General features: G+C 45.3%; 1 protein-coding gene across 1 annotated transcript; it reads left to right on the plus strand.

The window, feature by feature from the left end:
• Nucleotides 1–4,329: 4,329 nt before the first annotated feature.
• Nucleotides 4,330–55,285, plus strand: LOC137629485 (geranylgeranyl transferase type-1 subunit beta-like). The gene is made up of 7 exons (XM_068360819.1): nucleotides 4,330–4,549; nucleotides 13,510–13,640; nucleotides 15,039–15,252; nucleotides 25,532–25,664; nucleotides 40,161–40,280; nucleotides 45,585–45,701; nucleotides 54,612–55,285. The coding sequence occupies exons 1-7, from the start codon at nucleotides 4,446–4,448 to the stop codon at nucleotides 54,879–54,881; spliced, it is 1,089 nt and encodes a 362-aa protein (XP_068216920.1). The 5' UTR covers nucleotides 4,330–4,445; the 3' UTR covers nucleotides 54,882–55,285.
• The last annotated feature ends 16,804 nt before the right edge of the window (nucleotides 55,286–72,089 follow it).

Here is a 72,089-nt window from a genome sequence, read left to right on the forward strand (position 1 = left end):
ACATTCATTGACTTCACACGAGATGCAATTCCAATTCCGAGAACTACCGTTCGAACAAGTGTCCAAACCTTCAACCTTCGAACAGGTTTAAAACTTCTTAATCAAATTGACTGTTTGTGTGAAATGCTTTTACCAAAAAAAAAAAAAAAAAAAAGAAACTATTACATGGCTACATCAGGTGAAGTATAGCTACAGTGACGTATTGGTGATCTACAATACCGGCACTCCTATGTTTTTATGCAAATATCAGATCCTATTATTATTATTATTACTAGCTAAGCTACAACCCTAGTTGGAAAAGCAATGCTATAGGCCCAGGGGCCCCAACAGGGAAAATAGCCCTGTGAGGAAAGGAAATAAGGAAAAATAAAATATTTTAAGAACAGTAACAACATAAAATGAATATTTCCTATATAAACTATAAAACTTTAGCAAAACAAGAGGAAGAAAAATTCGATAGAATAGTGTGCCTGAGTGTATCCTCAGAGTAGACTTCTTGAGTGGATTACCACAATACAAAAAGGCAGACGAAGATCCTCTGGGAAGAGAAGAGACGAATGGTTGCAATGCTTTGGTTTGCCTCTATGCAGAGCTGCGCTGTTGCCAGAACCTGTTACTGAGCTTTTTAGATCTACATAGAGCTTCTGTGTTTAATCACTTAAAATGCTGATTTTAATGTACAGTAAATGGGGGAAAACATCTGTGAATGTCTTGTTAAAGGTCATTGGAATGCAGGAATGCTTGAATATCCCCTTAAAGGTAATCATGGAATAAAGCTTCAACCAGCTAAAGCTTTCAAAAACCCAAGATTTGGGTGAGATGTTGCTATAAATGGCATCATGAGTTTTAACTCAGATGGGTGTGGACTCAATTTACTTGTGAATCTCATTGAAGCATATAAGAGGTCTTCTGTGTAGGACGAAGCAAAATCAACTGATTTTCTATTAACTGATGATAAGAACTCTGTTAGTATTATTATTAGTATTATTATTATTATTATTATTATTATTATTATTACTAGCTAAAGTACAAACCTAGTTGGAAAAGGAGTATGCATAGTATAAGCCCAAGGGCTTCCAACAGGGAAAAGTAGCCCAGTGAGGAAAGGAAATAACGAAATAAATAAACGATGGGAGAAATAATGAACAATTAGAATAGAATATTCTGAAAACAGTAACAAAGAACGAAACAGATATATCATAATCTACAAGAAGACTCATATTAGTCTGTTCAACATGAAAACATTTTCTGCAAGTTTGAACTTTTGAAGTTTTACCGATTGAACTGTTACAGGATTTCAGTTAGCAACAGAAGCTGGACCTTTGGGTGGAGTGGAAAGTCCACGATGGACGTGTGTTTCATAAAAGAATACTGGAGTTCCCCCGTCCCCCCCCCCCAAAAAAAAAAAGAAAAAAAAATCTGACAAAATCCAATTATTTATCTGTACAGGGCGGACAATTTCTTTCTAAGAACATAGTGAGAAATGAAATTAAAAGGCAATGCCCCTAGATTAATACGTTCAATGTACTCATGTGTAATTAGACATGAAAAGCAATAGAAAAGATGTATAATGTTATTATAAAGAAGAATGAAAGAATTGACGATGAGGACTTAACTGAAGAATTAGCTTCATGGAATTTAGATGTATAACTCGGTTATTGAAAGCATGAACCTCACCAATGAGCTACGGAAATTTATTTCCCGAGGAAGCCATGCCTTGCATATAGTCTCTCACACTAGGAAGTACTGGATACTGATCTAACTAGGAACTTGAAATTACAGAATAATTAACACATTTTTAAGATTTGGCAATGTAAAAAAAATACCTAAAATAAATAATTTATGTGAGGAAAGGGAAAAGACTATAGAATTTGCTGTAAAGTAGAGAAATTTGACCAGAAATAAATAACTTTATGTCGTAAAGTTTAAATCAAGGTAGAAAGTTCATCATAGGAAAATAAAGGGAATGTTGAAGATATGCTCTGTAAAAAAAGAGAGAGAGAGAGAGAGAGAGAGAGAGAGAGAGAGAGAGAGAGAGAGAGAGAGAGAGAGAGAGAGAGAGAGAGAGAGCTAGTATGACTTCTTGTATGCTATGTTCCTTGCAATAAAATCAACTTGTACTGGATCTTTGCCATGTGGGAAAAAAATCCTGATATATTATTATTATTATTATTATTATTATTATTACTACTACTACTACTACTACTACTACTACTACTACTACTACTACTACTACTACTAGATAAGCTACAACCCTAATTGGAAAAGCAAGATCCTATAAGCCCAAGAGCTCCAATTGGGAATAATAGCCCATTGAGGAAAGGAAGTAAGGAAATGAATAAACGATATGAGAAATAATGAACATTTAAAATTAAATATTTTGAAAACAGTAACAACAAAGCAGATATTTCACATATAAACTATATATATACATACATACATATATATATATATATATATATATATATATATATATATATATATATATATATATATATATATATATATATATATATATATATTTTTTTTTTTTTTTTTTTTTTTTTTTTTGGCAAGTTGTGTTCTTTAGTGTAGTGAATTTATGCCGTATGGACGCTAGATCCTACAGCTCGATGTATTCTTTCAGAACTGTAATTTCAAGTATTTCCGTGGGAGTAATTTTGAGGATGACATACAGTTTATTATTATTATTATTATTATTATTATTATTATTATTATTACTTGCTAAGTTACAACCATAGTTGGAATAGGAAGATGCTATAAGCCCAAGGGCTCCAACAGGAAAAATATCCCTGTGAGGAAAGGAAATAAACTACAAGAGAAGGGATTAGCAACTAGAATAAAATGTTTTAAGAATAGTACATTAGATAAGATCTTTCATATATAAACTATAACTTCAAAAAAACAACAACAAGAGAAATAGGTGTGCCCGAGTGTACCCTCAAGCTAAAGAACTCTACCCCAAGACAGTGGAAGACCATGGTACAGAGGCTATGGCACTACCCATGACTAAAGAACAATGGTCTGATTTTGGAGTGTCCTCCTAGAAGTATATCATTTGTCTTCTAGTATGCTGTTACTTGATGAATATTCACTTGTAATATGTATTTTTCATCGGAATAAATGCTTTATCATCTAGATATGATCTTCCAGAACTCAAATCTTAAGCATTTATGTGGGAATAATCAAGAAAAGGGACTATGGCGAAGAAAGATGTCTGTCTCCTTTTAGTGAAGATTCAATGTACTGGATTTTTATGTGGGTGGATAGGCCAATGTACATTTACGTTCTTTCAGGTCAATAACTTCAAGCATTTCTGTAGGAGTAATTTGGGGAATGTTCTTTTTGCAGAAGAAAGAAACCTGGCTCCTTTTAGTGGATTACATTCCTACATGAAGAAGATTCACTTGTACTCGATTCATATCAGGTGAACGAATAGCTTAGTCAAATATCTAAATATATTTCAAATCCGAACTTTTTTTCCAGTGAGACATCAAGAAGATGGGATTTGCAAAAGGAAAAACTGAATTATTCTAATATACTGTGTCCATAAACCCTGACATTTTATCAGATTCAATATGCTATTCCATGTCGACAGTAAAGGACGTGCTGGGGACATCAGTTATCATCGTAATTGTGAAGAGAAGTTTATCCACTGACCAAGTCCTATCTAAGTTTTGCAAATTTGTTAAAAAGAAAAAAATGACCATAATATGACACAAATTTTAACGGGGCTTTTTTTTTTTAAACTGTGAGGCTTGGTGATAATGAAAGTCATCATTTAAACAACAATGAATAACGTGATTAAAGTCAATGTAGCAGGTGGGTCCACCCATATGATTTCATGATCATTGGATCATAATTATTATTAGTAACTTCATCCCATTCATCTGCCGTTGGATAATGGGAAAATGAAGAAATATGCAATAATCTCCTGAATTTGATATTAGAAAAGAAATTCGGAACAATCATCTGAAGTTGAAATGAGAAACAATGGAAACCAATAAGAACTAACATTTAGGAAAATACATACACCAACTATGATAAATATATATGTTCCAAACTTTTCAAATCAAACGTATCGTACTCGGTGGATATGCAAGGATTGAATTGATTACTGCACCACTACAATATTTCATAAACTGGACAAGTAGTTGCAGTAGTGGTCACAATTATAAATAACAATTGTGTTTCTCGTTATAAAACTAGATGGATTATGAGTTTACAAGATAGGAATGTTTCTAAAGCTCGGTATTTTTTCCAGTTCTTTTAGTCATTGGTGTCGTACTATTATAAAAATAGCATGACGTCATTGCATTTTGACAATACCAACAGTTCGCTGTCATAGTCAAGCACAAAGTTTGTAAACAAAAGGACATCTCTTGTCCTTGTCATACCGTAGTCATTATTGTAAAGTAGTGTAGTTAGGAAAAAAAACTATTAAAATGTCGTCTGACGAATACAAATTTTTACGGAAAAGACACGTCAAGTTTCTACAGAGAAGCTTACACATTCTCCCGTTTAGTACTGTGACCTTTGACACCAGTCGGTAAGTTTTCGAAAGTTGTTTTTTCTTAACCTCGGCTGTCTTAGGTTGTCGTAGCCTTAGGCATATACACTTTTTGAATTATTTACACAATTTGCCAACCGTACGCTTTCTGCTGTTGGCCTTGCTTAACGGTGTATGTTTTATCCCTTAGGTCTCCAAACTGCACCCACGTTTTAGCCTTTTACTTTACATCCGTTCCCACTTCCTTTCTTTTATCTTGCTGGGCAATATCTAAACTTGGAGCCTTTGCATATCAGCGGCCAGTTCCTCATGCATTCATTAAAACTGGGCATCAACTAACATAAACTTTCCCGCCTAACCTTACCTACTCACCTAACGGAGGGCTAACGCCCCCTGCTTCCCCCCTTACACTGCCGTATTCAAAGTTAGACACAATACATACAGGTGGCCGCTATCATACATACACCCCCTTAGCTTTAGCTTCAGTGCAACAATGGAGTTGGTATGGGTGTAGATCATTGGGTCACCAAGTCTGCTGTTCACATAGAAAACGAGAATCCTTCCTATCCGTGTCCATCGTCACCCATATTTTATTTTATCCAAGATTATGTTGGTTAATGAACTAACGCTATATATTTAATTACTGTCTTGGATCCATCGTGGCTTGCTACGTTCCTAATAAAACATTATTTGGGGTGTATGATAACAGCCACCTGCTAGGGGTGGAACAGGTTATGAATCAAACACAGGCTAAGCTAAGAATAGAGCAATGTAAGGGGGTCGCAGGGAGCCCTCTTTGGGCAAGTAAGTAAGAACATGGTTTATAGGTTAGGTTAGGTGCTGAAGTGTTCTTGTGTAGAGGTTTTGCTGAAAGAATGGACACTGTTTTTGTAGTACAGATGACACGTCTTAAGAACGACTAGAAAATCTGAAGAAAATTTCCTTTTTCTATGCCCGAAGGAGGAATTGGCCACTGATATACATAGGGTCCCATTATGTTATTGTTGCTCTGTTTTAGCAATTGGTACATGTTACACTATGCGCGTTAGCCGAGTCGGAGAGTATCTTAGCAGATAAAAATTGGTGACCCAACCACCTACACGCTACCTAAGGAGTATTCCCTTATAGGTAGTAGGTTGGCCAGGGCACCAGCCAACAGTTGAGATACTACCGCCAGAGAGTTGGGGTCCTTTGACAGGCCAGACAGTACTACATTGGATCCTTCTCTCAGGTTACAGTTCTTTCCCTTTATCCTGCACAGACACGAAATAGTTTGGCCTATTCTTTACTGACTCTCCTCTGTCCTCATATACCTAACAACATTGAGATTATCAAACAATTCTTCTTCACTCAAGGGGTTAACTAGGGCAATGTAATTGTTCAGTGGCTACTTTCCTCTTGGTAAGGGTAGAAGAGACTCTTTAGCTATGGTAAGCAGCTCTTCTAGGAGGAGGACACTCCAAAATCAAACCATTGTTCTCTAATCTTGGGTATTGCTATAGCCTCTGTACCATGGCCTTTCACTGTCTTGGGTTAGAGTTCTCTTGCTTGAGGGTACAGTTGGGCACACTGTTCTATCTAGTTGCTCTTCCTCATGTTTTGTTGAAGTTTTTATTGTTTATATAGGAAATATTTATTTTAATGTTACTATTCTTGAAATATTTTGTTTTTCCTTTTTTCCTTTCCTCACTGGGCTATTTTCCCTATTGGGGCCCCTGGGCTCATAGCATCCTAATTTTCCAACTAGGGTTGTTGCTTAGCATAATAATAATAATAATAATAATCCATCTTGGAGCTGAGAGACCCCAGCCAGGCCTATGGTAACCAAAATACAATACTCAAATGTAGCATGGGGTATCTTAGACTATAGGCTTCCCACTTTTTTCAATTGAATCTATGGAAAAATTATAGTATAATATCCTTCTTATTTTTTATGAGAAGTTCCTGATGTATACAAAGGTAATTTGAACAATTCTGGTGAAAATTCTGGCAAAATTGTATTTTGTCAAATTTGAGACTAAAATTCAAACAGCTATATCTGAGAAAAACCATATTTTATAAGGAAATTAAACAAAGTTACAACCTAACCTAAGGCTCACTACCTAACTCAGGACTAATATCCTTACCTAACGGAGGCACTATCCCTCTCTACAACATTCTATGTGATCTTTAATGTCCTTAGTTTACCCTATGACAAGTCCTGACTCTTTTTACTTCCCAACCACCTTCCCTTCTGAAATTGGGGTTTTCAGACATATTTACTATTTTAACCCATCCTTAAAACTTAAAAAATATATGTTTCCAATGAATAAAGTCATGAAAACTGTTCAAAGCACTCATAAATACAACAGTAACATTCCTTATTCCCTCATAAAGGTAAATACTGTAACCACTTAATGGAAGGTTCCCAATAAAGGCATTACTAAATGAAATTCAAACTAGAACCATTTCAATTTGTCAGCACCGAAGGCAGAGTTAATATTTGTAGGTGTGGAGGTAAGAGATTAGCCAAGAAAAACACGTGTGGCAGTGAAAACATTTGATTGGAAATTGCAAATGGCTAACCTTACAAATAGTGCAGAAAATGAAAATCCAGGTCGAGCCAGGAGCAGTACCCATCAGGAAGTTTACGAATCATTCCCAGGAGATTTTTATAGCATGGAGCAGATCGAAACAAAACTTAGTCACATAGAATCGTAGGAGTAAAAAGGTAATTGTTCTTGTGCAAATACAAACCCTCCGGTATTTATAGCGGTATTACTTTCGGTGTACTGTAGCTGAAAGACGAGCCAAGATAATTTTAGTGACGGATAACCACCCCACCCGTTAGTTAGCGGGTGGGGGTTGAGTAGACTGGCTACCCCACTCACTTACACCTTTCAGCTGAGTAACCACTTTGCTTTTTGGCTCGGTAGGGTGCTGACATACTGTCACTCTCTCCCGCATTTGACTTGCCTTAATTAATCCTTTCTCTTTTTCTCTTTGCAGATTGCGTGTGTGCGACTGGTGTCCCAGTATGCATACTTGTCCTGGTCCCAAGACAGATCCTCAACTGTTGTGTTCAGGTTCCCGGGGCCATCGGTGTTCTAGGGACAACACCTGTGATCAGTGTCGGGAGTGGTCTGCCTCCCAGTGGGAGAGGTTTGGAAGCCAGAAAAAGAAGGCTGCTAAGTGTGATTCTTTGCCCTTGGGGACTTCCTTGAAGTGAAAGAAATCATTGGCCTCTTCTGCTACCCCTTTACCTCTTTCCGAAGCTGCTCCTCCGTCAGTCCCTTCCGGGAAAAGGCCTTGTAGCAGCACAGGAGTGGTTACTCCAGGTCAACCTTGTGGGTTAAGAGACGGCGATGACTCCCCTAGCGAGTCAGCTCCGTTCCTTTCACCAGGGAGCGCCTGCTCTTTTACTGTTATCTTGTCCTTTTGGCCATCGCTGGGCATCGATGGTCCCCTTTTGAAGGAGGTTCTGTTTGAACTCTTTCAATTGGGAGTGGAGAGAAGGCATTCTTCTCCTTCCTCTGCAGAGGTTGATCCTCTTGTGGGAGCAGGCTATGCAGCCTGTTGGGCAGACCTTGAGTCTGTGACCAAAGCTGAGGATGTTGCTGATCCATTAGGGACAGTGGCAGAGCATACTCCGAAGAAGGTTTTCCCTTAGAGGGAACACGTCTCTCCCTCGCGAGAGAAAGCCGCTACCGGGAATCGGTGGCCCCGTTACGCTTACGCTTCTCCTCCTGGGGCAGAGGTAGAGCACTGCCTTAAGCGAAGTTTACCTTCGGGTGAACAAACCTTCCCTTTGGGGGAGGTAGCTCTCGAGCTGAAGCAGTCTCTCCCTCGGGCAGAGTCGGCTTTGCGTTCCTCTTCGGAGTTTCGTAGGGTGGAAGGATTTGTGACCCCTCTCCATCCTGGACGTTCTCCTCCTCGGGCTGTGAGGAGACATCTTATTGAACCTGCGGGGTATAGTCATGCTAACCCTTCTGGGTCGCGTGATGATCATTTTGGGCTGGCGTGATCACGAGCCTTTAGGCTCTCATCATGTGGCTCTGCGAGATTTTCGCACCTCCGTCACTTTGAACCTTCGGGTTCTCGCGACATGGAGGTTCCAGTTGCACTCAGCCCTCAGACTCTCGCAACGATGGTCACGCTGAGCCTTCGGGCTCTTGTGCCATCTGTCATGTTGAACCTTTGGATTCTTGTGACTGGGACGTTTCGGTCTCCCGTTACGCAGTTCCCTCGGGATCACGCAGCCCTGGTATTGTTGGGTCCTCTTGCTCTCGTGTCTCTCGTCATGTTGTGCCTTCAGGCTCTCATGATAGGGAAACATCAGTTTCCCTTTGCGTTGACCCCTCGGGGTCACACAACCCTGTTTACGCTGAGCCCTCGAACTCTCGGGGCAATGAATCTTCGGTTTCCCGTTGTGTTGACCCCTTGGGGTCTCACAATCCCGGTCACGCTGAGCCTGCAGGCTCTCATTCCGGACTCTACATTGAACCTTTGGTCTGTCGTAGCCATGAGGCTTCGGCTTCCCATTGCGTGGATCCTCCTGATTCACTAGTCCCTGGTTACGCTAAGGTAGTTGGCTTAGGTATCTCATGACAGAGTTTTTGGACTCGTCACGTTGAGCCTTCATGCTCTCCTGACTGGTGTTACGCTGAGCCTTCGGGCTCTCATAGCTCCATTGGATCTTCGGGTTCTAGCAGCATATTTCCTGAGGGCTTCCATCCTCTTTCAGGATTCAGTAACGCAGTTCCTCCGGGATCTCATCACTACGATCCCCATGGGTCACTCTCCACGGTAGCTCCCCCCCCCCCGGCATTTCGTCCTCTTTCTCCAGTTTGATCCCTTGCTGCATCATGCGGCAGACCAGCGTTGCATGATGTGGCAGTGTCTTGTGGCGGAGCAATGTAGTGTGACATGGTAGCATCTCACAGTAGAGATGGTTCTCGCGATTTTCGTTCCTCGCGGAACCCGATTCACCTCGCCCCAGTGGTTTCTTCATCCTTGGACGAAATTCCTTCTCCACTTTTGGCGGTAGGTTTTCCTCCTCAGGGTAAGCCTCCCGCTAGGAAAGGTTCCCACCAATCTCTCCAGTCTCGTGGGCTTCCACCAACCCAGAGACAGCCGTCGCCCGCTCAACAACACCCAGACCCTCTCCTCAATGGGAGGCCTGTGCTGGTTTTGCTTATAATTTGCCTTTTGGTTAGAGGACTAAGATTCCTGTAGAGTTTTCAAAGCCCAGGGATCCGTGCTGTCCTAAGGACCTCCCTCCCTGTACATCGGAAGCATACGACCCCCCATGGCTGCCAGCATTATTCAACGTGATGCGGCAAGCCGTGACGGGGGTCAAATTCTCCCAGTCCGTAGGAGGCGCTCCTAGGATCCCTCTGTTGCTACCTCTCATCCCTAGTGCCTTTCTTCCATCTGACCCTAGGAGGAGTTCTGAAGGTTCCGCCTCGGCGGTTCCCTTCGCAAGGAGAAGCCCATCTCTCCTCGTAAGAGGGCACAGGAAGAGAATGCTTCAGAACTACATGGTAGCCCCCTGCAGTTCAATATCCCACAGGTCAAACCGAAAGGGGAGAGGAATAGGATACGTCCTTCTCCCCCTAAGGGGGACAGTGCAATTGACTATAGGGACTTGTTCCGTCCCTCTCCAGTCGAGATACTGCCTAAGTATGCACGCCATCCAACCCAGTGCAACGGGCTTCCTCCTGCTGCAAATCCTCATCTGTCCCATACATCAGCTGAGAGTCTGTAAGGCCTACGTTGATGGAGGAACTTCTGTCTCAGCGCAGAGAGCCTAAGGATTTATTTACAATCCCTAAATCCTCGGACAGACTTCCCCTTCCTTTACCTGAGAGGCAGAGGGAAGCGAACCCGTCCACAGAAAATGCACTATCCCCGGGTTATCCTGTCGATGTTATGGAACCACTCCAGCCTCCTATGGGTGGGAGCTCGGAAGTGGAAGGACAAAGCGATCCCAAGTTCGACGCTTTGTCAGCTGCCGGTAGTCCTAGGCTAACGGAGGATGAACAGGAGTCGGAATATGCCTTCTGGCAGGTGTAATTTAACTTTTTCAGCTCTCGGCACCGCTCTCCTTCATGCAGCGATGAGCCAACGGCCATTCTTAGCTGGCGAAGGGAGTTCATGACCTCTAGCTTATCCGCTCTCCTTCGGGGAACCCCCATACCACTGGAGGATTGAGTGGTTTTCCCGAGTAGTTGTTTTGTCAGCTAAATTAATTGATTGTTATTCTTTTCTTTACAGTTCTTGCACTGCCACTCGACTTCTCCCAATGATGTCGGCCGGCGAAGGAAGTGCGCAGTCCTTATTATGTTTCTGGTCTTTTTGTGGGCACTTTTCCCATCCGCAAATTAGGTGCGCCTCCTGAGGGAGTTTTTCTTTCACAATTTTTTTTTATATTCTTCAGCTAGCGATGCAATACTTCTTCGTTCAGCTAAGATAGCCAACGTAGAAGAGCAGAGTCATTCATTTCCTGTGGAATCTACTGTCCCTACGCCATTACATTCCTGTTCTCCTGCACCTGTGGCAGCTCCTCATCGGCATGCTGACTTCGAGAAACTAGCTTCAGCTACGTTTTCACAGGTAGTGCTCGATGCAGACCTTCAACTTGAACAATGCTTGTTGACGGGAAGCAAAGAGCGCTGCTCGGAGGTCTGCCTCCAGCGGTTTGACAACTCCCTTCTGATGGAGAGTTATCCTCCCCAGGTGTTGGACTGCTCTCCTGAAGGAGAACTTATCCTTCATCATCTGTCTAGCAATTGGGAAGAATAGCTGACAGCTACATCTCATCAGCACTTGCAGTTTTGTTGCCAAAGACTTCCCTCTCCCCTATTCTGAGTTGACTCTTCCGTCGGGGGTGGAGCAAAATCCGAGGCAGGTCTCTTCTGTGGGCGGACATCTCTCGTCCTAGAAACAACAAGATCTTCTAGACATCTTCCGAAGACTGCTCAGCAGAGTTCGCAAAGTGCAAGGTCCTCCTCAACGTTTCATACGTTCATCTTCGGCAAGGAAACGTCTCTTTGGCTCTCCTCCTTAACTCGTCAGACGATCCCCTTCGGGCATCTCCACTTGTCACTTCGGGCGCAGCTCTCTCCCAGAGATCGTCATCATGACGAATCTCATCAGCCTTCACTCTCCGACCTCTTGTTTCCTGACAGCTGTTCATGGTTTGCCAGCTGCCATAGAATCTCCAAATTCTCTGACTGCTCCTCGTGCTCCCACAGTTTGTGATTCGCCGACTGTTCGTAACCCCCCAGCTTCTCGTCACTCACCTGGGACTCATCAACCACAGGCTGTTCCTCCTCCTCTGGCTTTTCGTCGTTAGCCAGCCTTGCGGCATTCGCTTGTCCACCCTCACTCTCCAACCTCTCATCACCTGACAGCTGTTTGTGGTTCGCCAACTGCCTTAGAATCTCCAGATTCTCTGACTGCTCGTCGAGCTCCCGCAGTTTGTGGTTCACCGACTGTTTGCAGTCCTCCAGCTTCTCGTCACTCACCTGTAACTGGTCAACCACCAGCTCTCCAACATTCTCTGGCTTCTCGCCGATAACCAACAGCTCGCCGTTCATCAGCCTCCCGTTGATCGTCAGCTGCCTGTCTTTTTCTGGCAGCTTGTCGTTCACCAGCGCCTCGCTGATTCCTACTACTAAGCGTTCGGTAGTTAACCATCATTCTCCCGCTGTTCGCCATTAGCCAGCTGCACGACGATCACCAGCAACTCGTCATTTGACAGCTGATCGTTGCTTTCCAGTGACTTGCTGCTCGCCAGTTCTTAGGTGTTAGCCGACCAGCTGCCGTTCGCGAGACCATAGGCGATCTCTTTTAGATCAGAGACAGTCGTCCAGACACTCCCCTTCTCGAGATTCTCGTCGGGGCATCGGCACTTGTCAATTCTCCGTTCACTAGTGCCTCATAGAGGTTCTTCCTCTTGTTCTCCTGCCCGCAAGTGCCGACCATCAGATTCAGATCGTTGTTCACCCATAGAGCAAAAGCCTGTTTCCCACAGATCTACCTGCGATCACTATTCTCCAAGAACATGTCTCCAGAAAGAAGACTCCTGATGATCTCCCCTTTGGGAAGACTCTACCTAAGGAGCCCAAACAGGCAGCCGCCCTGTTCCGTTCCCCCATAAAGTGGAACCTTCATAGCCGCAGCCCTCTATTTTTTCTTCTGTCCGGCTATCGATCCTCTCAAGGGACTCTTGGCCAGCGCCGCAGTGGGCAAAGAACCTTGGTTTAGCGGCCTGGTTAGAGCAGTCCACCAGGCGATCATTGCTAAACGTAAAAAAGCAGGCAAGTCATGAGCCTGACAGGGATTTGTCACGGCAGGAATCACCAGAGGCTTAAATGAAAAGGCTAAGCTGTATATGCTTAGTTTTCAAGATAAATGATTGTAATACAGTAATGTCTTTTATGGGGACATTATTTTTAATTATTACACTAATATAGTTCAATTATTGGAAAATAGTTATAATTTGCCTGATAGATTTTCAATCTGTTTTAGACAGTTAGAATTGAGAGCTGGAGTTTTGACAATCATATTACAGTACAGAGGGTCCTCAACTTAAAAACATTCAACTTACAAACATTTGGAGATAGAAACACAAATCCAGCTGAAAATAACAAAAGTTAAAGTATATAAATACTGTAATAAAACAATGTTATATCATTAAATACAGTAACCAAAAGGACCTTTGTAATAACCTGATATCTATTTCATTTAAAACCCTACTATATGCTGACTTTTGTAGCAGGAAATCATAGACATGGGATTCAGGTTAGGCCTGCCTTAGGACAAAATTAAAAAAGAAATGACTTACAAACAATTTGACTTATAACAGCTTCTTGGAAGCAATTAAGTTTGTAAGCTGAGGACGTCACATATATTTATTTTGTACTGTGGTGATATCATTATTTTTTGTGGGAATGTGTTGGTATGTTATGCATGTTTTTGTGATTGTCAAACTTACCCTTTGTATTTTATTGCAGCATGACGGTGCTTTTTTTCACCCTATCAGGACTAGACCTTTTGAATGCCCTTGAAGAAATAGGAGATTCAGAAAAGAAATCCATTATTGATTGGATATATTCACTACAAATAGTTCCAGTAAAAGAGTCAGGTAAGGTAGCTAATGTTCTATTTACTACAGGGTTCTGTCTTAGGGTATGGGGTACTATGGACCATAATCAAATGCACTTCCTCTTATACAGTATTCAACTTTATTTACTAACTACACATATTTACAATCACAAAAAATCACTTTCATACACTCATTGTTTTACCTTCAAATTCATCTTAAGACAAATCTTGTTACTAATTCTGTACAACAGATACTCCACTATCAAAGTTTCACTAATATAAAAATGAAAATACCATAAACAAACAGAACTTAATATCTCCCTAAATCAGTGAAGCTTATTAATTTCACCAATCTTCAATCCAATTAACTCAAATCTAAATTTATTACAGTACAGTACTTTCCTACAAAAAAAAAATTAACAATTTTTCACTCTAAAAATCCATATACAATACAGCTGAGTTTGACTTGAATGTGAACAATTCACTACTTTAGTTATCAGATATTGACTCCGCCACCTGTGTAGCCGTCTTTACATATAATTCCATAACACCCAACAGGATTGGCAACTGTTTAAAAGAGCAATAAAGGTCTGTTCTTATTTCACCATTTCTTATATTTCTTGACGGACACAAGCAACTTGACCCCAGGGTCATCACCTGGTCCGCCCCAATTGGCTCTTGTGTCTCAGAATCTCAAAAACAAAGGGGAAATGTCCCGTAGGCCACCATCATCACTTTAGCTCAACATCCCTGCAAAATGTCAGCATTGTGGGAACAGATAAATGGGATACAAAATAATCAAAGAATTTAATAAAAAATTTATGATCTTATGCTCTACTACTATAGTGACCTAACATTATCAGAAAATTTAGTTGTTTATTCAATTGTGTGAAATAAAAAAGTTATTTGTTGATAAAAACATTATTTAAACAGAACAAAAACATTAATTTTAGTCAATCTTTTGTTCATTGATAAAGTAATATAATTATGTAAGATATGTAATCTAAATCTTTTTTTTTTGTCGGGTACCCTATAGATATTGTCAAGGGTTATATGAAAAAAAATTCTTATATTAGATATAAAAAAAATTTTTAATATGAAATTGCATCATTTATACTGTACCTGATTTGAATATACTGTAGAGTATCTTATTTAATGTTTAATCTACCTATAGGTTGCCAAGATTTCATTTGAATTTATTGAAATACAGTAGTATGAAACTGCTAAGATGACTGCTTATATGTGGCATACTGTACATCTTTGAGGGAAAGTTTTTATTTTATATGTGAATTACAGAGTAGGCTGAAATTTTTGTTAATTGTGTTTTGTGGTTTTTTTTCAATGTCTTGAAGTAGCAAGCTAATGTACTATCCTGTACTATAGTTATAAATTTTTCTTATCGCTACGGAACTTATTTGTCTGTCTTTCCCTTTTCTAGATCTGCGAAATGCTGGCTTCCGAGGTGGTTCATCACTTGCCAGTTGTTGGTCCTCGGAGGAATATTTACATCAAATTGGTTCATTTGATTGTGGTCATATAACCATGACATATACTGCACTTGCATCACTCCTTATATTAGGAGATGATCTTAGTCGTATTGATAGAAAAGCCGTTTTAGCACATGTTGCTGCCTTACAATGTCAAGATGGAAGGTAAGTGTACAAAACATTTAATTTCTGTATTTTAATGAGTTACCTGGAATTCCTGTTCCATTTGTTCTAGGAAGGAAAATATTGACTACTATAAAAAAAAAAAAGAATTTGCTATGGCATATACAAGACCATTCTTTCCCTACTGGAAATATGCACTGGGAAAACAAAGAAGCCCGTAAACTGTGTCCTCACCATCTCGCTATCACTTTGAATCTTCATTCTCTCTTCATAGCCCTTCAGGCTATGTCTCCCCCTGTAGACATAGAACAAGTCATTAGTTTGAGGATTCAAGTTGTAAAAGTGTATAGTTCTGATGATTTAAAGGGTGAACTTAGATCAGACTTTATGGGAGTGCTGTATTGTAAAACTTTGGTAATTTCTTCAATTATGTGTAATGGAAAAACTTGTGGAATGTATATTCAATCATGGTGTGATAGCACCTGTTGTAAAAAGTAATTATTCCGTATTCATAGATGGATCGTTTTGTAATTTAAGTTATACTATAGATATGAGAAATTCATAAAAATTTACCATGATTTTTTTTTTCTCTCTAAAGCTTGTCATTTTAGAAATATTCAGTTCTTCATATAAGCTTATATCTCCTTTAGTGGTTCAGGATATGCCAGTCTCCTATGCAGAGCGTGTGCCTATTTTTGCTAGTCTTATTTCTTTAGAATGGGTCTTCCCAGTTCCTTATACAGATCATGTACAGTACTGTACCCATTTTAGTCAAGTCGGTTAATGTTAACCACTCTAAAGTAAGGAAGTTTCTCTCTCCTCTTCAGAGGATTGGTGTCAATGACTTTAGATTTCAGGATGCCAGAAAACTTCAAATTGATCAATCAATTAATCAATCTTCAGAGGAAGAGTTTGGAACTCCTTCTTCAAAGAAACTTGAAAAGAACAAAGTAGTTGATCGAGTTCTCAAATCTGCCAACAGTTTCCTTCGAATGTTAAGCTAGTGTGAAGTTCCTAATAGAGAATTTTATATTTGCCCATTAGTTCCAGTGGGAAAATTATTTACTTTTAAAGAGTATTAGTAAAGTATTGAGGTTTCTATTTTTCTGTGAAGCAGACAGGATGTTTAGGGCTCCTTACTTCCATGATTTTCCTAGTTTTTTTCCATCAAACATGGGCATAATGACCGTGTCTAGCGCTCGGCCACCCTTTAGCGTTACACCTGCTTTTGTAGAAGCATTTAGCCTTAAGGGTATGATACCTACTAGTTGCATTGCATGTTTTGCCTATTTTCATGTTACACTTCACCCAGATTTACAGTTAGTTGGTTTGACTACCCTCAAAAGTACGTCTGTTTTCTCCTCAAAGAAGTAGTGTACCAGCTTTACACTTTGTCTTCAGACTGTACACTACTTTCCTGGTGTTCACACTGATAGCAGCTTGGGTGTCACTCATATAAGATAAGATCGGTTCATCCTGACCTTCTCAGAAAGGTAGTTGTTACAGGAACAAGATATCCTTCTCACCTTTTGTTGCAATTTGGGGATCGTGATAAATTGGGAGAAGTCAAATCTTACACCCAAGTAGAGGTTGATGCATCTGGGCATGCGGATAGGCACGGCTCCAGCGAGCGCCTTACCATCAGATTATCAAATCAGCAAGCTCGGAGAGTTAGCATGTCTTCTTTCTGGACAGTACTTCCAGCTCGACTTTGGCAAATCTTCTCAGCTTCCTTGTTGGAGGAGCTTATTTCTCAGAAACATTACAGGAATCTTCACCAGAGATCCCTTTAGTGATGTTGAAGGATCACTAGTCAGCCTGTAAAGATTCCCCCGTTCTGTCCTATTCCATTAGGACAGGAGGTTCAGGCTAATCTTTTCTCAGATGTATAGAAGGAGAGGTTGGACTTTCCCCTGCGCAACCTGGTTGCGTCAGGTGTGTGTTCAGCAGAAGAAATGCATCAGTGTCAATATTTACAAGCTACAAGCATTCCAAGAATGTTTGAGGAAGTACTCGGTAGTGTTGGTGAGCAACAATACTGCCATGGCAGCTTATGTCTACAAGCAAAGAGGCACAGTTTCCCTACCTCTTTGCAAGTCAACAAGCAGAGGGACATCTAGGTTATAAATCAGGCTAAAGAGTTGTAGGCCAAGAAACATCTGGGAAGCCTATACTGTACTTTTATTCTGTTCAGTTTGATATGCCACCTGATCAACCAAGTGTACTCATCACGCCAGGTATCAGATGAACCTTATTACTCCCATATGGCCACAAGCCAAGAGATATCTAAATCTTTTAGTATCTTCAGAACACATCTCAGACTTACTCATCAGTTTTTGGCAAGAAGCACCTCTCAACCACAACAGTGAAAGGCAACTGCTCAGCCTTGAGCCTTGACTTCTGAATGAAGAGTATAAAACTCCTCATCATGGGAGTTGTATATGCCTCTGAAGATCTTCGAGCAGGGTTGCCCACCCCGGGGCCTTGGGCTTCCTGGACTGGAAAATGACCCATGTTCTCAAGTCTCTTGTATATGCTCTGTATTACATGATAAGGTCATCAAGCAGCTCTCTCAAAACAGTGCTTTAGCAAAAAGTACCTTTGGCAAATAGAGTTTGCGAGTAGCCCAGACATTCTTATTTATTCTAGAGGCTCGATGAAGGGCTCTTAGTTTTGTGTCTGAATTCATGACTAAACTCAGAACCCATTATCACATGATCCTAGTTGGAAACTTTCTCCATCCCCTTGATACATGAAGTGTAGGGTGTTAATCAAGAGGAGGTGCTTTTGTCCTGTGAGGGCTCTACGGTGCTATCTAAAAAACACTTGGCATACTGTATTAGATGTTAATATCCGTTACTATTACTTAGCACTGGCAGAACCAAGAAAGTGTGTCAAAAACAGTCTGTCTCTGGTTTTAAGACAATTAACAGCATATGCTTTGACCTTTGAGGGGGTCAAGTAACGAGCTCGAACTATGAGGTCATGAATTCAGGATATTGATTCTGTGACTCCTAAGAATCTACAGGCAGACAGGTGATGATGTTTGGAAGTTGAACTTCCACTTCAACCACCCTTCTCAGCCCGAGCCAAAAGGTCAAAAGTTAAAAGTCTTTGACAGGAGAGAAGGCGGGGTTACTTGCCTGCACTCACCACCTGTCATAATTATTTTAACAGCAAGGCATTCCCTATTGTATAGGTCTCAGGTTTGTATAGGTAGGAAAAATACTGCTTTTTCTTTTTTAAAAAACTTTAATGGTTCTATATTTATTTACTGTAAAGCAGGGGTTAATGGTTCTAGATATGTATTCCTTGTACTCTTTAAGCAGTGAATGTAGTTAATTCCAATATTGACTTTTTTGCCTAATGTTCCCTCGTGTTAAATTTTTCACATACCTTCTGCATAGGATAAATGATGTTGGTGAAATTTACTTTATAGGTTAATAAAGATTAAGATGAAATGGAATTTGAATATTGTATAGCAAAATAAAATTTAGCTTTGAAACGAGTAATGAGTGGTTCAGGTGGGGTTTTTTTTAGTGTTATGTTTTAACCAGATGAGTTACCTATTGTATTAACTTGATGGCAGGTAGCTGGAAGTTTTATGTATTCTTTACTCACTGCAATACTTTCAGGAAAATTTTATATTCTGATAATTCATTTTGATTGAGCATATGAAGGGGATTTTTAAATATTTAACTTAGCCGGTGAATATATAGCTGCAACTCTGTTGCTCGACAGACAAACTCTACGGAAAAACTCGCCAGCGATCGCTACACAGGTTGCGGGTGTGCCCAACAGCGCCATCTGTCGACCAGATACCCAGCTCTTATGTAAACAAAGACTCAATTTTCTCTCTGTCGACGTGTCGACAAGACGTACTTTACTCGCTGTTGCTAAACTGGAGTTTTTCACATCTTATTGGTGAAGTACTATATTCTGGTTTTGAGCTTTCGCAATGCAGGTGTTTTATCTTCATCTTAAATCTTGAACTCGTTTTGGATAGATTTAATTATGGTGACAAAGAGAGTATGGACTTTCTTTCACTTTTAAATGGCCGACCCTTCCCTTAGACGGAAGTGTGTTTAGGCTTTTAGTAATTATCTTATCACGTTATAAATTATTTATAGATTTTCCTCTATATATTTTATATCTCTCCGCCTTTATTAGGCCTCTTCGATTAACTTTCCATTTATTATAAACATATATAAATAAATTTTAATGTTTTGTTTATATGCGACCTTTCCTGAGAGTAGGCGGTCCTAACTTGGAAACCGAAGTTAATCAACGTTGAGCCCTTTATATCGTAAATAGCTTTTAAAGAGCTAAGGATTTAAAACTTTTTAAATGTAATATTTTATGAAAGTTTTTCTTTGATAGTCTTCGTACTGTTTTCAAAGATGAACTAACGTTTAGTTTTTTTATGCTACGCAGTTGTTGACGTTCAGGACGTTCAACATGCGCTCTATCGTTACGATAGAGAGAGAGTGTATCACGGTTTCACTTTGCAGTAAGAGTAAATCGATTGTGACGTTTTGTTCATTCTTTCTTAGCTTAAATGTTTTAAATTCTATTTTAAAGGAACTTTTTATTTGAAAAACCTTTCAGTTTTTTCCTTTAGTCAAATAACATGGTTTTTTGACGAGATATAATTGGGCTCTTCTCTTAGGTGCGAAATCAAGAGAGAGAGAGATAGAGACGGAGGGAGAGAGAGGAGAGAAAACGTTCCGTTCAAGAGGGTAACGTTGTTCTCGAGTTACTCTCGTCCCTAGTCTCTGTACGGGGAGGAAGGATAAAACGTTTTTAGTTTTTTATTCTCGTCCCCAGGCTATGTGCGGTGAGAGATTGAAAACGTAGTTTATATGAACTAGTGTTTAGTCTCTTTCCCAGCCACTGAATTTTTTATCTTAAAATATGTTTTCTGTTTTTTTGCTGGTATTAATGAGCTTGCATTATACGACTGATTTCGCAATTACTACCTTTTAATGAAGGGTAGAATTGCGTGTTTCAGGTAGAAATCAGTAAAAGTTTCGATTTCAGTGAAATAAGTGCAAACAGAAAATCGAAGTGATAAAGTGATATTCGCAGTGTTACAGTGTTGCGTCCGAGGGTTCGTCTGTTCGTGCCTGTCGTTCACCTAGTCCGGGACCTCTTGCATGCTCCCAAGCCCAGGGGAGAAGTAATGTCGAACGACTTATGGGTTCGAGAGGCCTTGATCAACGAACAGACGTTTCCCTCTATGGTATCGGGTGTATCTTACCAAGATCTCCCCTACCATAAGACGAGAGAGACGTTTTTTCTCCTCGTCATCCGAAGGCTTTTCGCATAAGAAACCTGAAACAAGGTTTCGAAGCCCTTAAGCGAAAGTCAGTCCTTTCAGGACAGGTCCAGCGTCCTGGTTACAGCCATTAGGACAGCTCTGACCCTATGCAGTCATCGGATAACTGCTCGCCGCCTAACAAAAGCGTAACACAGACTCCGAGAGTCTTTTTTGTTGGCAAAGTGTTGCGGTCACAGACGTTACCCTCGTCTCTTACCACAACCATTTCCGTTGATCCTTAATGGGTTGTATGGCAAGACATGCAGAATATGCTTGCCTCCCTTATGGAAGACTATTCTGCTGATTAGTCCGTTGAGTCTAGCCGTTTATCTCATCGATATCCTGGCTTTCAGCCAACCTAACGTTCCTTTGTGCTTACTGTTGACGTTGGCGTAGCTAAGTCACGTCAGTCAGGTTGTTTAGAACCACACTCGATGCGGTCTCGTGTGGTTTTTCAGCCGCATTTGGACGTTAGGCCACTTGCTGATGCTCCTGTTGACGTTCAAGACGTTCACTAACAATCGGAGTTGACTTGTTTTGACGCTGTGCGTCAACCTCCGCATTCTAGAGTTGTTTTGACTGCTCAGTCTAGGCAGTCAAAGCAGTCTCGAGTGGACGCTATGCGTCCTCACGCACCTGTTGTGGTTGACAGTTCAGTTGTTGACAGTTCACAGACTGTCAAGCAGTTACATGACGTTGCGTTCTGGTCCGCTACTAATGCACCAGTGAGTGTGGACTCTTCTTGTAAAGCATAGCCACCACGGTAGGTCTCTCCCTTGCTTGAGACTCAGCTTTTATCGGACAAGGTTCCTGTAGATGAGGAAGTTGCTGTTCCCCCTCCTACTGATATTCCCTTGAGGACTCTGTCAGATGGAGAGGAGCCTAAAGCTGCTTAGCCCTCTATGGTCTTTAATTAAATCATGATGATTTTTTTAAGGATCTTTGTCCGGATCTTTTTGTAACTGCTGCTCCTCGTTCGCCTAAACGTCAGAGCTTACACTAGGCCTAGCTACTTCGAAGCCGTTGTTTTTAAGCTAGTGCTCTCTCGCTCTCCTAGAGAGCTTTACGTTGGCTAGGCGACTGGTTTTTCACCAGGAGGAGTTTGGGGGATACAGCCTTTGCTTTCCCTTCTTTTAAACTGGTTTATAGAGCGAGAGTCTGATATGACACGAGAGAAGTTCTCGGCTCGGGAGTTCATGCCTCTGCCCAGATAGACTTCTCAAATCTCGTAGACTCTCCCTGGCGCCTGGCCAGGAGACGCTCCAAGTTTTTTACAGGTCAACTTCACAGCTGTTTTCGAGCCTTTGAAGTTTTGCTGTACAATTATGTCATGCATAAACAAGGTTTTCAGGGATGGAAAGCGGTACCGCCTCAGTCGCTAACCCCGTCTGTTGCCGCACCTGCTCCCGTAGACCCTAAATGGGCTTTGCTGCAAGACATGCAGTCCAAGCTTGCGTCCTTGATAGAGGACTTTAATGCAGAGAAGGTTGCTACCGAACCTTCTGGCCAACAACCTTCCAACCGGTCGGTTGTGCGCCCTGTTGACGCTGAGGTAACCTACTCGCGTCTGCCAGTTGAGGTGGTTCCTCCACCGATGCGACCCAGTGTGGGTTGCCAGCCGCACATTGACGTTAAGCGACGCTCGGAGGTGGTTGTTGACGTTCAGGACGTTCAACAACCAGCAGAGGTGACTTGTTTTGACGCAGTGCGTCAACCTCAGCAACCCGGTAGGGTGTTGACTGCACAACCCAGACGGTCTAGACAGTCTCGGGTTGACGCTGTGCTTCCTCGCGCACCCATGGTTGTTGACAGTTCACAGACTGTGCAGCAGTTCCATGATGTTGCGTCCGGCTCCGTCACGCATGCACCAGTGCGACCGGACTCAGCGAGCCAGACGTTGCCCACTCCGTTGCCGTTTCCTCATCAGTTTTCGAATGAGGAACCCTCTGATGAGGACGTTGCTGAACAACAAGACGATCAGCCCCCAGAATAGATCAAGCCCTGCTATCCATCCAGAAGATGCTGAAGAAGGAACGCTGCTCAGTCAGGCTGTGGATGAGTCTGGTAGGGACGCTGTCATCCGTGGAACAATTTGTGTCACTAGGAAGAGTACACCTCCGTCCTCTTCAATACCATCTAGCTTTTCACTGGAAAAAGGACAAGACGCTAGAAGCGGTCTCGATCCCGGTTTCCGAAAAGATAAAGTCTTGTCTGACTTGGTGGAAGGACAATATCAACCTAAGAGAGGGTCTTCCCCTGGCTGTTCAGACTCCCAACCACGTTCTCTTCTCGGACGCATCGGACGTGGGCTGGGGCGCGACACTAGACGGTCGGGAATGCTCAGGACTGTGGAACTCGAGTCAGAGGAGCATGCATATCAACTGCAAGGAGCTGTTGGCAGTACATCTGGCCTTGAAAAGCTTCAAGTCTCTCCTTTGAGGCAAAGTGGTGGAAGTTAACACGGACAACACCACGGCCTTGGCGTACATCTCCAAACAAGGAGGTACCCACTCACTGACGTTGTACGAGATCGCAAGGGACCTGCTCATCTGGTCAAAAGGTCAAGACATCTCCCTAGTAACGAGGTTCATCCAAGGCGACTTGAACGTCATAGCAGATTGTCTCAGTCGGAAAGGGCAAGTAATTCCAACCGAATGGACCCTCCACAAGGATGTGTGCAAGAGACTTTGGGCCACTTGGGGTAAACCATCCATAGATCTCTTTGCAACCTCGCTGACCAAGAGGCTTCCAATCTATTGCTCTCCAGTCCCGGACCCAGCAGCAATACATATAGTTGCTTTCCTCCTAGATTGGTCACATCTGGATCTCTACGCATTCCCACCGTTCAAGATTGTCAACAAGGTACTGCAGAAGTTCGCCTCTCACGAAGGGACAAGGTTGACGTTAGTTGCTTCCCTCTGGCCCGCGAGAGAATGGTTCACCGAGATACTTCGATGGTTAGTAGACGTTCCCAATAGTCTTTCTCTAAGGGTAGACCTTCTACGTCAGCCACACGTAAAGAAGGTACTCCAAAGCCTCCACGCTCTTCGTCTGACTGCCTTCAGACTATCGAAAGACTCTCGAGAGCTAGAGGCTTTTCGAAGGAAGCAGCCAGTGCGATTGCTAGAGCAAGGAGAGCGTCTTCCATTAGAGTCTACCAATCGAAGTGGGAAGTCTTCCGAGACTGGTGCAAGTCAGTTTCTGTATCCTCGACCAGTACCTCTGTAGCTCAAATAGCTGTTTTTCTCTTATACCTGAGAAAAGGACGATCCCTTTCAGCTCCCACTATCAAGGGCTACAGAAGCATGTTGGCATCGGTCTTCCGGCATAGAGGCTTAGATCTTTCCAAACATAAAGATCTGCAAGACCTCCTTAAGTCTTTTGAGACCACCAAGGAGCGTCGTTTGGCTACCCCTGGATGGAATTTAGTCGTGGTACCAAGATTCTTCATGTCAGACAGGTTGGAGCCATTACAATCAGCCTCCCTGAAAGATCTCACTCTTAAGACTCTTTTCCTGGTATGCTTAGCCTCGGCTAAAAGAGTCAGTGAGATTCATGCCTTCAGCAAGAACATCGGATTTTCGTCAGAAAAAGCCCCTTGTTCGCTGCAACTTGGTTTTCTAGCCAAAAATGAGCTGCCTTCTCGGCCTTGGCCTAAATCTTTCGATATCCCCAGCTTATCGGAGATCGTGGGCAATAAACTAGAAAGAGTCTTATGCCCTGTTAGAGCTCTTAAGTTCTATTTAAAGTGTACTAAACCTTTACGAGGCCAATCTGAAGCTTTATGGTGTTCAGTTAAGAAACCATCCTTGCCTATGTCAAAGAATGCTTGGTCAGACTTTATCAGATTGTTAATACGAGAAGCTCATTCACATCTGAGTGAGGAAGACCGAACTTTGCTTAAGGTGAAGACGCACGAAGTTAGAGCTGTAACAACTTCCGTGGCCTTTAAGCAAAATATATCTCTGCAAAGTATAATGGACGCAACCTATTGGAGAAGCAAGTCAGTGTTCGCGTCATTTTACTTGAAAGATGTCCAGTCTCTTTACAAGAACTGCTACACACTGGGACCATTCGTAGCAGCGAGTGCAGTAGTGGGTGAGGGCTCAACCACTACAATTCCCTAATTCCTTATCCTTTTAATCTGTCTCTTGAAATGTTGTTTTTTTATGGGTTGTCCGGAAGGCTAAGAAGCCTTTCGCATCCTGGTTGATTTGGCGGGTGGTCAAAGTCATTTCTTGAGAGCGCCTAGATTAGGGGTTTGATGAGGTCCTGTTGTATGGGTTGCAACCCTTGATACTTCAGCTCCTAGGGGTCGATCAGCATCCTAAGAGGATCGCGAGGCTCCGTAAGGAAGACGTACTTAAAAGGCAGAGTAATTGTTCAAGTCGACTTCCTTACCAGGTACCTATTTATTTTGTTTTTGTTATTTTGATAACTTCTAAAATGAAATAAAAAACTCTTAGCTCATAAAATGTAAACATATATTACTGGTCTCTACCCACCATCCTGGGTGTGAATCAGCTATATATTCACCAGCTAAGTTAAATATTTAAAAATGATATTTTGATTATAAAATAAATTTTTGAATATACTTACCCGGTGAATATAAATTAAATGACCCTCCCTTCCTCCCCAATAGAGACGCAGTGGGACGAGGAGAAAATTGAGTCTTTGTTTACATTGAGAGCTGGGTATCTGGTCGACAGATGGCGCTGTTGGGCACACCCGCAACCTGTGTAGCGATCGCTGGCGAGTTTTTCCGTAGAGTTTGTCTGTCGAGCAACAGAGTTGCAGCTATATATTCACCGGGTAAGTATATTCAAAAATTTACTTTATAATCAAAATATCATATTTCCATTTAAATGTATAATTTTATATTGATTACCTCTATAGAGATGTTGGCTATGAATTTGACTCAGAGCTCTGGTAAAGCTTTATCTCAGAATACTGCTTAATACCATTGATTATTTTTAAAGCCCCGTGTATTTTATTTTCCAGTTTTTTCTCGACTCTTGGAGGCAGTGAAAACGACATGAGGTTCATGTATTGTGCAGCTGCTATATGTTATATTCTTCAAGATTTTTCTGCCATTAATTTGGACTCTGCAACAAAATACATCATTAATAGCATGGTAATTATATTTTTTCTCTTTTCATATGAGTATAGATTTTTCCTTCGTCAAAATCCCTTTTATAGCTAGTTGAAAAATGTTTTACTTATACATATTTTATGATCGCTAATCTTGAAATAGGTAGGTCATGGGGTATTGATTTAGTGGAACTGAAGTAAGTCTATATAAGAAAAGTATCATAAAACTAATGTTAGATAAAAGGCATCCAAGCCAAAATGTAAAACATTAAGGCACATGCAATATGTATTTTTAAATATTTAACTTAGCCGGTGAATATATAATAGCTGCAACTCTGTTGCTCGACAGACACATACATAAAAAAAACTCGCGAGCGATCGCTATGCAGGTTGCGGGTGTGCCCACCAGCGCCAACTGTCGGCCAGATACCACTCTCGTATGTAAACAAAACCTTCAATTTCTTCTCTGTCGACGTGTCGACAAGACGTACTTTTACTCGCTGTTGAACCTGGAGTTTTTCCCATCATATTTGGTGAAGTACTTTAATTTGGTTTGAGCTTTCGCAGTACAGGTGTTTTTCTTCAAATAAATCCTTGAACTCGTTTTTGGATAGATTTAATTTTTGATGACAAAGAGAGTATGGACTTTCTTTGACTTTTAAATGGCCGACCCTTCCCTTAGACGGAAGTGTGTTTAGGCTTTTAGCAATTATCTTATCACGTTATAAATTAATTATAGATTTTCCTCTATATATTTTATATCTCACCGCCTTTATTAGGCCTCTTCGATTAACTTTCCATTTATAATAAACATAAAAATAAATTTTAATGATTTGTTTATATGCGACCTTTCCTGAGAGTAGGCGGTCCTAACTTGGAAACCGAAGTTAAACAACGTTGAGCCCTTTCAATCGTAAATAGCTTTTAAAGAGCTAATGATTTAAAACTTTTTAAATGAATTTTTTTTAATAAATATTTTATGAAAGTTTTTCTTTGAATAGTCTTCGTACTGTTTCAAAGATGAACTAACGTTTAGTTTATTTATGCTACGCAGTTTGCGCTCTATCGTTACGATAGAGAGAGAGAGTATCACGGTTTCACTTTGCAGAAAGAGTAAATCGATTCTGACGTTTTGTTCATTCTTCTTTCAAAGCTTAAATGTTTTAAATCCTATTTTAAAGGAACTTTTTAATTGAAAAACCTTTCAGTTTTTTCCTTTGGTCAAATAACATGTTTTTTTGACGAAACGTAAGTGGGCTCTTCTCTTAGGTGCGAAATCAAGAGAGAGAGATAGAGACGGAGGGAGAGAGAGGAGAGAAAACGTTCCGTTCAAGCGGGTAACGTTGTTCTCGAGTTACTCTCGTCCCTAGTCTCTGTACGGGGAGAAAGGATAAAACGTTTTTAGTCTTTTATTCTCGTCCCCAGGCAATGTACGGTGAGAGATTGAAAACGTAGTTTTGAATGAACTAGTGTTTATTCTCTTCCCCAGCCACTGAATTTTTTATCTTAAAATATGTTTACTGTTTTTTGCTGGTATTAATGTGCTTGCATTATACGACTGATTTCGCAATTACTACCTTTTGATGAGGGTAGAATTGCGTGCTTCAGGTAGAAATCAGTAAAAGTTTCGATTTCAGTGAAATAAGTGCAAAACAGAAAATCGTAGTGATAAAGTGATATTGCGCAGTGTTATCAGTGTTGCGACCGAGGGTTCGTCTTCGTGCCTGTCGTTCGCCTAGTCCGGGACCTCTTGCAAGCTCCCAAGCCCAGGGGAGAAGTAATGTCGTACGACTTATGGGTTCGAGAGGCCTTGATCAGCGAACAGACGTTCCCTCTATGGTATCGGGAGTATCTTACCAAGATCACCCCTACCATAAGGCGAGAGAGACGATTTTCTCCTCGTCATCCGAAGGCTTTTCGCATAAGAAACCTGAAACAAGGTTTCGAGGCCCTTAAGCGAAAGTCAGTCCTTTCAGGACAGGTCCAGCGTCCTGGTTGTAGCCATTAGGACAGCTCTGACCCTATGCAGTCATCGGAAGACTGCTCGCCGCCTAACAAAAGCGTAACACAGACTCCGAGAGTCTTTTTGTTGGCAAGGTTTTGCGGTCACAGACGTTACCCTCGTCTCTTACCGCAACCATTTCCGTTGATCCTAAATGGGTTGTACGGCAAGACATGCAGAATAAGCTTGCTTCCCTTATGGAAGACTATTCTGCCGATAAGTCCGTTGAGCCTAGCCGTTTATCTCTTCAAGATCCTGGCTTTCAGCCACCCTAACGTTCCGTTGTGCGTCCTGTTGACGTTGGCGTAGCTAAGTCACGTCAGTCAGGTTGTTTAGAACCACACTTGATGCGGTCTCGTGTGGATTTTCAGCCACATTTGGACGTTAGGCCACTTGCTGATGCTCCTGTTGACGTTCAGGACGTTCGCTAACAATCGGAGTTGACTTGTTTTGACGCTGAGCGTCAACCTCCGCATTCTAGAGTTGTTTTGACTGCTCAGTCTAGGCGGTCAAAGCAGTCTCGAGTGGACGCTGTGCGTCCTCACGCACCTGTTGTTGTTGACAGTTCACAGACTGTCAAGCAGTTACATGACGTTGCGTCCTGGTCTCTCGCACCTGTTGTTGTTGACAGTTCACAGACTGTCAAGCAGTTACATGACGTTGCGTCCTGGTCCGCTACTAATGCACCAGTGCGTGTGGACTCTGCTTGTAAAGCATTGCCACCACGGTAGGTCTCTCCTTTGCTTGAGACTCAGCTATTATCGGACAAGGTTCCTTCAGATGAGGAAGTTGCTGTTCCCCCTCCTACTGATATTCCCTTGAGGACTCTGTCAGACGGAGAGGAGCCTAAAGCTGCTTAGCCCTCTATGGACTTTAAATAAATCATGCTGATTTTTAAGGATCTTTGTCCGGATCTTTTTGTAACTGCTGCTCCTCGTTCGCCTAAACGTCAGAGCTTACACTAGGCCTAGCTACTTCGAAGCCGTTGTTTTATAAGCTAGTGCTCTCTCGCTCTCCTAGAGAGCTTTACGTTTGCTAGGCGACTGGTTTATCACCAGGAGGAGTTTGGGGGATACAGCCTTTGCTTTCCCTTCTTTTAAACTGGCTTAAAGAGCGAGAATCTGATATGACACGAGAGAAGTTCTCGGCTTGGGAGTTCCTGCCTCTGTCCAGATAGACTTCTCAAACCTCATAGACTCTCCCTGGCGCCTGGCCATGAGACGCTCCAAGATTTTACAGGTCAACTTCACAGCTGTTTTCGAGCCTTTGAAGTTTTGCTGTACAATTATGTCATGCATAAACAAGGCTTTCAGGGATGGCTCCAATGATCTGACAGCCACGTTCTCTGCAGGAACAAGTCCCTCAGGGATGGCTCCATGATTTGGCAGCCATGTTCACTGCAGGAGTACGTAAGAGGCAAGTGCGCTCAATGTGTTCATTGTCAAGACAAACTTCACGATGAAGTCTTCCAGGCTGTCTTGACAGCATTTATGGAAGGCGACTGGATGGTCTCTCTCGACCTTCAGGAGGCATACTTCCACATTCCTATACACCCGGATTCCCAACCGTTTCTGAGGTTTGTTTACAGGAATGTGGGGTACCAGTTTCGAGCTATCGGGGATCCGAGCCTCCCTGTACCTGGACGAGTGGCTTCTCAGAGCATCGTCCAGCCTTCACTGTCTGCAGGATCTACATTGGACGTTGAGTCTGGCCAGGGAGTTGGGACTTGTGGTCAACCTAAAAGTCCCAACTGATCCCATCCCAGATTATTCTATTTTTGGGGATGGAGATTCGCAGTCAAGCCCTGCTCGAAGTCCAACTAATGCTGAAAAGAAAACGTTTATTCAGTCAGGAGTTGGAACAGTCTCGTAGGGACTCTCTCATCCCTGGAGCAGTTTGTCTCACTAGGGAGACTACCCCTTCTGCCTCTCCGGTTCCATCTAGCCTCTCACTGGAACTAGGACAAGACATTAGAGACGGTATCATTCCCAGTCTCCGAACCAATAAAGGCATGCCTGAAATGGTGGGACAGCAATATCAGTCTGAGAGAGGGACTATCCCTAGCAGTCAAGAACCCAAACCACGTGTTGTCCTCAGACGCGTCGGGTTTGGGTTGGGTGCGACCCTGGACGGTCGGGAATGCGCTGGTCTGTGGACCTCAAGTCAGAAGAGCATGCACATCAACGGCAAGGAGCTATTAGCAGTGCACTTGGCCTTGATGATATTAGGAAGCATCTTCGAAACTAAGTGGTAGAGGTCAACTCAGACAACACCACAACTTTGGCGTACATCTCCAAGCAAGGAGGCACACACTCCTTCACGCTGCTCGATTTGGCGTACATCTCCAAGCAAGGAGGCACACACTCCTTCACGCTGCTCGAGATCGCAAGGGACCTTCTCTTATGGTCTAGAATTCGAGGCATCTCCCTGTTGACGAGATTCATCCAGGGGGACTTGAACGTCGTGGCAGACTGTCTCAGTCGGAGGGGTCAGGTGATACCCACGGAATGGACCCTCCACAAGGACGTGGGCAAGAGTCTTTGGGCTTCTTGGGGTCAACCAACCATAGACCTCTTTGCCTCCTTGTTGACCAAAAGGTTACCAATCTTTTGCTCTCCAGTCCTAGATACAGAAGCAATCTACATAGACGCGTTTCTACTGGATTGGTCTTTTATGGACTTATATGCATTCCCACCATTCAAGATAGTCAACAAGGTACTGCAGAAGTTCGCCTCTCACGGAGGGACAAGGTTGACGTTGGTTGCTACCCTCTGGCCCGCGAGAGAGTGGTTCACCGAGGTACTTCAATGGCTGGTAGACTTTCCAAGAAGTCTTCCTCTAAGGGTAGATCTGTTACGTCAGCCCCACGTAAAGAATGTCCATCAAAGCCTCCCCGCTCTTCGTCTGACTTCCTTCACACTATCGAAAGACTCTCAAGAGCTAGAGGTTTTTCGAAGGAGGCAGTCAGTGCGATTGCAAGAGCTAGGAGAGCTTCTACCATTAGAGTATACCAGTCGAAGTGGGAAGTCTTTCGAGACTGGTGCAAGTCAGCATCTATGTCCTCGTCCAGTACCTCTGTAGCCCAAATCGCAGATTTTCTTTTACATCTGAGAAAGGTTCGCTCCCTTTCAGCTCCCACGATTAAGGGCTACAGGAGCATGTTGGCTTCGGTCTTTCGACATAGAGGCTTAGATCTTTCCAACAATAAAGATCTCCAAGATCTCCTTAAGTCTTTCGAGACCTCTAAGGAACGTCGTTTGGCAACTCCTGGATGGAACTTAGACGTGGTCCTAAGGTTCCTCATGTCAGACAGGTTTGAGCCATTACTTTCAGCCTCCCTGAAGGATCTCACCCTCAAGACACTTTTCCTGGTGTGCTTGGCTTCGGCTAAAAGGGTCAGTGAACTTCATGCCTTCAGTAAGAACATCGGCTTTTCTACAGAAAAAAGCCACTTGTTCACTTCAACTTGGTTTCCTGGCCAAAATGAACTGCCTTCTCGTCCTTGGCCTAAATCTTTTGATATTCCTTGCTTATCAGAGATCGTAGGCAACGAACTGGAAAGAGCATTATGTCCTGTTAGAGCTCTTAAGTTCGATTTAGCTCGTACTAAGTCATTACGAGGGAAATCTGAGGCATTATGGTGCTCAGTTAAGAAACCTTCATTGCCTATGTCAAAGAATTCTTTGTCATATTTTATCAGATTTTTTTAATACGAGAAGCTCATTCTCACTTGAATGAGAAAGACCGATGTTTGCTTAAGGTTAAGACGCACGAAGTTAGAGATATAGCAACCTCCGTGGCCTTCAAGCAAAATAAATCTCTGCAAAGTATTATGGACGCGACTTCTTGGAGAAACAAGTCAGTGTTCGCGTCATTTTACTTAAAAGATGTCCAGACTCTTTACGAGTACTGCTACACACTGGGTCCATTCGTTGCAGCGAGTGCAGTAGTGGGTGAGGGTTCTACCACTACACTTCCCTAATTCCAATATCCTTTTAATCTGTCTCTTGAAATGTTTTTAATATTGTTTTATGGGTTGTTCGGAAGGCTAAGAAGCCTTTCGCATCCTGATTGATTTGGCGGGTGGTCAAAGTCATTTCTTGAGAGCGCCCAGATTAGGGGTTTGATGAGGTCCTGTTGTATGGGTTGCAGCCCTTGATACTTCAGCTCCTGGGAGTCTGTCAGCATCCTAAGAGGATCGCTGGGCTCCGTGAGGAAGACAGACTTACAAGGCAGAGTAATCGTCTAAGTCAACTTCCTCACCAGGTACCTATTTATTTTGGTTTTGTTATATTGATAACTGCCAGAATGAAAAAACTCTTAGCTTATACGCTGTAAACATAATTAACTCTGGTCTCTACCCACCTCCTTGGGTGTGAATCAGCTATTATATATTCACCGGCTAAGTTAAATATTTAAAAATGATATTTTAATTATAAAATAAATTTTTGAATATACTTACCTGGTGAATATATAAATTAAATGACCCTCCCTTCCTCCCCAATAGAGACGCAGTGGGATGAGAAGAAATTGAAGGTTTTGTTTACATACGAGAGTGGTATCTGGCTGACAGTTGGCGCTGGTGGGCACACCCGCAACCTGCATAGCGATCGCTCGCGAGTTTTTTTTATGTATGTGTCTGTCGAGCAACAGAGTTGCAGCTATTATATATTCACCGGGTAAGTATATTCAAAAATTTATTTTATAATTAAAATATCATATTACAGTATTTTCAACAACACATTTTATTCATGTGTTGATTGTGCAGTCCATTCAATATTTTATTTTGAGGATGTATTTAGAGATGAATGAAAACTCATGTTTAGCATAGTTAAATGAAAGACATTTAAAAGGTACTGAACATTGTGAAATATACATGGGTTATCATAAATTGTATAATTCTGACTGAAAATTGGCATAAGCAAAACAAATGTTAAGGTGACTGGAAAACAAGAAAAGGGGCATTTTGCCAAATGTAAATTGTGACATCACAGTAGAAACTTTAACTACAAAATGTACAAGAAGTAATAAATTGTGACCCCCAAACTTGGTAAAAGAGCAAAAGGATAAGACAGAAGTTGAGAACTTTCTTGTGGTAGATAGGCAGGTCATAGTAGAATTAGAGTATTTTGTTACCTTGAAGACACATTGAACAGAAGATCAGGGATTGTCAAGGTTGCTAGAAATGTATCTTCTGCATGGGTGAATAAAAATAGACCTGTAGACTACTGACAAATTAAGATATTACGTAAATAGGAAGCAAGGTCTTGGAATCAAAGTCCAAAACTATTTAAGTTGAGAATAATGATGCCATGGTAACTTGAGAAAATGTTGGTTGCTACTTTAAGAGATTATTGTGCTTTAGAAAATTTGAATCTGTAATTTGATGCCCTAAATCAATTTCTTCGTCCAGTGTACAGTAATTAACTTTGCTGGTGTCAACTTGTGCTGTTTGGTAAATTTCATTCCTATCTTGGGGGCTGATTTGTTTTTTTCTCTCTCTCTCTCTCCCCTTGAATTGAATCAAAAGTAATTATTTTAGTAGATAGCCATTCTCTCCCTTCTTCTCTGGACATATTTTTATTTAAAGCATTATTACCCTGCTAATGTTATTTGTCGCAGCTGTTTTAGCTAACAAGCTTGAAGATAGTCTCGCATTTCGGGAAGCTATGTAATACATGCCACGTAACAATACAGTGTGTGATATATTGAATATTGGGATACTGTAATAGTGATTGCATAACACTATCAGTTAATTATGAATTGTTCCAACACGAATACTTACCTCAAACTACTTTCTTAGGAGTTACCTGTAATCTCCTCTCTACCGACCAGAATTTTGTGTAAGGTACCCTCAATCCCGTTTTCTATGGAGGCCTATCCCGGCATTAAAGAATGTGCCCCGAGGGTAGGCTTTGCGCTAGGTCGATGTCCGCTTGGGTCGATATCGCCAGTAAGTTCTCTGGTCGCGACGTGTCACCACGTCGCTCTCGTTCTCTATCGATCCTCTGTGTGCGTTGTGTGTGTCCCACGTGTTTCCCGCGTGGTAACTTGTGTTCCTGTGTACTTATCCCTGGTGTTCCTGTGTGTTCACCTTCCACCCTTGTGCTTCCCCAGTGTATTCCTTGATTCCCTGCGTTCCTGTGTCTTGCGTTTGTGCATTATGGAGCAAATCCGCCGTTGTCCTGGGCCTAGAGCCAGTAAATCGTGTGGAGCGTTCCTCTCCAAGCCTGAAGTGGACCCTCACTCCCTTTGCTCCTCCTGTAGGGGCAAGGTTTGTTCGTCATCGGATACGTGCCCCGAGTGTGTAGGTTGGAGTGATATCCAGTGGGTGCGTTACGGAACAAAGAAGAGAAAATCGTCGAAACGTTCACCCAGGAAGGCTAGTGTTACTTCGCCGCTATGTCGCCCAGTGAACGGTCCGACGGGGCTTCTGTTTCGCCGTCCCCTACCCAGAGTAGGGGCCGAGGTAAGTCCATCGTGGGGAAAGAACCGAGCGATCTTCCCCAAGAATCTAGTGAAAGTGCAGTGGGGGTTGCGGGTCCTTCTCGGGCTAGTGAAGAGCCCAGCAGTGCGTCTGGAGACTCGGCCCTTGTGCTTGGGGGGGCACGTGTCCTCCGATGACCCATTGTGGGGTAGTAACGTTGTGTCTGTGTCTTCGCCCCCCTTCGTGGGCCTGTGTTTCAGGGTCTTCGGCAGGCGGCGACAACCAGGGTAAGTTAGGTTCTGCTGGGAGTGATGCCTTCGGGTGGAAACTTCCTAAGACACCAGGTAGGTCTCCTATGCGAATGGAAGAGGGCCTAGATTCCTGGTTTCCTGGCGTTGGGCGTCAAACCTCGTTCCCAACCCCGCTCACGGAAGTTCCCGAAGAATTCCTACAACCTTCTACCTCGGGCACGCAACGAGTCACGAAGTCCCCCGCGGTCCCCGCTCCCGCCCGCCGTACGGTAAGTGCAGTGTCGTCAGGCTCTTCGGAGGAGTATTACTCGTCGGGTGAAGAAGCCAGGAGGAAGCATCGCCGTCGGAGGGAGCGGTCCAGGAGCAGGCGTTCCCGTTCAAGATCGCGCTCCAGATACAGCAGGAAACGCTCCCGCTCTCCAAGACGAAAATACAGAAGGAGTAGGTCACCGGATGGCGATTGAGTCTTCGTACCCCGTGAAGCAGAGATACGTTGTTCCCCGGACCGCCGGTCCAAGGAGTTCTCGCCAAGGAGACCTCCCTCCAAGCACGGTTTTGACCCTCGCAGGCAAGTTCGCGAGAAGGACTCTACAGGCAGGCATAAGACCGCGAAGCCTCCGGTTCACCCCGCCCAGCGGGGGGAACTGCGCTTCCTTACGGGCAGCCTGGCCGAACCAGCCCAGCTGGTGCGGCCCTCGGGTCGGAAGGAACGGTTCCCGCTGTTGGGTCAGCCCACGGGATCCGCGTCCTCGTCCCCCAGAGACCTTGAGCGGACGCTAGTCCTCGCTGGGTCGACGATGCCTGCGCTAACCCCTGCCCCTGGTGCGGAAGCCTCCGCCGAAGAAGTCCAGTACCTCGGCAGGGCAGCGCCCCTTGCATCAAGAATAAGACGTCCGGTGGGTGTGCCCGGTGACCCGGCTCCCCGGGCTCAAGCCGAGGCCTCGGCTGACGATAGGGAGGGTTCACCGACGGAGGACTCGGCCTATAGAAGGGTGATTGGCCTTATCAGGAGGCATCATAAAATTTAAGAACCAGCAGCTACCGACGAGGACTACTGGAGGTCCAGCCTTATACGGTTAATGCAGTCCCCTACCCAGCCTAAGACCTCTCTGGCTCTCCCTCTAGCCCGGGATCTTGTCCTAGGGCAAGAATACGTAGACAAAGTGGTGGCTAGTAATGCCGAAGCCCCCAAAACTCAGAGTTCTTCAAAATTACTCCAGGGGCTCAAGACTCAGGGCAAGGTCTATGTACCAGAAGGGCGTCAACCAGGTCCCTCAAAGTAGAACCTTCCCTTGACATCCTGGGTCAGGGCGTCTCGGAGGACAGAGCCTCTTCGGCCCCAGTTTGTTTTTCTCCATCGGAGGCCGCCATGATGGAAGAAATGTCGAGGGACCTGGTGCACGTCTCCTCTTGGCTGGACTGGTGGGCTTCCACCTTAGTAGGGGTGCAAGCCACGTTTGACCCCACGGACCCGGAACAGCAGAACCTCCTGAGGGAACTTATTACCTCCGGGGGCAAGACCCTAAAGTTCCTGACGTACCAGTCGCTCGCCCTGACAGCGAATTGGGTACTCCGCAAGAGGGACACCATCCTGGCTAAGGTGTCCCGAAAGGTCCCAGATAGGGAGGCGCGGGCCATGAGGAGCCTTCCCTTGTGGAGTGACTCCTTGTTCCCCTTAAAAGACTTAGAAACCATTATGGAGAAGGTGTCTAAGAGGAAAGATTTAAGCACCCCCAGGCCTACGCCTACAAGGAGACCGCCCTACAAGAGGTCAGTCTCAGACAGTGCCGCGACGGCTCAGGCCTCCCCTAGCATGACGAGGAGAGAAGCTCCTTCTTCCTCCTGGTCCTCAGCACCTCAGCCCCCCCCCGTAGGGGGGCCCCAGCATCTTCAGCCTCCTTTAGGACAGGTTATTCTGCCTCCAGGAGAGGCCGTTCAGGCCGCTCCTCCAGAAGGAGATAGAGTGAGAGGCCCCCTATCCCTGCCCAAGCCTCAGGTTGGGGGATGCCTCAGACTATTTTGGCAAGCATGGAAGGCTCACGGAGCGGAGCCCTGGACAGTGTCCGTACTGAAGGAGGGCTACAGGTTACCGTTCTTAGCAGAACCACCCCCTCTAATCCCGGCCAACCGGGCGGAGTGGCTGGTCCCCAAGGACCCGTTGAAGAAGACAGCCCTTCAAGAGGAAGTGTCCTCCATGTTGGAGAAGGGCGCCATGGAAGAAATTCTACACCCAGGCCCGGGCTTCTACAGTCGCCTGTTCCTGGTAGAAAAAGCGACGGGGGGGGGGGGGGGGGGGGGGGTGGAGGCCGGTTATAGATCTGTCGGCTCTCAACAAGTTCATAAAGAAGACAGACTTCAAAATGGACACTCCGAAGTCAGTCCTACTGTCCTTGAGGGAGAAAGATTACATGATGACCATAAACCTCAAGGACGCCTACTTCCAAATTCCGGTCCACCACTCGAGTCGAAAGTTTCTCCGGGTGAAATGGGGTTCCCAGATCCTGCAATTCAAGATCCTTTGCTTCGGATTGTCAACAGTGCCCCAGGTGTTCACGAGAGTCTTCACGACTGTCTCAGTGTGGGCTCACGAACGAGGCATTCGCCTCATCCGATACCTGGACGACTGGTTGCTTCTTTCCTCCTCGAAGGACCTCTTGAAGGAGCAAGGGATGAAACTCCTCCAGTTTTGCAAGGATCTGGGCATCGTGATCAACCCGGAAAAATCAAACCTATCCCCCTCCACCAGAATGACCTACTTGGGGATGACTCTAGACACCATTCTGGGAAAAGCCTTCCCTTCAGAAGGCAGAATAAACAATCTCATGGAAATCATTCGCCCGTTCCTATCAGGGCGCCCCAGGAGAGCAAAGGAATGGCAAAGACTGATAGGGCATCTGGTGTCGTTGGAGAAACTGGTTCCCCATGGGAGAATCAGACTCAGAGCCGTACAATGGAACCTGAAGAACCTCTGGTGCCAACTGGACTCGCAACAAGTACTAATCCCAGTTCTACCAAACACGAGGCCCTCCCTGGAATGGTGGCATTGCCGGTCGAACTCACTCAAGGGGATGCCCTTCGCGAACGACCCCCCCTCCGAGTTACTACTGTTCACAGACGCCTCCAACCAGGGATGGGGAGCCCATCTCCTCGACGAGACAGCGCGAGGAACCTGGATGGACGGGGAAAAGGAACTCCACATCAATATCCTAGAGTTGAAGGCAGTCCAGAAGGCTTGCCTACACTTCGCAGATCTACTAAGGGGAAACACCGTGGCGTTGATGTGCGACAACGCCACGGTAGTAGCATACATAAAGAAGCAAGGAGGTTTGAAGTCAAGGGAGTTGTGCGATCTCGCCATAAAGATTCTAGATTGGGCAGAAGCGAACCAGGTTGTGTTATTAGCAAGGTTTATTCCCGGGAAGAAGAACGTGCTGGCCGACGGTCTCAGCAGAGTGGGCCAAATAGTAGGGACAGAATGGTCCCTCCTCCCAGAAGTAGCCAAGCTCATCATCCAACGTCGGGGTTCCCCGATGATGGACCTCTTTGCAACCAAACTGAACGCCCAACTCCCCGTATATTGTTCTGTACCAGATCCGAAGGCAGCCTTAGAGGACGCCTTTCAGCACAGGTGGGACAACCTAGACGTGTACGCTTTACCCCCCTTCATGTTGAAAAGACAAGTGCTCAACAGAGTAAGGACGGCCCGAAACTTAAAGATGACTTTGGTAGCACCCTGGTGGCCGGAGAGAGAGTGGTTCGCAGACCTAAAAGACCTGGCGAGTCAACCTCCGTGGCCTCTACCCGACAGGTCAGACCTTCTACACCAACCACATTTTCTCAGACTTCACGACAACCCACAGTCTCTACGTCTTCACTTCTGGAGACTATCGAGCGACTCCTGAAGAAGGAAGGGTATTCATCAGCTACTGCTAAGAGAATGTCGCTATACCTGAGAGGGTCTTCAGCTACGGTCTACCAAGCTAAGTGGGCCTCCTTCACGAAGTGGTGCACTTCGAGGCACATAAAGCCCCTCAATGCCTCTGTCCCAGACATAGCGGATTTTCTGGTATATATCAGAGACAAAATGAGAATGTCAATCCCAGCCATAAAAGGGGTTCGGGCCGCCTTGGGCCAAGTCTTCCTCCTGAAGGGCATCGACCTGGGGTCCTCTAGGCACATCGCGATGCTTGTCAAGAGCTTCAAGCAGTCCTGCCCCCCACAAGCAGGTAGGGTGCCCCAGTGGGACTTAGCTAAGGTCCTGAAGATGTTGAGTGGTCCCCCCTTTGAACCTTTGAAAGATATCGTGGACAGGGATCTCACTCTTAAGGCAGTCTTCTTGCTGGCCTTGGCATCCGCTAAGAGAGTAGGGGAGATCCATGGGCTGTCTTATGACGTCTCTCATTCGAAGGGGTGGAAAGAAGTATCTTTCAAGTTCGTTCCTTCTTTTGTGGCGAAGACCCAGAACCCAGCTGTCTGGGATCCTAAATTCGAAGGTTTCTCCTTACCAGCCATCCCTAAGACGGGTAATGCTGAGGATTTAAAATTATGCCCTGTCCGTGCCATTAGAAAATACTTTGAAAGAACGGCTCATCTCCGGCCAGGCATCAAGAGCCTCTTCGTCTCCACGGGTGTTACTAAGAAACAAGTATCCAAGAACACCATATCCTTCTGGTTGAGACAAGTTATTGCCAGGGCCTACAAGGAAGAAGGTCTGGCCGTGCCAGGCGTCCCCAGACCTCATGACATCAGAGGTCTGAGCACGTCCTTAGCCTTTGAGAAAAACATGGCAGTGGGTCAGATCCTTCGGGCAGGTACTTGGGCTAACCAGTCAACTTTTACTGCCCTTTACCTCAAGGACTACTCGAGGAAGTCCTTAGACGGGTTCTCCATTGGAACAGTCATCTCCGCCCTCCAAGTGGTTTAACGGTAAAAGCCCCAGGGTCAATCGCGGATAGCAACCGGGAGACACAGGTTCGTTTCCTTTTATCCTACCCAGTTGTTCCCTATCCTCATCGGAGATTACCAGCTTGTACCATTGGATAACACGTTCTTCACAACTACGTTACTGGATGCAACATCAGAAGAAGTTTTTCAAAGGGTGAGTACTTAGACACTAACGTGAGCTCTTTGTGTAGTTACCCTCTCGTCCGTTTTCTAGTATGTCCCGTTATACCTAGGGCTCTTGGCCTCCGCTTACTGGGTCTGTAGGTCAGAATAGCACTCCCGCCTCCTAAAGTGTAAGTCTCCTAAGAAAGTAGTTCGAGGTAAGTATTCGTGTTGGAACAAATCAAAAATTTTAAGTAATTTTTATTTTTCCTAACATACTTACCGAGAACTACTTTCGGGTAATGGCCCTCCCTTCCTTCCCCGAGTGCCCCTCTGCCCTTGCAAGTATTGTGCTACATCAATAGAACTTACTAGCGATATCGACCCAAGCGGACATCGACCTAGCGCAAACCCTACCCTCGGGGCACATTCTTTAATGGCGGGGTAGGCCTCCATAGAAAACGGGATTGAGGGTACCCTACACAAAACTATGGTCGGTAGAGAGGAGATTACAGGTAACTCCTAAGAAAGTAGTTCTCGGTAAGTATGTTAGGAAAAATAAAAATTACTTAAAAATTTTTATATTATTCACCATTACATCATGATGCAAGTACAGTACAATTTTGTAAAGGTCGGAGCTACTCAAATGGCCTCCTTATCTTATTATAATGCCAGGATGTCTTGATACTGAATCGGGTTTCAAAAATGTTCACATTGAATTATTTTAATAAAAGAGTACATTCAAACTGCATTAAACAAAATAAATAGGACATTTATTTTTCAATTCTGGTCTACTTTCTACTTTTTTTTCAGAGTTATGAAGGTGCTCTTGGACAAGGAATTTACTTGGAAGCTCATGGTGGTAGTAGTTATTGCGCTATTGCAACTTTACATTTATTAGGTCAGCTTGAATCTGCACTTACAAAGTCACAAGTAAGTGTTTGTGTATATAATTTAATTTTTGTGAGAATTCAGTCATAATACATGGTAGCATAAGAGGCAAGCTTTACAGAAAATTTTAGTGCTGTGCTGGATTTTTCCAGATTGGACGAGTAACTTGAGAAATTTCATTATAGCATTCCTGATCTTTTTATACACTCCAATCACACAAAATCGCAATTTCATCAATTTTTTTGTTCCTACTTGAATATAATCCATTGTCTTTTAACAGGAGCATGACTCCAGCGAAACTTGAACGGGCGTTAAATTTTACGAGGTACTGTAGTTATGACTGTTGGCATGTGATGGGGGAAACCCCACCCACCTGCTAGACAGTTACACTCACTTTTGAATGTAGCTATAAGCATTACTCCTGCTGTCTCAAATTTTAACTGTTTTAAGATCTTACTTTCTCATTCAAGATAAATCGATGTGTTCAAATAAGCCGTTGAATTTGTGTAAGCCTGGATAGATTAAGTAAAAATTACAGGGTCGTCTGGATAAGTAACATGTGACAGGTTTATATACAAACCTGCCATTAATCTCATCATCTTTGTGCCTTAGTGGAAGCATGGCTGTTCTTAGTCATCCCCTCGCTGTGTGTGGACGTATGATGACAACAATCTAAACATATAAAATTTTAGTCTTCTTCGCGCATCGCTGGTACTCTGTCAATAGGAAAAATCTTCCTGACTCCTGTTTCCCCCTTGGAGGTGCAGAAGGGTCTGACACCTGCTGGTATTGTTGCTGCAGCTTTTGAAGAGCCCCCTGTGGTTTCTTCTTCTGTGGGATTGTCATTGTTAGTGTCCAAGACCTCAGTCCTGAAGAAGGCTAGCAAAAAGAGGGTGTGCTTCTCCTCTTTTAGTTCCTCCTCCACTGCCCCGTCATTGTTAAATTCTTCAGATACTGCTACTTATACATACATACATACATATACCAAGGCACCTCCCCCCAATGTTGGGGGGTAGCCGACATCAACAAATGAAACAAAAAACAAAAAAAGGGGACCTCTACTCTCTACGTTCCTCCAGCCTAACAAGGGACTCAACCGAGTTCAGCTGGTACTGCTAGGGTCCCACAGCCCACCCTCCCACATTATCCACCACAGATGAAGCTTCATAATGCTGAATCCCCTACTGCTGCTACCTCCGCGGTCATCTAAGGCATCGGAGGCAGCAGCAGGGCCTACCGGAACTGCGTCACAATCGCTCGCCACTCAAACTATTTCTAGCACGCTCTCTTGCCTCTCTCACATCTATCCTCCTATCACCCAGAGCTTCCTTCACTCCATCCATCCACCCAAACCTTGGCCTTCCTCTTGTACTTCTCCCATCAACTCTTGCATTCATCACCTTCTTTAACAGACAGCCATTTTCCATTCTCTCAACATGGTACTTATAAGCAGAAATAAATACCTGAGTAGTCCAATAATACCAATCGATCTCTCCCTGCTTACATGGAAGAGATCAACACAAACATACACTCTCTCTCTCTCTCTCTCTCTCTCTCTCTCTCTCTCTCTCTCTCTCTCTCTCTCTCTCTCTCTCTCTCTCTCTCTCTCTCTCTCTCTCTCTCTCTCTTTTTTCCAAAGGGAGAGAAATTGGCTCATCGTGGTGGAGTGAGAGAAATTAGCGATTTGTTTCCTTGCTTATGATCGTTCTCATTTTTATCCTGGAGCCAGGAGCAAATGGTGACACTTATGCGTGTGTGAATGAAATTGCATGTCGCCTCTCTTTCCCTGCGTAGTCTGTATGCATACCGGAAAGTTCCATGCGCTCATGCAACTAGGAACAGGAACAAGTGACCACCCTGGACTGCTCTTACCTAACTTGAACACCAAGAGGCCCCATCACATACGTGCAATTGGCAAGAAGTTTTTTCAGCTCAAAGTGACCAGTGTCCATGCAACATGTCTGTGTGCCAACCAATACTATGCTCGCTTTGCTGAGGCTTATGTATACAGTACTGCACTTTTTTAGGGTCAAAGGCAGTTCTGCTTTTGAAAAGGGGGTCAATCATCAATTGGACCCCCTTTTAACCTCTGCAGGATACGCACCCAATCCTGTTCTCACTCTGGATGGTCCATACCATGAAAAATGAATATTGTCTCCCGAGAGGCTAATTGAAACCTGTTTACCAACACCCCAAAGGCACCCTACTTTGGTCCAGTGACAGTGGTGACGTAGAATCTCAAGACTAAGTGTTCATTTGTCGATGCTCTTGCGTATACAAGTGACTGAAATGACCTTAGAGGGGCTACTGTGGCTCCTGTAAAAGGTGGAAAGATAGTCATTAATCAACATTTTGGCTCCCCTTGAGGATCAAATATCTTCCTCAAGTTGCCGTGGTCAGAACTTACTCCCATAGCCTTGAAGACAATGAATTTAGATCTCTTGGCCTGAGAATTCACTCCAGTCAAGCAAGATCCTACTTCCTGCACTCTCTACAAAATAAAGATTCTTGGAGACAATAAATTTTAGATCTCTTGGCCTGAGAATTCACTCCAGAGTAGCAAGATCCTGCTTCCTGCACGCTTTCCAAAATCAAGATTCTACATGCCCGAGACTGCAAGCCTGTCTCCGCTTCCGTTGAGCAGGTAATTTCTGCATTGATGATGATTTTGCCTGTGGAGAGATGAGACCAAGAAGACAGTCTTCTCGGTTCTTAAGCCTGCTTCCATGGAAAGGTATGTATCATGGCCAGCCTACTAGTGACTTCCTATATCAGCCATTAATCCAGTACAGTCGCCTACTTTGCCTCTACTCGAGACGGCAAAGTACGAGAAGTTGCATCTGTCTGGTGCAAAGGCACAACAGTCATCAAATCAATGAGCCAACTGGATCCTGAGTAGAAGGGATACTGTTCTTTCCCTATTCTCCAGACTAGTTGGACAAGAGGCACATCATCATTGAGGAATGCCCAAGTTCTGGATGCTACGTCTTTCCCCATTTTAGACGGCGGGGGAGGAAGCTAGCCATGACACTCATCCACTTTGCTGTTATCCTCAGGGGCCCAGGCCATTGGAATGCAATTGCAGCAATGACACATTTAGTATCAGCATTTGAAAATGCTCCGGCTGTCTCCAAAGCCTGATTAGGACCTTCGGGTGATTCTTCCACATGAGAGTGAGGGATGGCTGTCATGCCATTGAGCCACATAGAGCAGAGCAGTGGGTGGTAGAAGTCAGTTGAGGGTGCCCTTCATAGCTCTTCACCTCCCATCACTTGCACTACAATGGCATTCTGGAGTTACCCTCCAAATTTGCCAAAATTCTGGCCTTAGCAACAGAGGTTCATGAAGTAATGGAGATGAAGATTGTGCTCAAAGTCATTCAAGACAGTTCTCTGGGTTCCTACAGTTGACTCATATTAGTGAAGTTGATTGGAAACTGGAGATTAGTCATTGACTTACTGCTGAATAAGTTTGTTTTATGAAACTGTTCAGCATGGAGATAGCAAGTACTATGCTGTTTGCCATCAGAGAGGAAAATTTTTTGCTTTTAATGGTTTTGAAAGACCTATATTTTTAAATACCTGTTCATCAGTCCTAGAGAAAATACCTCCGCTTCATATCGAGGGAGTAGTGTACCAGTTCAAAGATGCATATTTCAGACTGTTCACTGCTCCAGAAGTGTTCATGTATATGTTTAGTACTTTGGTCAGAGGTTGGATCCTCTTAAATTGAATACTATTTTTGAGGTATCTTGACGACTGGCTGATATTGGCCTCTTCCAGTAGGTAGTTGCTTCAGGATCGAGACCGATTACTCTGATTTGTTTCAAACTAGGGATCGAAATAAATTGAGAAAACCCAAGTCTCGGGCCCAAGCACAATAGGAAGTACCTAAAAATGCTGGTAGATACAGCAGCCGTGAGAGTTTTACCATTAGATTTTTGCATCAGTATTATAAGAGATGGCACCGCCATTCCCGTTCTAGCGAACTGCCAGCTCGTAGAAACGACGTCCCAGAAGACTCTACTCCTTCTGGGACATCTTTTCATAGAGAAACTTCTTTCACAAGTGTGTCTAGGTATCTCCAATATTGATACAGTAGTTTCAGTGGTCTGAGGCATCACTGGATTACAGACAGTGATCTCCTTTTCCGTCTTGTTCCATTGAAGCAAGAGGTATAGGACGATCTTTCCTGGTGGCTAAATGACAAAAATCTCACCAGGGAAGTTGCATTAGAGAGATGCTTCAGTTTGCAAAGGCATCCCAAAAAGAGTAGGGATCACACCCATGAAGTCAAGTGCTCTAGGGTGGTAATCGAGAAGAGATGTGCATGTAGCACTCCTGTGTCTCACAGTCCTTGCGAGTCGACAAAACGTTTAGATAACATATATCCTGTACAAGAAGGTAGGTTCTCCTATGACCAATCACCATTTACGTTTGGTACGGGCCTTAATCTATTGCCTATGTTATCTTCAAATGATCAACCATTAGGAGGTTGGCAGGATTCATTACTTTTACTCGTATACTGGACCGGGTGCTCTGATATTTCCCACAAAAGTTAAACCGCCCTGATTTTGGTTCATGGGGACTTCTCCCTCTTAAGCATGAGTCTCCTATTAAAGAATAATGGTTTGTATTCATGTAGGAACAAATCTGATTCCTTTTAGTTTCACTTCCTGCCGCAACCACCCCTGAAGTTCTAGGCCCAAGGTTAAAAGTGAGTATCTAGCTGAAAGGCTACCCCATTAAATTTTAGTGGTCGCTCCAGCTTTGCTGAAATCATACTCCTAATAAAGGACTCATTTTGTACAGAATAGTTAATTACTAAAAAAAATTGTGATTTTTTTTTGCCAATGTATGCTCATCTCTTCCATATATTGAAGGGTATTTTGGCAAATACATAATAATATTTCATGTGATGCATTTATCTTGTATACCTTATTTCCAGCTCTATTTTTAACATCAGTGCTTTTAAAATAAAAGTTCATCGGTCCATATGCTTTCCATGTATATAGTAGATACCAAATTTTTCAAGGTTTTGTGTTGAAATTTTTAACTTTTCACTTAAATCTGACTTAATTTCCAATATCCATTGTGACCCAATCCTTGGTTGACTAATTTTATTAAAGAAATGCAGTGCTTTTTATTCTACATTTTATACTCTAATCTTTTCTCTTTGATGGAAAATCGCTCGATCAGGTGAGTGAAATCCTGAATAACGATCCTTTGTTAGGCAGGTTTTGCTTTTGACGCAAGATATACGTCTTGCTTTAAAATTGCATTATAATAAATCTTTTTCATTTACATTACAATAAATCGTTAAATTTTTAAACTTTATTATTTACAGAGACAGAGAATAATTCGCTGGTTAGTTAATCGTCAAAGTGAGGAAGGAGGGTTACAAGGTCGCCCCAATAAAAGATCAGATACATGCTATACATTTTGGATAGGTGCATCTTTAAAGGTAAATTTTTAATTGTGTTTTTAAGATTAGCAGTTTTGTAGGGTAATAATTGATTTGTCGATTGATAAATTTCCATTATATAGCACAGTCAGGGCCAGCATTGGGGGTAAACCATAAATGTAATGTCTAAGCTCGGTATTTATGTATTTGTTTTTATTATGAAACTGTTGTGTCATTATTGATGTTTTTTGTGTTAAAAGTAGATGAATGAAGGTTTTAGACAAAGGAAGAATTTATTATTTAGAGAGGTGCTGTGTGGTCCCAAAGTCAACACCAAAGAAATATGGTTTTCTATGCCATAGCACCATCATATCAACATACAAGGCACCAACTCCTTGTGTATAAGAGAGATGCCACCCACTGAAGGACATAATTAATGATGAAGACAATGCTTATCTTGGTGTTTGTTCATGTCCAGCAACCATTTTTTTAGTCCAGGAGTATGTCTCAATTATGTCCCACTTCCATTCATGAGTCTAGGGAGGCAGGAGGATTTTGAGGCCCACACAGAAGTTCCAAAAATTGTTTTTTTGGGGGGGAGCTAGGTGGTTGTGTGATCCTCAAGGACTAGTGATGCACTCTTTTTTTTTATCTGGTACAAGAGTCAGAAATCTCTTCCATTTATTCGGGAATGAAAATCCAGGCTTGAAGGTTTTGGGTCAGAAAGGGGGAATATAGGATATTCCTACTCTTTTATACAGATGTGTTGACCAAAGAGGGTGTAACTTCATTTCCAGACACTGAAGGAGTGAATACTATGGACTGATCAGCTACAATGTAGCTATGAGCATAACTGCCCCTGTAAAATCCAATACAAACTTCAAAACCTTCAAAATCAAACTCAGTGGAAACTTCCACAATAGTTTGATCAATTGTTGTAGATATATTGAGAATGAATTGTATTACTCTAAACTTATACAAGCTGCTTCTTAGCTGAAAACCTTGGGTAAGGCTGAAAATGATGAATGATAGGGACGTGTCAGTAAACATTCTTTCAAAGTTATAGCACAGTTCCAAGCCCCTTGGTGTAGTAATTGGCATACTTGGGCCATTTTAATCTTGTCAAATCTGATATTTATTGAGACGAGGGTTCAAGAATCACTCTTGGTCAATTACTTTTTTGGGACATTAAAAAGATTAAAGGTCGTCCTGAAATCTTTGACTCTCTTCTCCAAAATTTTGCTGACAAAGGAATTAGAGTTACAGTGTTGACCTGAAAAATTGTTTGTTGTTGAAGGGTTCAGGTTTCTACGACCAGCCCAAGCCATGAGAGACTATACTACATCTTCAATGATAGGGTTCATAGATCTTGAAAATGATAAAGGTGACCCTTGACCTAAAGGCATTCATTGTTGAAGACATTCCCTATGCAAAAGGGTCAGAACCTTGACCTCTCTAATGTGCCTCCTACCATTTGCCCTTTTCTGGTAGTGCAGCATCACAAATTACTAGGGGCTTCTGCCTGAGTAGGTGGTTGTTGCTTCTGCTTTTTTAACACCTTGAAGGCAATTTATACCAGACTAGATGAGCCGAGGTTGAGCTGTTTGTATGCTGGTCTCTTCCCAGATTGCCTTGGCTATTGCTACTGATCACTGTTACAGTATTGCCCCTTATAAATTATCTTCCTCTTCCCCCACTTCTCCATAAGAGAAGTGTTAGTGGTCAAAGTATTTGCCTTGGCTCTATCCACCAAGGATTGGGGAAAAATGGGATTGCTTAGAGGATCACTATGGAGAAACTCCTCCTCTTCCATCTTTCCAGATCACAAGATGCCAATACAGTACATGGTGTCTTGGTTCAAACATATTGTTGGCAAAATTCTGGAAAACCTCATATGTATGCTTACACAGGGACTTGGATATAGTTGAGCGTATCTTTATACTGGCAGCTCTTGCTTACATGGACATATATTTTTTTGGGAGGGAGAGAGAAAGACATGCATGTTGCATAAGATGTTTCATAACTTTGACCATCCTTTGCATTCAGATTATCCCTGAATTACCATCCATCCATATACCAAGGCACTTCCCCCAATTTTGGGGGGTAGCCGACACCAACAATGAAACAAAACAAAAAGGGGACCTCTACTCTCTATGTTCCTTCAGCCTAATCAGGGACTCAACCGAGTTCAGCTGGTACTGCTAGGGTGCCACAGCCCAACCTCCCACATTTCCACCACAGATGAAGCTTCATAATGCTGACTCCCCTACTGCTGCTACCTCCGCGATCATCTAAGGCACCGGAGGAAGCAGCAGGGCCTACTGGAACTGCGTCACAATCGCTCGCCATTCATTCCTATTTCTAGCACGCTCTCTTGCCTCTCTCACATCTATCCTCCTATCACCCAGAGCTTTCTTCACACCATCCATCCACCCAAACCTTGGCCTTCCTCTTGTACTTCTCCCATCAACTCTTGCATTCATCACCTTCTTTAGCAGACAACCATTTTCCATTCTCTCTACATGGCCAAACCACCTCAACACATTCATATCCACTCTAGCCGCTAACTCATTTCTTACACCCGTTCTCTCCCTCACCACTTCGTTCCTAACCCTATCTACTCGAGATACACCAGCCATACTCCTTAGACACTTCATCTCAAACACATTCAATTTCTGTCTCTCCATCACTTTCATTCCCCACAACTCCGATCCATACATCACAGTTGGTACAATCACTTTCGCATATAGAGCTCTCTCTACATTCATGCCCAACCCTCTATTTTTTACTACTCCCTTAACTGCCCCCAACACTTTGCAACCTTCATTCACTCTCTGACGTACATCTGCTTCCACTCCACCATTTGCTGCAACAATAGACCCCAAGTACTTAAACTGATCCACCTCCTCAAGTAACTCTCCATTCAACATGACATTCAACCTTGCACCACCTTCCCTTCTCGTACATCTCATAACCTTACTCTTACCCACATTAACTCTCAACTTCCTTCTCTCACACACCTTTCCAAATTCTGTCACTAGTCGGTCAAGCTTCTCTTCTGTGTCTGCTACCAGTACAGTATCATCCGCAAACAACAACTGATTTACCTCCCATTCATGGTCATTCTCGCCTACCAGTTTTAATCCTCGTCCAAGCACTCGAGCATTCACCTCTCTCACCACTCCATCAACATACAAGTTAAACAACCACGGCGACATCACACATCCCTGTCTCAGCCCCACTCTCACCGGAAACCAATCACTCACTTCATTTCCTATTCTAACACATGCTTTACTACCTTTGTAGAAACTTTTCACTGCTTGCAACAACCTTCCACCAACTCCATATAACCTCATCACATTCCACATTGCTTCCCTATCAACTCTATCATATGCTTTCTCCAGATCCATAAACGCAACATACACCTCCTTACCTTTTGCTAAATATTTCTCGCATATCTGCCTAACTGTAAAAATCTGATTCATACAACCCCTACCTCTTCTAAAACCACCCTGTACTTCCAAGATTGCATTCTCTGTTTTATCCTTAATCCTATTAATCAATACTCTACCATACACTTTTCCAACTACACTCAACAAACTAATACCTCTTGAATTACAACACTCATGCACATCTCCCTTACCCTTATATAGTGGTACAATACATGCACAAACCCAATCTACTGGTACCATTGACAACACAAAACACATATTAAACAATCTCACCAACCATTCAAGTACAGTCACACCCCCTTCCTTCAACATCTAAGCTTTCACACCATCCATACCAGATGCTTTTCCTACTCTCGTTTCATCTAGTGCTCTCCTCACTTCATCTATTGTAATCTCTCTCTCATTCTCATCTCCCATCACTGGCACCTCAACACCTGGAACAGCAATTATATCTGCCTCCCTATTATCCTCAACATTCAGCAAACTTTCAAAATATTCCGCCCACCTTTTCCTTGCCTCCTCTCCTTTTAACAACCTTCCATTTCCATCTTTCACTGTCTCTTCAATTCTTGCGCCGGCCTTCCTTACTCTCTTCACTTCTTTCCAAAACTTCTTCTTATTCTCTTCATATGACTGACCCAGTCCCTGACCCCACCTCAGGTCAGCTGCCCTCTTTGCCTCACGTACCTTGCGCTTTACTTCCACCTTTTTCTCTCTATATTTTTCATACTTCTCTATACTATTACTCTGCAGCCATTCTTCAAAAGCCCTCTTTTTCTCTTCCACTTTTACCTTCACTCCTTCATTCCACCATTCACTGCCCTTCCTCATGCTGCCTCCAACAACCTTCTTGCCACATACATCACTTGCAATCCCAACAAAATTTTCTTTTACTAACTTCCACTCCTCCTCTAAATTACCAGTTTCTCTTACTCTCACCTCGTCATATGCCATTTTCAACCTTTCCTGATATTTACTTTTTACCCCCGGTTTTATTAGCTCTTCAATCCTCACTACCTCCCTTTTACATCCACCTACTCTATTCCCCCACTCTTTTGCTACAACTAATTTTCCTTCCACCAAAAAAGGATCAGACAAACCGTTAGCCATACCCCTAAACACGTGCACGTCTTTCAATCTTCCAAACATTCTTTTAGTTATCAACACATAATCCATTAATGCCCTTTCTACTACTCTTCCATTTGCCACTCTTACCCATGACATTACCATGCAGTTAATTCTAATACACATGCCCTCTCCATTGTAGGACTCAATACTACACAGTATTTTAAAAGTTATATTCCAGCTATGACCAAATTGCCTAATCAGGCATTTGAATTTGTGGAACTTCAAAAGTTCAAAATTGCAGCAAATGTTTTCATGTAGAACAAGCTGACATAAGTCTTTTATAGTTTATAGAGTATATAAAAGATCTCTTTTAATGGTGTTACTGTTCTTAAAATATTTTATACTAATTTTCATAACTTTAGTTTATTTCCTTATTCCCTTTCCTCACTAGGTTATTTTTCCCTGGTAGGGCCCTTAGTCTTATAGCATCCAACTTGTGTAACAAGTATTGTAGCTTAGCTAGTAATAATAATACCAGGTTGCCAGGTGTTACCCCTTCTACATCCTTAGCAGAACCCACTACTACAAACTTCTGAATCCAGAAGACAAAAGCCAGAACAGGCCACTACTAACTAGGGCTTCCCCTTTATTGAATGCTTGAGGGCTTAGGCTCTGGAAGATCCTCAGGCTGGAATGTTAAGGAAACAAGAGGAACATAGGTCTCAGAACCAGCAGGTTCCTGGAAAGAACTGCCATAGGAGCTGACCGAGGTCTCAACCATTGTTGATAATTTTTATATCACAAGAGATGTAAGATGGCTGAATCCAGGATGGATGGTAGCCTACAGAAGTATATAAAAAAAAAGGCCCAAAGGTAACCAAATCGGAGGATTGTCAGCAAGTGAGCCAAGCCCCGGGGAAGCACCTTTAAGATGCCTTCCAGATGAGGTCAAAGTCCCCTCTGATGGCCTCTAGAATAAGGCCGCCTCCTCATCAGGGTTTACTACATTGTTGTCTGACCCAAAATATTATGCCCTAAATATCTAGAGATGTTCATCTCAAAACCTTGTATGGGCTACGCATAAGACTTAAAAACGCTGGTCATATCCAACTTTGGGGCCTGAGGTCCCGGGATGGACATGACTGCTTGAAGTTCATGGTAGTAAGCAATTTTGTGAGGGTAATAGGTCTAGTTTCTCAGTTGGAAGACTTTGCTCCTAGCTGAGTAGTAGCCTATCCCCACTGCAACTGACAGGCACTTCCCTTGGCGAAGACAGGAACAAAGTATTCCACAATATACAATAGACAAGCAACAATGAAAGAAGAACTGCTTTTATGACACCAATCACAAAAAAAGAGGTCTACTACCTAAGAAGACTTCTGCAGAGGCCCATCACTGGTCCCCAGACATGATCTGAGCAATCCCTTGCAAGAAGCCTTTCACTCAGAGATTCTCTACAGTCTCCAACCATGCTCCAACTATGAAGTGCAAACAATTTTACAGATTGAAGGTGCAGTTTTCTCAGAGACTCGACTAAATGGGTGAGCAGATTGGGATTCCACTTGCTTGCGGTCATCTGGGAGCCATCAGGGTGATCCTGAGACACGGCATGATCGGCTAGCAAATCAGGTTGCAATGGGAATAGGAGTAGGAGTACCGGTGATCGTATGGGTGTTAGTATCACGGAAACCTTCTCATTTACAATTTACATTTAGCCATTTGGCAAACATGTTGACCATCTGTGATCCCCAAATAGTAAGAGGCCTTTCCATCACACAAGGAAGGTCCCTTTTCAATTTACAACCAACATCTGACAACTGAGAGTGTGTTAGTATCCTGGAACCCTTCTCATGCTTCTGAAACAAGGAAAACAGAACACTGGAAAATTTTCATGGAGCCATTTGGCGACCATGTTGACAATCTGTAATCCCCAGATAGGAAGAGTCCTTTCCATCACACAAGAAAGGTTCATTCTCAATTTACAATCAGCATCTGGCAACTAAGAATGTGTGCTAGAACATACCTGGTGCCAGGAATAAACCTTGCTGACAGCTTTGTAGCATTGTCCACTGTGTAGATTTGCATTTGCTTTGCTTTGTCAACCTGCAAAGACAGTAATGTTGGCTCTAAACTTGCAGTGCAGGGATTGCTGTATGCATTTTAGCAGGTTGACATATAGGTAATCTTCTGGGAGCCACTCTTCTGAAGTGCTGAATTCCTTAGGTACATGCCTCGCCCCTTTTTGGATATGACTGTGAACAGAAGCATCTGAGGTGGGGATTTCAGTGGAACTCTACCGGTGAAGTTTTTGTCGTTCAACCGCCAGGAAAGAGGCCCCATTCATCTTGCTCCACTGGAACAAAATGGTAGGGAGATTGCTGGCTGCCAGCCAGTGGCACCTCAAACACTATTGAAGCAATAGCTGGTGGATATGCTTGAGTGGAAAGAGTTTCTCCAATAAGGAAGATGTCCCAGAAGACATTATCATCACCGGTTAGGATTGTAGCTTGAACGGGAACAAGAGTGCTACCATTCTTAGCCTAATGATGTGATCGTCCGGAAAGAAACTCACTGCTGCTATTTTTATCAGCATGCCCGAATACTTTGTGCGCTGCTTTGGTGTGAAACTACTTTACCCAATTTATCATGCCCCCCCAGATCAGGACAAAAGAGAGTAAATTGGGCCCTCCCGAAAGATGCCAGGATCTGCCTGTTGTTGCTATTCCTCAAAAGATAATATCCTATTTGAGAGGGCCCAAGCTGAGACCAGAATGAAAACTAGTGTTAACACTTGGGTAGCAGTGGTCAGTTCGAAGCATAGGGCTTTGATCTGGTACTGGACACTTCGAACCATGAGGATTTCATCTGACAGTGGACAGTCTAAAGCATTGGGTCATGATCTGGTACTGGACAGTCTGAAGCATAGGGCTTTGATCTTGGAGTGGACAGTTCGAAGCATAGGGCTCTGAAATGGCAGTGGATAGTCCAAAGCATAGGGCTTTGAACTGGTACATGACTCCCTATAGGTTGAAGCACGGATGAATGGATATTTAAAAATATGTAACCTTCAGGTTCACCAAAATCAAATAGTTTTCCTATTTGATGGCAGACCTCAAAGTACTGTACTGGCCATTTATGCTGGAAGGAGTTTGGAAAAAAAACTCTTCAGAAATGAGAGGACCATGACTGATCTCCAGTTCCCAGTTGACTTCTCTGCTGGGAAGAGTTGACAGTACAATACACATTCGTTTCCTACATCGATTTCACCTCTACAGCCAATGCCAGAGCTTTTGGTGATTTTAAAGGGGAAACCCTGGAATGCCATCAAAGCACAAATGGGTAAAGAATGAAAATTTGTGTAACATACATGTACATATAACTGCATATCACGATCCATGCATATGTATGCCTAGCTAATTATATGGTATATGTCTTTATCACTGAAGTTTTTTTTCTTTTTAAAGAAATTATTATTACAACTAATCCACACTCTAAGCAGTCTTACGTTGCCAAAAACTACCAGATTAATTTTTGTTATATAATTCATATGAAATTGAAATAAAACTCATTATGTATAAAACAAAATAATAATATATCTAACACAACCAATTCCATGCTAAATCAGAGCCAGAGAATAGCTGTGATACAATACAGAACATTCAATACCAAATCAAAGTAATCGACAGAATAGCAATGCCTGTATAAACATTATCGCCTAACATTAAAATAAAGTAAATATTTAATCAAACTAATCAACTATTCAGTACTTAACACGGAAGTTCACGGAAAAAATCTAGAAACTTTTCAGTCGAGAGCATGAACAAAGATGGGCTTTTACAACTAGGAATGAAAAGATGAACAAATGATTGGGTAAGCATTGTCATCACTACATCAGTAATGGTTCCCAGTGGATGACATGTCAGTTAGCAGACAAATTCGGCATTGTAGGTACTACGATGGATTTAATGAAGCCCAAACCTGAGGGTCTTCCTTTTACATGCACATTGATACACTAACTCCAGGGCATGGAAGACAATATTACTTAAGTAAATCCTATGTCTTATGATACCCTGTACTAGCTTTTACAGGAAAGTCCTTGGGACCCTTACAACAGCTTATCCACAAAAAGATTTTTATTACTATATAACCATTTGAGTAAAAGATTTTTATTACTATATAAGCATTTGTTCTTTACTCAACAAGTATTTAGATGTTAAGAATTTATATTTTTTTCTTTAAACAGACCTTTTAGTATTGCTCTTACTACAAATATATATTCTAAATTAGTTTAATATTGCCATTCATTACACTTCTTAGTAAAATATATTGTGGTTAAGCATATATGGTAAAGTAGCAAAGACCTTTTTTTAATTGAACATTGACAAAAAAATTAGGATTTATAGTCAACTAGTTTACAATAGGTTATCCTAATTCTGTTATTAATTTTCAGCTTCTTGGTGGAATAGAGTTTTTGGACTTGGAATCTCTCAGGCAGTTTGTTTTATCCACCCAAGATCCCATCACTGGGGGTTTGGCAAAGTATCCTAATACCCATCCTGATGGATTGCACACATACCTTGGAATTAGTGGACTTTCCCTCCTCCAGAAAGACGATTTAAGACTTGTAGATCCTGCCTTAAACATCAGTGAACGTGCTGTGAAGCATCTAAACCTCTTACAAAATACCAATTGCCACAATTCCGTCTCTGTAGAGTGTTGACAGTGCTTTAAATATTATGTTGTTCGTTGTGTTTTTGTTATCGTCAGATATGTATTATATTAAAAGTTATGAATATAGAGGAGTCTATGTGAATGAATTTCATAAGGATACTGAAGGTCATGCATTGCACTACTGTATAAGGCATATGAAATTTTAACTAGATGAATTTTATTAGGAATGAAAAGGAAGAAGTTACAGTACTTTCATCACATTTTTAGCAAGTCACTCACAGGAAAATGTGAAAGAGTATGAACCTTCCTTTTTCATTTTTTTGCACAAATATTAAGTTAGGTTTTCAATGTTTATAATTTTAGGTAAGATAATTGCTGTTACAGATCAGAAATATTGTAAATTATTACACCTTTATAAGCAACCCGTTGGGTTATTACATAGTTAATTTTAAATGTTATTTCTTTCTCATCCATGTGTTTTGCAGAGTTATAATTTGTTCATTGAAAGGAGAAGACAAGTAAAAACTATGCAAAGTTGTTCAGAGTAAAAGATGGGTAATTTTTTAGTCTCGCAGTTAATTTTCAGAGAGAGGAAGGAGGCCTACAAGATTGTCCAAATAACCAATCCCAAACATGCATCAAATGAGTTGTGATAAAAGAAAAAAAATTGTGCAAGGTATTGTTTGGTCCCTGGTACCTTCCTTTCAAGTTAGGACAGGGCGTTTAATATAACATGATATACTATATCAAAGAAATATAATCTCCCCTTCCCAAGGGCTAGTGTATCAATCAGTAAGCAGAGACTCAGCGTGTATAAAGGAGATCCCTGGTACAGGCTCCCTAGAAATCCATCACAGTAGCTCTTATGCTAAGTTTATCCGCTAATCAAAATGTCATTCACTGTGAAGTATTTCAAATTGCTGTGAAGACAACACTACCAGTGACGAAGAAATACTCAAGTGGAAGCCATCTAATTTGCGAATAAGAGTAGTCCTGAGTTACACCGAATGTTTTACAAATCAAAAGAGAAACGAGAGCCTTAGCGATGTACAACCCCAAAATTGGCTTTTCCTTTTTCAAAGCCACTTTTTTGGGTTAGGACTGTGTGGTCCCCAAGTATTAGGGACTCGTGAACCACAAGGGCTAAGATACCAACATAACACCAAGCAAAGGAACTTGAGCAGAAACCACTAATAAGTTAACCCACTTTCCCCAAGAAATCCTTTACAAGGAGTCGAGAACAATGCAAGTACATTATGCAGAATAACATGGATTTCTTCAAGGTAGTATCTTATATCCTCTTTATTCAACGAACTAACCAACACACATAGTTCCAGATATTCTGAAATTATACTTGTTCCGTAACCGAAATACAAACCACGCTAATTACATAGGGTTTACTTTCGGCGTAGCTGAAAATGACGAGCCAATAGATTTTAAACGAGGGTTAACTACCCCCGTGCTAGTTAGCAAGGGGGTAGGGGAAGGGGTAGCTTGCTACCCTTCCCCCCCCCACACTGGTGAATTTTCTCACTTCACTTTTGGCTCGGACGATGTGCAGACGTGTCTGTCTTTCGTCCTCGCTTTTGACAGCCTTAATCTGTTTTTTCTTTTTCTCAGACTTTGTGTGTTTGGAAGTTGGCCTCACCCTTCATCGCAGTTATGCGCAAATGCCCTGGACTCTCCGGCCGCCCCTGTGGTTCCTTCATGTTGGCGGTCGAGACGGATCCTCACACCCTTTGCCTGCAGTGTCGAGGTCAACGGTGTGCTAGAGACTTAACGTGTAGTGAGTGCAGGGAGTGGTCTACCTCCCAGTGAGAGAGGTTTGGCCAGCGGCGTAAGAAGAAGTCCAAGAGAGACCTTTCTCCTTCAAGGGTTGCCTTGAAAGAGGAAGGCTCCAAGGACTCTTCTTCCGCCGCCCAAACCTGCTCCGAAGCTCCCACTTGGCCGGCCTCTCGTGAGAGACCGACGAGTGGTAGCGTAGACCATTGTTCTGTTTCCTGATCTCGGGGTGCGGGAGAGGGCGTTGCCTCCCATAGCGGGGCGGCTCCCAATCCTCCTCCGGGGGAGGATTTTGATTCTAATTATGATGACCATGCTGTGTCTAATGATGATCGCTTTCAGCTCTGGGCTTCCTTGGGGCTTAAGGGCTTGCCCTCCAAGGAAGCCCTGTTTGACCTTATCCAGTTGGGGGCTGCTGTCAAATAATCGCCGGTGATAGCAGAGGTAGACCCTCTGTCTATTGTCGACGTGGTTGTGGCAGAGGCTTCCGACGGGTCTGGTCAAACCTCTGCTGCTGCTGCTGTTGCGGACGTTGCTGAAGGCTCTGCTCCCCCTTCCGAACATCCTTCGAAGGGGAAGTTGAGTCCCACGGTCTCTCCTGCGGGTGCGCCTCCTCCTCGGGGGAGCACACTGACAGAGACTCCTCTTCGGAGGACCGACGATGTGGATGATCTTCCTCAAGGCCGCCTTCGCCGTAAGGTTCGTTGTCCTCTTCGCCGCAGGGGCCTCCCGTCTCCCTATAAGGGAGTCAAGAGGCGCCTCTTCGAGTCGACTCCGCCGCCTTCCTTTGCAAAGGATTCTCCTCATCGGGAGCAGACCGTAGCAGCCACGTCCTTGGACCTCTCCGCAGATCGCTCGCGATCTCCTACGCCTACCAGACCTTCCACTTCCGGCGCAGATGCACAGCAGGCGCCTTCTCACCTCGTCACCCGACGGGCACCGGTCCCTTCGGGGCAAAGGGATGTCTCCCATGGTGTGGGTACTTCCCTTGCGCGTCAGGGTTCCCCTGTGCGCTCAACTGCGCGTTTGCGCGCAGTAGCGCACAAGCGCTCTCCTGAGTTGCAGCCACCAGACTTGCCGCGCCAGCGCTCTCCTGCTCCTTAATGCTCGCCTGCTCGCCAGCGCTCTCCTGATCATCAGCTCTCTCCTGCTCGCCAGCACTCCCCTGTTAGCAGTCAGCGCCCTTCTATTCCTGCTGCGCGCCAAGCGCGCCATCGGTCTCCTGAGCGCACACGATCTCCTGCTCGTCAGCGCGCACCTGCGCACCTTATTCCTGATGCGCGCCCTAGATCTTCGGATCTGGACGTAGGCAAGGACCTTACTCCTCTGCCTCGCCCGCGTGCCCCTGTGCGCCCATCTTCGCCTGCGCAACAGCACGCACGCTCCCCGGTGCGCACTTCAAGAGTTCCTGCGCGCCCGCGAGCCTTCATCTCCTGAGCCCGTCCGCGAGCGTTCGCCCTTGCGCGTTTCCTCGCCACCTGATCCTGCGCCCCAGCTGTCTACGCGTCGACACCCTCCTGCGCGCCAACGATCTCCTGCGCGCCAACGTTCTCCTGAGCGCCCGCGCGATCCATCGCCTGTGCGCAAGTGCTCGCTAACGCGCCAGCGGGCCCATGACTTGGATCGCCATAGGTCCCCGACGCACACACTCGTCAAATCGCCTGTGCGCGGTCGATTGCCTGCGCGTACTACGCTCCATCGTTCTCCAACGCGCCAGCGTTCGCCAACGCGCCATCGCTCGCCCACGCGCCATAGATCTCCAGGGCGCCGTCAATCTCCTGCGTTTCACCATTCGCCTGACCGACAGCGATCGCCTCTACCTACGCGCGCTTATTCACCTACGCGTGCTTATTCACCTACGAGCCCCCTCGCCAGCGCGCCCGCGCACCCACTCGCCCGCGCGTGTTTATCCCCGTGCGACTGCGAGCCCGCGCTCCAGCAGCCACCCGCGCGCAATTCCTTGAATGCTCCATCACGCGAGCGCCAGCGCGACCTCCGTTCTCGCCGGGTTCCGCAGCTCGTGCCTGCGACAGGGACGCGTACTTCCAGATCGCCATCAGGATCGCCACCGCGCAAGCGCAGGTCTCTCACCCAGGACCAGGAAGAGTCGTCGGAGAGGTCTAGGCAACATTCTTCCCTTTCTTCTTTACAGGTAGGCCCCGTTGCGTCCACTCTGAAGGATCAGGCAATCCCCTTCCCGCCAGCGGGGATTACGGACACTGCGTCCGTCACCCGTCAGTCTTGGTTTGGTCACCTGATGAAAGCAGTGGTGCAGGCTGTGAAGCCAGCCCTCGCCGATCTGGGACTCAAGCCAAGGACAGACTTGCCCCCGCTGAAGAGAGGGAGAGGAGTGGACTTCGTGGTGACTTCTCCCAGGGAGAAGTTGGCTCCTAAGAGGTCTGCCAGGAAGGCTCCATCCCCTTCGCGGTCGTTTTCTCCTTCTCCTGTGGACGAAGCCTTTCCGTCCTCAGGAGAGTCCAGCGAGGCGAGGGCCTCTCCCACGGCACCAATGGGAGAAACTCCACCTCGAGGAAGAGAAACGTCTCGCGTGGAAGGTTCCTTCTAGACCTCTTTGCTAGAGTACTGTATCCCGCCCAGGAGGGAACCCAAGGACTCAAAGACGATTCCTAAATCGTCTTCGCGGATTCGTCCAGAGCCAATCAGACCCCGGGAGAACGTCCACGTGTCTCCCCAAGAAGAGCCTCTGGGGACGGGAGACTTAGCTGCCAGTCCACAGGGAGGAGAGAAGCATGAGTCTGAGCATGCCTTCTGGCAGGTCTTGAATCTGATGAGGCAACTCAACAGGTTCAAGGACCCGGAGATCGCCCCTCGCGAAGGCAAGGATACGGTCCTAGACCAAGTCTATGGTACCCAGAAACCCCCAAGGGCCAGCGCGGCTTTGCCTTGTTCCCAGGGGGTGAAGAGTGCCAGAGACAAGGTCGAAGCTCAGCTCTCGGATCTCGCCTCCTCCAGCCGTTCCTCTGCCGGGAACAGACTCCTCCCACCTTCTCGTTTACAGCAGAGGAGGTATTTTGAGATCATGGGGGAGTCCAGCCTAGCTCTTCCCCTCCATCACTCGGTGGAAGAGCTCACAAGGGGAACTCCGCTTGAGAAGCTCTCCTCCCGGCAGGTGACTTTCTCGGCTTCGGAGATCCTGAGCCAGGAGAAGGTCGCGAAGTGTGCCATGCAGGCCACTTCGTGGCTGGACGTCTGGCTGGGTTCTCTGGGCATCCTATTGCGCTCCGAGGACTTGTCTAAGGAGAGCAATAGGAAGGCCCTGGAGACCTTCCTCCTCTCGGGCACTCGCTCCATCGAGTTCCTGGCCCACCAGGTTACCAACCTGAGGGCCAACTCGATCTTGAAGCGTCGTGATGCGATGACCGAGAAGTTCCATCCGAAGGTCCCCGCCGTGGATGTCTGCAAGCTCAGACACTCCTCTATCCTTGGAGGAAGCTTGTTTGAGCCCAAGGACGTGGAACGCACAGCTGAGAGGTGGAGGAAGTCGAACCAGGATTCGCTCCTCCAAAGGGCCCTCACATCTTGGCCCTACAAGCCTCCAGCTCCGCAACAACATCAACAGCAGCCTTGCAGGACACCGAGGCAGGCTCCGGCAGCTAAGACGAAGGTGTCTAAGCCTCAGCCCTTTCCTGTCAAGGAAAAGAGGGGTGGTAAGTCCTCCAGGGGAGGCAAAACTCCTAGAGGGAGCGGCCGTGGCCGTAAACGCTAGAAGTGGCAGTCCCCCCCGCGTGTCCACCTGTGGGGGGATGCCTACAAAGTTGCGCGCACAGGTGGCAGCAACATGGGGCCGATTCTTGGACGGTCTCTTTGATTGGCCAAGGTTATCGCATCCCATTCACAACATCTCAACCTCCCCTGACAGCGAATCCAGTGTCGTTGAGCTCCTATGCCATGGGATCGGCAAAGGGGCTGGCCCTTCGGGCGGAAGTCGAGACCATGCTCAAGAGGGATGCTCTCCAAGAGGTCGTCGACGGCTCCCCAGGCTTCTTCAGTCGACTCTTTCTTGTAAAGAAGGCGTCTGGAGGCTGGAGACCCGTCATCGATCTCTCAGCTCTGAACAAGTTTGTCCAGCAGACTTCGTTCAGCATGGAGACAGCAGACACGGTCAGACTTGCAGTGAGACCACAAGACTTCATGTGCACACTGGACCTGAAGGACGCGTACTTCCAGATCCCAATCCATCCGTCTTCCAGGAAGTACTTGAGATTCAGCCTAGACAGCAAGACCTACCAGTTCAAGGTACTGTGCTTCGGTCTCTCCACAGCACCTTAGGTGTTCCCAAGTGTTCACCCTGATTTCGTCATGGGCGCACAGGAACGGCATCCGTCTCCTCCGATATCTGGACGACTGGCTGATCCTGGCAGACTCGGAGTCGACCCTTCTTCGACACCGAGACAGGCTTCTGGGACTTTGCCAAGATCTGGGGATCATGGTAAATCTTGAGAAGTCCTCTCTGCAGCCGTCCCAGCGACTGGTTTATCTAGGCATGTTATTAGACACCAATCTCCACAAAGCCTTTCCATCAGATGACAGGATAGCAAGACAGGAGGGTGGCAGAGCCCTTCCTCAGGCGGAAAGAGCTTCCAGCCCAATCATGGTTACGTCTTTTAGGTCACCTAGCCTCCCTGGCCCGTCTGGTCCCGAACGGCCATCTCAGGATGAGATCCCTGCAATGGCGGCTCAAGTCCTGGTGGAGTCAGGGCTCCGATTCCCCGGACTCTCTGGTCCCTATAGGACCCACGGAACAGGCGGACCTGCAGTGGTGGCTGATCGACGGAAACCTACGAAAGGGAGTGGATCTTCTCATCCTTCCCCCGGATTTGACACTGTTTTCGGACGCGTCAAAAGAAGGGGGGCCCACATTCTGAACCAGAGGGTCTCAGGCCTTTGGTCAGAATCAGAAAAGTACCTACACATCAACCTGCTAGAAATGAAGGCCGTGTATCTGGCTCTTCAACAGTTCCAACGGACCCTGGCGGGCCACTCCGTGATGGTGATGAACGACAACACCACAGTAGTGGCTTATATCAACAAGCAGGGAGGTACCTTTTCACAACAGCTATCCCATCTTGCAATAGAGATTCTGAGGTGGTCCGAAGTCCACTCGATAACACTATCAGCTCGCTTCATTCCTGGCAAGAGGAATGTGCTCGCCGACAGTCTGAGCAGGGCTTCGCAGATAGTGAGTACCGAGTGGTCTTTGGATCCTCAGATAGCCAACAAAGTCCTGACTTTGTGGGGTTCCCCGACGGTGGACCTGTTCGCGACAGCCTTAAATTTCAAGCTGCCTCTGTACTGCTCCCCAGTCCCGGACCCCAAGGCTCTCTGACAAGATGCTTTCCAACAGCGGTGGGACAACATCGACGTGTACGCCTTCCCACCGTTCTGTCTGATGAGAAGGGTGCTCAACAGGACCAGACTATCGGTCAACCTGTCTATGACCCTGATAGCTCCGCTATGGCATCACGCAGAATGGTTCCCGGAGCTTCCGAGAGAACTTCCCCCACAACACGAGCTACTCAGACAGCCACATTGCAACATCTTCCACAAAGCCGTAGCCTCGCTTCGGCTTCACACCTGGAGACTATCCAGCGTCTCCTCACGGAGAGAGGCTTTTCGCAACAGGTTGCGGAAAGAATGTCTCGTCACCTGCGAAAGTCCTCCGCGGGAGTCTACCAGGCGAAGTGGAGAGTCTTCTGGGGTTGGTGTCGTGGGAGGGGTATCTCTCCACTCGATGCCACTATTCCAGCAATAGCGGAGTTTCTCGTGTATTTGCGGGAAGAAATGCGCCTTTCGGTCTCGGCGGTGAAAGGCTATCGCTCAGCCTTAAGTCTGGCCTTTAGGCTGAAAGGGGTGGACATTTCTTCCTCGCTAGAACTCTCTTTACCCATACGTAGCTATGAGCTTAACTGCCCTCAGTCGGAAGTGAGACCTCCTCCATGGAACGTGGTTCGGGTTCTCAGGGCTCTGAAGAGACCTCCCTTCGAACCATTACACCAGGCCTCTGATCGCCACCTGACTTGGAAGACGGCTTTCCTACTCGCATTGGCCTCTGCCAAACGAGTTAGTGAACTTCATGGTCTCTCATACGACATCGCCCATTCAAGGGGATGGGGGGAGGTAACATTCAGGTTCGTCCCTGAGTTTGTTGCCAAGACTCAGAACCCTGGAGTGCCGGACCCACGGTTCGACTCCTTCAGGGTCACGAGTCTCCGTTCTGTAACAAGTGACCCAGACCATCTGCTATTATGCCCAGTGAGGAGTCTGAGGCGTTACTTGAAGAGGACAGCTGCAGTTCGTCCGCCCGTGCAAGCGTTTTTTGTAAGCACAGGAAGGACTAAGAGGAGGGTCACGAAGAACACCATCTCGGCTTGGATTCGAAGGGTCATCCATCACGCCTTGAATCCTGACCCTCCTCCGTCACGTCGCCCTAGGGCACACGACGTCAGGGGCATCGCTACGTCCCTGGCCTTTTAAGAGAAACTTCCCTGTGACGCAGGTGCTACAAGCTGGGGTCTGGAAGCGTCAAACGACCTTCACAGCCCATTACCTGCAGGACGTGACCCACAGGAGCCTCGATACCTTTTCTATCGGCCCCGTGGTGGCTGCACAACAGCTGGTCTAACCTCAGGCTCCTTAATGGACAGGTAGCCGAAGGTTGAGGGCATTGTTACCCGGTCTTAGTCTGCGTGAATGAAAGAGTATGTCTGGCCCTTACTTCTTTCTTCATCCTCCCCTCTCTTGGGGAAAGCAGCATCCTGGTCTCTGCATAGCTGACCTCAACCCTGCAGGTAAACCATGCTCCCTTGTGTTCCTAGTATTAAGTTAATACTGTCGCGTCCCCCATACCCTGACGAGGTGGTATTGGGAACGTCGTAGCCTAGGATTCCATCTAAAGGACTCCAGGTCAACTTCCTAGGAGGAGTCACACTCTTCCTCCACACACAAACTTATGTAGGCTACACGTTCCTTGCGGAGCAAGGAACTTGTGAGGTGCAGGGACTCCTTTTCTCGAGTGCTACTCACTCGGATTCTGAGTCCCCGGGTAAAGCCAAAGCCAGTAAGGCTGGGGACTTTCCACCCTTCCTAAGGGTTAAGTCACCCTATGTAAATAGCGTGGTTTGTATTTCAGCTACGGAACAAATGACAAATTCGGAGATAATTTGTATTTTTCCTAACCATACAAACACTATTTACACATATTTGCCCGCCAGCCCTGTCCCCCAAGACAAGTCCTACCTCTAAGTGAAGAGAGACAATTCACCGGTGTGTGGGGGGGAGGGGTAGCAAGCTACCCCTTCCCCTACCCCCTTGCTAACTAGCGTGGGGGTAGTTAACCCTCGTTAAAAATCTATTGGCTAGTCATTTTCAGCTACGCCGAAAGTAAACCTTATGTAAATAGCTAAGGTTTGTATGGTTAGGAAAAATACAAATTATCTCCGAATTTGTCATATTTACCCCCCCAAAAATGCTAATGTCATTCAATTTTCTCAAATGTGATTTAGGAAGAGAGGATTGACCTATTTTATGAGGGAGGTCATAAAGCAGCATATAGCATTTGTAGAAAAGGTCTTATTGGTCTTAGTATTTAAAACAGACTGCCTTCTTAGGACATTAATTTTTGTAAATATGTTGCAGACATTAGCACAAGTATGAAATAAAGGCAAAATATAGAGAGGATTCCATCAATGAAGGGCCTTTTTATTCTTGGCCAGAAACAGATGACCCATAATCAGTATCTAGAAATGGCTGCAAGTGAGATTGATGAATTCCCATCCTCTTCAGTTTGCTGACACTCTCCCCTAAAGGTAAGGCCACTGAAAATTACACCTTTTGGTGGGGGTCTTTTAGGATAATGGTATTATATGTATTATCAAATCCAGAAGAAATCAAGAACTTAATTGAGATACCAGGAAACGTGAGTTGGTCAAGAAAGTCTTTGCAAAGTGAAAGACTGAGTGTTTTTATGCATATGTCCAAGTCTAAATCTACCTCAAATGCCTGCTTAAGAGGTTCTGACAGTACCGTAGATTTGCATGACAAAATTGTGTGTATAAGCTTCCTATCCTTATCTATGTGGACAGAAGTAACCTGATACTTTTCATCGAGTAAGTATTGTTGGTGGTCAAGAAGTCTCTCTAGAAAATACAGGATAGGAAATAAAGGCATAAAGGTTCTGGGTCAGGAGAAAGGGAAAGTGGTCTAATTTCCTACTGAAGACTGAAGAGGATGTGACTTTTGTCTCAGATGTTAAGGGAGTGGAAACCAACCATGGAATGTTCAACTATAATGGTGCTGTGAGCACAGCGGTTCAGGTGAAATCCAATAGGATCTTTAAAATCTTTGAAATCAAAATGGTCAGAGGAACCAGATTGATTGAAGACTTTATTTTCCTGTCTTTTCCACATTCAGAGCTTTGAATATCAGAAGTTAGTGGTTCTCTGACATTACAAACAGGTCTACTTGGAGATTGGGAATAATTTGGAAGATCTTGCAAAGCAGTTCTAAACTAAGATCCACTGTGTCTAAGGTAACGTGCCTTGATAGGGTGCCCATTACTAAATTGAGGGAGACTGAGGAGATGAAAAGGTTTCTCTCTTGAGGGATCTTCATGATGGGGGCAGATCCCAGCATTCAGGATTCTTAAGAAGAACAAGGGCCCTTTGTTTCGATACAACAGACTCCTCTGTCTGGTTGCTGAACATTTTAATGTATGAGTTCTTGCTTAGATTGAGATTTAGTGTCAAAAAGACCATCATCGGTTACTTCCCTTACCCGGTATGAAGACTATTCCTATGATGTGCATTTCCCTGGCAGATGTAAAAGATCCTGAGTTGGTACCTATCCTTCCTGTGAAGCATTGATGAATAGAGAAATATCTGTGATTTTTATTTCCAAGGAAACTCCCTGGGATAACCTCCTGTAATCGTCCCACCAACTCATCAATTGAAGCTGGTTCTTCATCACTGGAATTGGAATTGTTTAGATTGATTATTATTTTAATACAGATCGAGAGGAAGTTGAAAAACACTCATCTTTAGGCATTCAATCAGAAAAAATTTCTCTAAGGAACTCTATTTTTATTTCCTAGGAAACTCCCTTTGATAACCTCCTGTAACTGACCCACCAACTCATCAATTGAATCAGGTTCTTCATCACTGGAATTGGGATTGTTTAGCTTGACTATTGTTCTAATACAGATCAAGAGGAAATTGAAAAACACTCATCTTTAGGCATTCCATCAGAACCAATTTCTGTAAGGAACTCATAGTCCCTAGAAGTCTCATCTACATCGAAACTGACATAGACTTCAACCTTCATGGCAGGAAAAAGAACAGTTGCTATTATCATTGCAAAATATTGAATCTTTTTAGTTGGAATAAGAAGAGATTTATTCAAATTGACCAGGGTCCCCAACCATTCAAGTAACCAGGGCAACCACGCTTATTGACCCGAAATCCTTTTCAACGAATTGCTCAAAAATAGCTAATTGTCCAGGTGTAAAGGAACCTTTAACCCCAGAATCCTTAACCATCCTGAAATGGGGGCCATCATCCTGATGAACACATAAGAAGCATCCTCAGACCGAGATATATGCATTTAGATTGGTAGACCTATGATGTGTTGTCGAAATGAAATAATTTCCTCTAAATTAGATGAATAGGAATGCCAAAATATGCATCACTGAGATCTATTGATGATATTCAATCTCCTTTTGTTCCAACACAGAGTACTTACCTCGAACTACTTTCTTAGGAGTATCTGGGATTCTCCTCCCAACCGACCAGAATTTTGTGTAGTTTCCCCTATCTCCGTTTTCTATAGTGGGTCCATCTGTGGCGGATGAATACACGCCCTGAGGCGACCTGGGTCAATGAGCGCGTGTGGCCAGGTCTCGGTCACCAGTAAGTTTCTGGTTGCGACGTGATTAACATCTCGCCGCGCTCTCGCATCCCGTGCGACCCTCTTACCTCTGTGTACCTGTGTTGTTTGATGCTTTAGTGTTTGATTATGGAGCATCCTCGTCGTTGGCCCGGGCCTATGGCCGGTAAATCTTGTGGTGCGTTTCTGTCTAAGCCGGAGGTCGATCCCCACACTTTGTGTTCTTCGTGTAGGGGCAGTGTTTGTACCCCTTCAGCCACGTGTCCGGAGTGCGAGTCTTGGCCCGAGATCCAGTGGGCTCTCTACGGAACCAAGAAAAAGAAGGCAGCCAAGAAATCGCCCAAGAAGGCTAGCATCTCCTCGCCCTTAGCGTCGCCCAATGCCCCGTCGGAGAAGAGTTCCCTGAAGCCTTCCCCTACTCAGAGTAGGGGACGAGGTAAGTCCGTTGCGGGGAAGCGGCCCATTGCCCTTCCCCAGGAGTCTGATATTCCTGATGTGGGGGATGTTGTGTCGGTACAGGTATGTGGGGGGCCTGATGGGGGGGCGGGAGTGTGTTCGGTGGACGAGGTTCTGGTGCCTACAGGACCCGTCTCGGCCGAAGATCCGATGTGGGGGAAGTCTGCTCCGGCCCCTTCCCCCGCATCGTGGTTATGTGTTTCAGGTGCTTGAGCGACCGGGGGAGAAGCGGACAGAGAAGCAGGCTCGTCGAATTCAGATTCCATCGCTTGGACGGCCCCCAGGATGCCCTTTAGGTCGCCTATGAGATTAGAAGAGTTCGACAACTGGTTCGCTCCCGAGAAGGCGCCTCGGTCTCCCCCGGCGCCGTCGTCAATGCTCCCGCCCGTCTTTTTGCAGCCTCCTTCACCAGTGGAACGACAGGAGGATCCCCCAGCAGCATCGGACGTATCGGTAGACTCAGCGGGCTCCTCTTCCTCCCCGTCATCGTTCTCCTCTTATTCATCGGACTCGTTCTCCTCGGAAGATGAAGGCCCTAGGGACGAGGAAGAAGTGGGAGAGGTCCCTTAGGAAGAGGTCTCGCTCCCGCTCTGCCCACTCCAGGAAACGTGCCAGAACCTCCAAGAAGTACAAGAAGAGCCGTTCGTCAAGGGATAAGTGGGTGCGAGTCACAATCCCCCGGAGCGAACTTCTCAAGGCTGCCTCCGCTCCGGGTGGCTCCCTAGAGCGGCTTCTTCACCCTCACGACACGGGTCCTCCTGTATGCCCGACCATCGCCAGAAGTCGACCCACCAGGTGGCTTTCGCCAAGCATAAGTCCGCGAAGGCGCCGGCTCCATCCACCCAGCAGAAAGAGCCACTCCTTCGGCCCGGCAATATGGCCTCTGCTCCCAGTCCCTCGACGGCTCTCCCCGATCGGTAGGGCCAGCTAGCAGATCTGGGGAAGTCCACGGCTCCGCGGAGCTCCGCGGGGGAGAGTAGACCCATGACGGCTACTACCGTCCCAGCGGATCCACCCGCTCTGCAAGTCGCCACTCCAGTGGCTCGACGTGAAAGGAAGGTTCTGGCTTCCCATGCAGCGCCATCCATTATCGACGAGGCTCCCCATGCGGATGACCAGGTAACGGAAGGCCTCATAGAAGGAGGAGAGTGCTCTTCAGACGACATCTCCTCCTACCGGAAAGTCTTAGCCCTCATCAGGCGACACCACAGGCTGGACGACCCTAAGCCTTCGGCGGAGCAGGCAGCCCGGTCCAGCAGAAGCCGTCCCTAACCCTCCCTCTGGCACGGGATGTGAAGCTTGGAATGGACCACATTGATAAGTTCATAGCCAGCCAAGCTGACACCCCCAGGAGCCAGGGTTCCTCCAAACTTCTACCGGGACTTAGAACGCAGAAACTCTTTTACATCCCGGATGGTCGCCGAGGAGGTCCCCGTGCAATCAAGGCAGCTATTGCCACCCTAAATCAAGGAACGGCAGAAGACAGGGCATCCTCTGCTCCAGTGTGCTTCTCGCCAGCAGAAGCCTCCATGATGGAGGATATGGCCCAAGACCTGGTTACTTCTTGGTTGGATTGGTGGGCCTGCACCCTGGTGGGGTTCCAGTCCTCACATGACCTCTCCGTACCGGAAAACCAGTCCTTGTTACGGTAGTTGATCAGCTTCGGGGGAAAAGCGTTAAAATTCCTCACCTTTCAGTCCCTCTCGCAAGCAGCCAACTGGGTCCTTCGGAGACGGAACACCGTCTTGAACAAGTTGCTCCGCAGGTTACCCGAGCGAGAGGCGAGGTTGCTGAGGAACTCTCTGGTGTGGGGCAATTCCGTTTTCCCCCTGAAGGCGGTCGAAGAGGTGATGGAGAGGGTCAGGAAACTCAAAGAAGCGGGGGAGCACAGACCCCCACCTGCAAGACATCCGGCTCACAGGAGGTCCGCACCAGACGGCCCCCACTCATCTCATTCTTCGCCAGTCCAGCCGAGGAGAGATTCCCCGTCTATGTCTTGGCATCAAGCCCCGCAGCCCTCCCGTAGGGGAGGTTCAATACCACAAGCCTCCTTTAGGTCCGCCTATTCCAACTCCAGGAGAGGGCGCTCCAGCCGCGACTCTAGGAGGAGATAGGCAGAGAGGCCCCCTACTCCTGCCGAAGCCTCAGGTAGGGGGATGCCTCAAACACTCTTGGCAAGCTTGGCTGGACTACGAAGCGGATCCGTGGACCGTAGCGGTACTCAAGGACTGGTACAGGCTGCCCTTCCTAGCGGACCCACCCCCTCTAATTCCGGACCAACAGGCGGAGTGGTTGGCGCCCAAGGACCCCTTAAGAAGAGCGGCATTACAGGAGGAAGTATCGGCCATGCTTGCCAAAGGGGCGTTAGAACCAGTCAAGAACCCCACCCCAGGGTTCTACAGCAGACTCTTCCTGGTGGAGAAAGCGACAGGGGGTTGGAGGCCGGTCATAAACCTGTCGGCCCTCAACAAGTTTGTGTGCAAGACCGACTTCAAGATGGACACCCCGAAGTCGGTAATGGCAGCCTTGAGGGAAGGGGACTTCATGATGTCCTTAGACCTCAAGGCCGCCTACTTCCTCCCTGTCCACCTCCCCAGCAGGAAGTTCCTAATAGTGAAGTGGGGTACCCAAGCGTTGCAGTTCAGAACTCAATGCTTCAGGCTGTCGACAGCCCGTCAGGTCTTCACGAGAGTCTTCACAACAGTCTCAGTCTGGGCACACGAACAGGGCATCCGCCTGATCCATTACCTGGACGACTGGTTGTTACTTTCAGCCTCAGAGGGAGTACTGAGGGAGCAAGGCATGAAGCTTCTACGGTTCTGCAAGGACTTGGGTATCACCATCAACCTGGAAAAGTCGCAGTTGACGGCCTCCACCAGTATGACCTACCTGGGGATGGTTTTAGACACCCACTTGGTGAGGGCCTTCTCCTCCTCAGAGAGGTTGGACAATCTGGATCGAATACTTCAACCCTTCCTAGCGGACCTGCCAAGGAGGGCCAAAGGCTGGCAGAGGTTGGTAGGCCACCTCGTGTCGTTGGAGAAGTTAGTCCCCCGGGGGAAACTCAACCTGAGAGTGGTTCAATGGAACCTAAAGGAGCTCTGGACCCCGGGGGAGTCCCCGCACAAAATAGTCCCGGTGTCCCCGGAGACAAAGGAGATCCTGAAGTGGTGGCACGACAGGACGAACACCCACAAGGGTATGCCCCTTGCGATCGATCCTCCGGAGATGCTGTTGTTCACGGACACATCGAAGGAGGGATGGGGAGCCCACCTTCTCGACGAGTCGGCGAAGGGGAAGTGGTCCCTCGAGGAAAAGAGCCGCCACATAAATGTGCTAGAGCTGATGGCCGTTCAAAGGGCATGCCTAGAATTCGTCCATCTACTCCGGGGAAACACTGTGGCTCTGATGTGCGACAACGCCACGGTGGTGGCCTACGTGAAAAGCAAGGAGGACTGAAGTCGAAGGAGCTGTGCAGTCTCACAACAGAGTTCCTTGAATGGGCCTCAAAGGAACAGATCGAGGTCACAGTCAGGTTCATTCCAGGAAAGCGGAACGTTCTAGCCAACGGCCTCAGCAGGATGGGTCAAGTAGTAGGGTCAGGTGGTCCTTACACCCGGAAGTGGCCCAGACAGTCATCCTGCAGTGGCGGTCGCCGGTGATGGACCTCTTCGCCACGAGACTCAACGCACAGCTCCCCGTGTTTTGTTCTCCTGTGCCAGATCCAACAGCAGCGTTCGAGGACGCCTTTCAACATCCTTGGGACAACCTCGACGTGTATGCCTTCCCTCCCTTCGGGATGCTCAGACAAGTCCTCAACAGAGTAAGATGGGCAAACAACCTGTGGATGACTTTGGTAGCGCCCTGGTGGCCGGAGAGAGAATGGTTCGCGGACCTAAAGGAACTGGCGCGCCTCCCACCATGGCCCCTTCCAGACAGGCAGGACCTCCTCCATCAGCCCCACTTCCAAAGGTTTCACAAAAACCCTCGGTCCCTCCGCCTACACGCGTGGAGGTTATCGAGCGCCTCCTGAAGAAGGAAGGATACTCGTCGAAGACCGCAGCAAGAATGTTGAGTTATCTGAGACGGTCTTCTGTCGCAGTGGACCACTTTTACTAAATGGTGCGCCTCACAGAACATCAGGCCGTTGGAGGCCTCCATTCATAGGATAGCCGACTTCCTAGTCTATCTGAGAGACGACGTGGGTATGTCTATTCCAGCCATCAAAGGAGTCCGAGCGGCCTTGGGCCAAGTCTTCCTCCTCAAAGGCATTGATCTAGGGGCTTCTAGACAAATCTCAATGCTCATCAAGAGCTTCGAGCAATCTTGTTCCCCCCGTGCCTCTAGGGTGCCCCGGTGGGATGTGGCCAGAGTTCTGAAAGCTCTGTCGGAGCTGCCCTTCGAACCCCTTAAGGATATCCTAGACAAGGAGCTCACCCTCAAGACTGTCTTCCTTTTAGCCCTAGCATCAGCGAAGAGAGTAAGCGAGCTCCATGGGTTGTCGTACGAGGTCTCGCACACGAAAGGCTTGCGGGAATTAAGTTTCAGGTTTTTGCCCGAGTTTGTAGCCAAAACACAGAACCCAGCTTACTGGGACCCTAGGTTCGAGGGCTTTTCAGTGCCAGCGATTCCGCGTTCAGGCAACCCAAGGGACTTGTTACTGTGTCCAGTCAGAGCGGTGCGAAAGTACCTGGAAAGAACGTCCAAGCTTCGACCGGGAATCAAGAGTCTCTTCGTATCATCGGGACTAGTGAAGAAAGCAGTCTCCAAGAATACTGTCTCCTTCTGGTTACGGCAGATGATTATGAGGGCTTACGACAGCACGGGAGTCTCCCTTCCGGGAAAGCCGAGACCCCATGATATTAGGGGCCTGAGTACTTCATTGGCCTTCAAGAAGAACATGGCTGTGGGCCAGATCCTGAAGGCGGGCACTTGGTCCAGGCAGTCCACCTTTACGGCCCACTACCTGAAGGACTGTTCTAGGAAGTCTTTGGACGGTTTCTCTATTGGTCCCATCATTTCTGCGCTCCAGAAGATTTAAGGTCGTAGCCGTGGGGAAGCCGTGGGCGGTAAGTCCAAGCGACACAGGTTCCTTCCTTACCTTCCCCCTTATTACCAC

The sequence above is a fragment of the Palaemon carinicauda genome, chromosome 37, assembly GCF_036898095.1.
Source record: "Palaemon carinicauda isolate YSFRI2023 chromosome 37, ASM3689809v2, whole genome shotgun sequence".
Classification (NCBI taxonomy): Eukaryota; Metazoa; Arthropoda; class Malacostraca; order Decapoda; family Palaemonidae; genus Palaemon; species Palaemon carinicauda.

What these genes read in the sequence shown, in the direction of transcription:
- LOC137629485 (XM_068360819.1), top strand. Translation starts at nt 4,446, where the DNA reads ATGTCGTCTGACGAATACAAATTTTTACGGAAAAGACACGTCAAGTTT. An exon ending in TTACAATGTCAAGATGGAAG is followed by an intron (nt 15,253 to 25,531) that starts GTAAGTGTACAA and finishes TTTATTTTCCAG; the next exon opens with TTTTTTCTCGACTCTTGGAG. An exon ending in GGATAGGTGCATCTTTAAAG is followed by an intron (nt 45,702 to 54,611) that starts GTAAATTTTTAA and finishes ATTAATTTTCAG; the next exon opens with CTTCTTGGTGGAATAGAGTT.